The 69,461-nt window shown below is 43.3% G+C and overlaps 1 protein-coding gene and 2 long non-coding RNA genes across 3 annotated transcripts; 1 reads left to right on the forward strand and 2 right to left on the reverse strand.

Moving 5' to 3' along the window:
• Positions 1-29,626: 29,626 nt before the first annotated feature.
• Positions 29,627-39,870, reverse strand: LOC115777446 (uncharacterized). Its single transcript, XR_004019624.1, has 4 exons — positions 39,826-39,870; positions 39,062-39,148; positions 32,037-32,123; positions 29,627-29,684 (listed from the first exon to the last, which is right to left on the reverse strand). It is a non-coding gene; the product is annotated as an uncharacterized LOC115777446 (long non-coding RNA).
• Positions 39,871-55,382: 15,512 nt separating this feature from the next.
• LOC115777448 (coxsackievirus and adenovirus receptor homolog) lies at positions 55,383-59,992 on the forward strand. The gene is made up of 4 exons (XM_030725357.1): positions 55,383-55,596; positions 57,566-57,928; positions 58,166-58,263; positions 59,970-59,992. Exons 1-3 carry the CDS (start codon positions 55,518-55,520, stop codon positions 58,249-58,251), a joined length of 528 nt encoding a protein of 175 aa, XP_030581217.1. The 5' UTR covers positions 55,383-55,517; the 3' UTR covers positions 58,252-58,263; positions 59,970-59,992.
• On the reverse strand, positions 57,715-59,538 carry LOC115777450 (uncharacterized). The gene is made up of 3 exons (XR_004019626.1): positions 59,488-59,538; positions 58,129-58,252; positions 57,715-57,837 (listed from the first exon to the last, which is right to left on the reverse strand). It is a non-coding gene; the product is annotated as an uncharacterized LOC115777450 (long non-coding RNA).
• Positions 59,993-69,461: the final 9,469 nt, after the last annotated feature.

Consider the following 69,461-nt stretch of genomic DNA (forward strand, 5'->3'; position numbering starts at 1 on the left):
TTCTTTAATTTACAGACAGGTGTCAGGAGGATATTTACAGCTTTTTTGTCTCCTGTAGCTTTAAAGGTCAAAGGTCACATGAGAACTGTCAGGCATTGGGCAAACTGATGTTCCTCTGCTGCCCCCTGCTGGTTGTCATCATGCGCTGTCTGACGCAGTATGATGACAAGTGGTGGCCTTTTTTTTTTTTTCTTCCTGCCCTCAGTGGAGACGGGCATCTTTTTTTCTCTCTCCCAACCCTCTCCTTATCTACCCTGCTGCTGCTTGCTGCTTGAGCCTCTCTTTACACATCGTCTCCGATCTGAAAATTAACTATGAATCTGGTCAGCTGGTCTCTCAACACTATCGACCAAATATTCTTGACGACACGACTAGATAAAGGGGAATGGGCTTGTCTGTCCGAGACTTATCCAGCTGGGTACGTTGTGGACTCCTGGGGAACCTGGAGGATTTTGTGCATGGTGGGTTTGTCAATTGAAGATGTGGAAGACGCTTATATATTTGGCTTATTGGTAACAGGATACTTTCTGATTGGACTTGGAGGGTACCTGATTTATCGGGAAATTCAAAAAGTCTGGGCAGCCGTTCGGGCCTTGGTTAGACTGCCTAGTCAATATGAAAGTGTGTGCAGGGCAGTTCACACTCAGACTCAGAATCTGCTGGACCTGAACCAGAAGCTGGAAGCAAGTCTTGTGGCCCGAAGGCCAGTTCTGGTCGTGGCTGCGGATAACATGGATTAAATCTTGGAGAAGGTGTTGTTCTGTAGCGAGTAAGACCCAAGAAAATTCAGCTGACTGGAATTTGCCATCGACAGGATCAGAAAGACTCAAGGCTTTTTGTTAATATCAGTGGCAGCCTGTACCTAAACAACTGCGTTATCTGGAATTCGCCCCCCTACCTGGCCCTGATAGCTGGGAATTCCATTCTCTCCTGGAAGAAGTTGTGTAAACATTTACACAGTGCATACATTCACTGCCACTTCATTAGGTACACCTAGCTGGTTCTGGGCTGTGGTCTTCAGACGTCTTTGAATCTCCTGTTTGGTTTGATCCTCTGAGTCGTTCCATGAAACATTCCTTTATCCATGAGATTCTTGTTTACAGGAATCATCTGCTTCCTGTTCAGAGCAGAATGGGAGGAATGTAAAAAGGTTCAGTTTGAACTTCAACAGTTCATCATGATCATGTCTACATGCCTGAATGCAGTGAGTCGCTGCCGTGTGATTGGCTGATCAGATGTCTGTGTTAACTAGCGGTTGAACAGGGGTGCCTAATAAAGTGGCCAGTGAGTGATGCACATCCCCAAATCTTCATCAGTGTCATTTGGAAGTCTGAAAATCTTTTTCAGCCAAACCTTTATTCACAGCTCTGATCATCACACCAACCTCAGAGGAAGAATTTCCTTCTTAATGTTCAGGATTTTAAAATGATCTGAAATAAGGAATCATGTCATTTATTCATCATGTGACTTTAATGATTCAGGTTCTTTTTAATGCATAGATTCATATTTAAACACCAGCTGACCACCAGCTGTCGGAGCACTTCTGAGTCAGTAGATGGCAGCATGAGAGCATATTTTAGGCAGTGGTTGGTGGGGTTCACTGTCTGTGGATCAGCAGCCCTGTAACTGTTCACACTTTGCTGCCAACTGAACAATTATTGATTCCTTTAATTAAAGTATCTGTAAAGACTCTGCTGCTGATTTTCCTGCTTAGTACTGCTTTAGCTTTGGATGTAAACAAAGACACAAAGTAAATAGCAGGAACATTTGGAGGGTTAGTGAAGTTGGGCTGGTTGGCATGTGATGATGTGCTGCCTGGTGGCTGTTACAGAGCCATGTTTAGGTTAATATGAACAAAGGGAGGATGAGGATGAACTTGTTGTCCCTGAGCAGAGACAAATGTCATCATGTGGCAGGAAGCATGAACCCAGAACGGTCCCAACTTGAGAAGAGCAGCCACGAGGAGCAGTACCCTCCATGGAAAAGAAGATCAATGCAGCACAGAGGGAAGTCAGTCGGCTATCAGAGCTGCAGAAAGCTGTGATGGAGAAAGGGGCGCCTAAGAAGTCCAACAAGCTGAGAATAAACCAGATGTTCTCCACTGAACCATCCAAGGTGTGCTCTCAGGTGCACTCCCACCAAGGCTGGAGACGGAGGAGCACATGGGAGAGAAAGATGCAACACACAACAACAATGCTCAGCGGCTCCTGGAAATACACAATCAACATTACAAGTCAGTGTCCTCAGGTGTGTGTGTAGCAGTCAGAGAGCAGCAGCTGGATTCCAGTGGTTGGACTGGTGGAGCTTCAGTGAGGAGTCGATGACGTCTGGCTCTGGTTTAAAGTCTGAACACACAAACACACACAGTTCAAACAACATGAGAAAAATAGGTTTCATACAGCAAAGTGACAGAATGAGGAGACGACACTGAACACATCAAACCAATCAGAGTTCAATAATATAAAGCTCATTCTTCCTGTAATACCTTTCAGGTAGAAACTGCTTCCTGCAGGACTCATTAAGACTCACATCAGCTGACTCACACACCTCCCTGAACAACATCAAACTGCCATCAGTGAAATGCAGCACTTCCTCCACAGCTGTCACATTAAAGGTCTTGCAGCATTTCTTCATCAGTGAGTTTTATTGTGAAAGAAGCTCAGCAGGAAGTGGTTTCCTATGGTGGTTTGTGTCAAAGCAGAGAGTCTGAGCAGAGCAGCGACTCTGCAGCTGTAAATATGAACATTAATCTCAGTTTATCATGTGAACTGTTGCAACATTTAATCTCTGTCTTTAATCCACCCTCTGCATCAGGACCAATAATATTACATTCAGATAAAACTCACAAACTTTCAGCAGCTCTGTTTTGTTTTGGAAAAAATCACCAGTTATATTTGGTAATTTGTGATTAAGATCAGAAGAAGAGAAACCACAAAGTATCAAACAGATCTGCACTTTATCACTTTGTGCACCCTCAGTTCAGTGGAAACAAGAGGAAGTAGCTGCTGTAGTTTCACATGCAGAGTTTGAGATGTTAGAAACAGGTTTGATTTTCATGCAGAGTTCTAATGTCTCACTGTGACACAGACGTGCAGATGGTAACACTGTTATTATAACTATGAGAGCAAAACAACTCAAATTTTATGCTCCCAGTTTTTGTACAATATCCAAAGACAAATTCCAGCATCTAACCCAGATTATTGCTGCAGAGCAAAATGTTTCTGATCATCAGTCAAGAGCAAATATTTGTGAAAAATTATAGAAAATCTGAATCATCGTCGTTTATGATCTTTTTCTTGATATGATGCTGAAGAACAGTAATAATTCTCCTCCTTGTGATGCAAGAGCTGTGAGGTTGAGTTTAGCTCTGCAGTCAAAGATGGAGTGAAACGAGGAAAATGTGAAGATGAAGCATCAGAGGACGGACTGAAGCTATAAGTCTGACACACAGTGAGCTGCAGCCTATCCCAGCCATCATAGGGTGAAAGGCAGGGTACACCTGTACAGGTCACCAGCCTGTCGCAGGGTGAACACAGAGAGACAGACAACCACTCACACTCCCATTCACACCTATGGGCAATTTAGAATCACCAATTAACCTAACCCCAGTAACTGCAGGTCTTTGGACTGTGGGAGGAATCCAGAGAAAACCCACACAGAGACGGGGAGAACATGCAAACATGCTAAACACCACGCTGGCTGAGGCAGAAACATGGAGAATAAAAAAGGTGAACAGGGGGGTGAGAGGCACTGAAGTAGACATGAAAGAGTGACAGTTTTTTTTCCTTTTTTCAAAAATTCTGCTGCTGTGAAGCATTTGAAGTGACTGAGCACAGAGCTGCTAACTGCTAACATCAAAGCTGCTGAAACAGGATGAACGTAGAGTCCTGCAGCAAAACCTGAGCGAGAACCAGGAAACATGACGACCACAGAGACGTTAGTTTCTGTTAACAGACTAACCACAGGCTGAAAAACACACAGTCCAGCTCAGAAGAACAGCACTCATGTCTACAAACATGTTGCGACCTTGAAAGATCCCTTTTAATCTTATTTGTATTTTCAATTATTTAGTTGGCAGTAACAGATTTAAACAATGGGTAAATATTTTACGTTTCTATTTTATTTTGATGTTATGCCAAATATTACTGTGATTAATGTTGCTACTATGGGGTCAGAGTTCAGGATGTGATGTCATCAACTATCGCGAGGTTGGTGAGCGGTGCGACCTCTGGTGAATGTTTTTTTTTTGTTACTTTCTCTCGTTCATCTGTGCTCATGTTTGTGCTGCTTTGTGGAATCATTCAGAGAATCGGGAATAAAAAAAGTTGCTGAACTGAAGATGGAATCCTGTCTTTTTAAGAGGGCAACATAAACTTGGTGTTTCCGCCCGGTTGAAGTGTTTTTCTTCACCGCGAAGCAAGACGAGAGAGAGCGACAGATGCGGACTCGGTGCGAGCTAGCACTAGCTGCTAACCAAGGCTACAGACTCCAAGAGCCCCGAGGAAGAAGGTAAAACGTTTTGATCATGGCCGAAGTGCAACAGATGTCATCTGACTGGGAAAGCCTGGTGGCTGAGATAGAAGAAAAGTTGTTGAGTCTGAAAGCACAGGACCTGAAGGATGTGTGTACAGCCCTCAGCCTAACTGTAGATGAACGTGACAGCGACGTAGCACGTAAGTTGAGAAGGTGTATTCTTCAGTATATAGAGGGAGAAGATATTACCTCAAGAGAAGATGAAGGAATGTCTGTTTTGCTGAAACTCAATGACCAAATCGACGAATTAAAAGAGAAATGTGAGTACAGTGAAGTACCCTTGCCTCAAAATGTCATCCAGAAGCGCCACCCTGTGGCCGAAAATGAAATTGCACCCAGTGATGTAGAGGGACAAAGGGAGAGTGACTTGACCATGAATGCAACAGCTGCTATAGCTAGCCAAAATGTCTCTTTTGTCCACCCACTGTATAGAAGAGAGTTAAAAATAACTGGACAGATTGGGGAACCAAATCAAAGGGACAAATTAACATACTCAAGTCTGGAAAGACAGATTCAAAAGGCACTGAAAAAAGGATATGATGAGGGAGAAGTTGTCGAAGCTGTTATTCAAGCAATAGCTCCTGGAACAAAGCTAAAAAGTTATTTAGAGAGTAGGATAGACCTGACGCTGCAAGCCCTCAGACAAATCCTGCGGACCCACTACATTGAAAAAGATTCCACTGAGCTGTATCATTCCCTCACACGTGCAGTTCAGGAACCTAAAGAGACGCCCATACAGTTTCTGATGCGAGCCATGGACATGAGACAACAAACTGTCCTTGCCTCAGAAAGAGTCAAGTCTGGTCTGAAGTACAGTGCAGAACTAATTCAAAACCAGTTCCTTCAAACAGTGATGACTGGTCTTCGTGATGACACCATTCGAACAGACATGAAACCACACTTACAAACCCCCAAAGTGACTGATGAAGCTCTTCTGGAGAAAATGACTGCTGCATACAGTCTGGAAATGGAAAGGAGAAACAAGCTGTTAACCACACCGAAAACCAAAATGATCAGTGTGGCAGCAATTAATGAGGAAAATGAAGGAGCTGAATGCGAACATGTGTCTAAACCCAACAAGAACAAAGGTGGGGAAGCAAATAAACGTGATACACTCATGGACAAAGTGGATCAAGGTAACAGAGCCATATGTGAAGCTATTCAGAACCTCACAACACACATTGCAACCCTTCAGCAGAGCCCGCAGTCTCAACAAAGAGCGAATGGAGAGCCAAACGGAAAATACAGAACCCAACCTAAGACTGGGAACAGCCGAAAATGTCAAAAATGTCAACAGTCCAATCCTGATGGAAGGTGTGCTCATTGCTACAAGTGCGGCAGTACTGAGCACTGGGCAGCAGGTTGCCGAATGAAAAACGTAAGAGCCAGCACAAGCAAAATTGAAATCCTGCACTGTCCCACTGAAAGCGCAGAGAAAGCAGATCTTCTCAGTCTAGGAGCACCTCTCACTGGTAAACAATTGCAAACTGCAAAACTGGTGGGGAGGAGGTGTCTAGTTCGAGCCTCCCTAGGAGGAGTGGACACTACAATACTGTGGGACACGGGCTCACAGGTATCAGTAGTGGGAATGGGCTGGAAAAGAAAACATTTGCCAGATGTGGAAGTCAGACCGGTGACTGAGCTGCTTGAAGATGGATCGTTAGAGCTTTCAGCGGCAAATGGAACTGACATCCCATATCAGGGATGGATGGGGATTGAAGTGACTTTAGCTAAAGATGCTGTAGCTGGAATGAGCGACAAACCTGTCCTGGTCCCCATCCTGGTGGCAAGCCACGATATGGAACGCCCAATAATCGGCTTTAATGTGATTGAGGAATTAGCCCTGACCAATGACACACATGAAGACTGCATGCGATCTGGTCATATGGTTAAGAGACTTTGCTCAGCACTGGAGGTAGGTCACAGAACTGCAAAGGCTGTTTTATCTGTTTTGAAAAAGCCAAAGCCTGAAAATCAGCCCCATGTAGCCAGAGTGGGTAGACAACCAGTGACCATCCCCCGTAACAAAGTGATGGGGGTGCAGTGTGGCCGACTAAACAAGAGTATGGTGGGTGCATCACACGTAGTGCTAGAGCCAAACCTTGAAGCACCCTGGCCATCTGGTCTTGCCATTAGAGCACAGCTGATTAAGCTCCCTCCAGGAGATCATGAAAACATTGAAGTGACTGTTGAGAATGTGACTGATAATGACATTGTGCTACACAGTCGCACCACACTTGGCCTGTTGTACAGTGTGGATGCCATCTACCCATTGCAGACAAAACTGGCTGATGAACAGACTTCGCAGACACCACACAGCTGTGCTGCTCCACCCACACAGCAGTCAAGTGGAGAGCTACGAGGTGAGCCATGGGACCCACCCGTGGACCTGAGCCATCTATCTGAGGACCAACGACAGCAGGTACAGCAGATGCTCAGGGAAGAGTGTGATGTTTTTGCTAAGGATGACTGGGATACAGGGTGCATTAAAGATTTGGAGATGGAGATACAGCTAAAAGACAATGTGCCTGTTCAAAGAACATATAATGCGATCCCCAGACATCTCTATCAGGAAGTTAAAGCGCACATACAGGACCTACTCCACCGAGGCTGGATCCAGAAATCCTGTTCTTCATACTCTTCACCTGTGGTATGTGTCAGGAAGAAGGATGGGAGTCTGCGGCTATGTATAGACTACAGGCTACTGAATGGGAAAACACTGCCTGACCGTCATCCCATCCCGAGGATACAAGAGATTCTGGAAAACCTGGGAGGCAACTCCTGGTTCACGGTGCTGGACCAGGGAAAAGCATACCATCAGGGCTTCATGAGTGAGAAAAGCAGACCCTGCACTGCATTCATAACGCCATGGGGACTCTACGAGTGGGTGAGGATCCCATTCGGGCTTACGAATGCCCCTGCCTGTTTCCAACGCTATATGGAAGGATGCTTGGGAGACCTCAGAGATGAAGTGTGTGTCCCGTATTTGGATGATGTATTGGTCTTTAGTCCTGACTTCGATCAACACATCCAAAATGTAAGACAGGTGCTCAGGAGGCAGCGAGAGTGTGGCATAAAGCTGAGACCAAAAAAATGTGACTTTTTCAAAAGTGAGGTCTGTTATGTGGGTCGTGTGATTTCTGCAGAGGGATACAGGATGAATCCTAAAGAAACAGAAGCAGTTCAAGCACTGAAGCACGAGACACCAACCACTGTGCGAGAGGTGAGAAAACTAATGGGTTTCCTTAGCTATTATAGATCCTACATCCCAGATTTCTCCAGGACAGCCAAGCCCCTTTATGAACTGTTAGCCAAGCCAAAATCTGAGGTGAAGCAAAACCAAAAGAAAAAGGGGTGTAGCCGCAAATCAGCCCAGTTACCACCTTCCCATCCAGTTCAGTGGACCTCCTCCCACAAAGAGATACTGAACCAAATTGTGGATCAGCTGACCAACCCACCTGTTATGGCATACCCAGATTTGGAGAAGCCCTTTGTGCTTCACGTAGATGCTTCTGAAGATGGCTTAGGTGCGGTTTTGTACCAACGGCAAGAGGGGGTACTCAGAGTGATAGCATATGGATCAAGAACCTTAACAGCAGCAGAAAGAAATTACAAGCTACATTCTGGTAAACTGGAATTCCTCGCGCTGAAATGGGCTATCACAGAACGGTTCCGTGACTACCTCTTCCACGCACCTCACTTTACAGTCTACAGTGACAATAACCCTCTGACCTATGTCACCAAGTCAGCAAAACTCAATGCAGCAGGACATCGCTGGGTTGCAGAGTTGGCAGACTATAGGTTCACATTGAAATACAGGCCTGGAACAGCAAATAGAGATGCAGACTTCTTGTCACGCAGACCAAAGCCCATCGAGGAGCTCATCCAAGAATGTACGGAGGAATGCCCACAGGAAGCTGCTGAATGCATCACGAAAGCTCCGCACCTGGACAAAATAGGTGAGGTGAATTGGATATCAGCTGTTACCTGTAACGAAGATGTGCTGTCAGAAGGGTGCAGCATCACTGAGCCACTTCAGCCTCTTGCAGCAGAGGACATGAGGACAGCTCAAAACACAGACCTCATCATAAACAGAGTGGTGGCCTTAAAAAGGACACACGCCCACATGAAACATAAAGACAAACTGGCAGAGAATGAAGGTGTCAGACAGCTTCTCAGAGAGTGGCCCCGCCTACACATGGATGGTGATGGTATCCTCAGAAGGGAGACGGCGACACGAAAACAGCTAGTTGTTCCTGATTGTCTGAAGCCAGTTGTGTACAAACTCCTGCATGAGGAGATGGGACACTTAGGTGCAGATAAAATGGTAGCACTGGCAAGAGAACGCTTCTTCTGGCCTAAGATGAGACAGGAGATGGAGCACTATGTCACAAATGTGTGTTGCTGCATAAAGAGAAAGAAGCCTCACAGAATAACCAGAACAGCTATACAGAGTATAGAGACCTCCGCACCGTTTGAGATGATCTGCATTGACTACTTACATCTGGACAGGTGTAAGGGAGGTGAAGAATACATACTGGTCGTTGTTGATCATTTTACAAAATATGCACAGGCATATGCAACGAGAGACAAGTCTGGGAAGACTGCAGCCAAAAAGCTTTTTGATGACTTTATCATGCGTTTTGGTTTCCCATCCAAGATACACCACGACCAGGGAAAAGAGTTTGAAAACACTCTCTTTCACAAACTCCAAAGCTACTGTGGTATCCGCCACTCCCGCACTTCTCCATATCACCCCCAGGCTAATCCTGCAGAGCGCTTCAATAGGACGCTGCTAGGAATGCTGCGCACACTGGAAGAGTCTCAGAAGGCAAGGTGGAAGGAGCACCTGAACAAAGTGGTTCATGCTTATAACTCAACTGTGCATGAGGCAACAGGGTTTTCTCCATTCTTTCTTCTCTTTGGTCGTGAACCAACACTACCAGTGGACCTGATGTTCCCCAGGAAGGGAAGGGAAAGAAACCATTCACAGACTGGCTATGCAGAGAAGTGGAGAGAAGCCATGCAGGAGGCCTATGCGATTGCGATGCAGAATATGAAAAAAAATGCACGAAAAGGACAGAAAACCTACAATCAGAACGCATGGAGTTCTACCCTGGGGTCAGGTGACCATGTCCTGGTGAGAAACCTGACGCCTAGAGGTGGCACTGGAAAACTACGCAGCTACTGGGAAGATCTGATTTATGTTGTCAAGGGAAGGAAAGGACCTGATAGCCCTGTGTATGTAGTTGAGCCATTGCAAGGAACAGGGAGACAACGGGTGTTACACCGAAACCTACTCCTGCCGTGTCCTTACCTGGTTGAGGTGCAAGAGGAGCCCAGCCTGAAAGAGAAAAGCAATGGAGACAAAACAAAGCAGAGAACAAGGAGACGGCATAAAGCCAAGCACACTTACCCCACTGATGCAAGCAGTTCCAGTGATGAGGAAAATCACATGTGGGCAGCAGTGAGGCGGGCAAATCCACCCCTCAATATAGAAGCAAAAGAGTTTTGCCCCCGGAGTGAAATGCTCAGAGGTGAACCTGAGGAGGTGTTCATACCTGAGGAGCACTCTGAAGAGGAACATGAGGAGGAACAACATGAAGTGCCATCTATGGAACTTGAGGATGAACAGAGTGATGCTGAAATAGGGAGAGAAAGGCCTAAAAGAGTCCGACAGCCCAGGCGTGTCTACACCTATGATCAGCTGGGGCAGCCAACCTTTCAGCCGCTGGAAACCTGCCCTGTTAGTATGAGGGAGTCCTCCAGAACCAGCCATGGCCTGCTAACCAGTCCATAATCCATGTATCCTTTTTACATTGAATAGAGGCTCACACACACATATACAAGACAACTACAAGTTAGTTTATTTGTGATTTGTTATACAGTTATAGTTCACGGGGATGTGGTAATTCAAATGCATCACAGAATATAAAAACAGGTTTTCTGAACATTTATTTCAATAATAAGTACAGAAAATGGGGAACTAAGCTAACATGTTGGAGTTAAGGCAGTAGTGTGGTACATACTGTAAAGTGAGAATTAGTAATGTGTACACTTACTGATAGGCATGCAGAACACATGGCTATGAAATGTGCGAATACACAGTTCTGGGTGTAAATGGTAATTTCCTTGTCCCATTTGTGAAGATTTGGGGGGCCCACCAATGCTTCTATGGACTATGCACCTTACAATACTTATGGACTGTAGACATTTGATCCTGTATTGTGGCCATGAGAGACCATTAGAAAGGAAAAAAAAAATGAAGAATGGACTGTTAAGATAGCACAGCCTCATCATCCTGTAAAAGAGAAAAAATGTGATGTGTATGATACTCACCTGTTTATGTACCTTTGCATCAAATGTTCAGTTAAGAAATTAAGAAAATGTTCTGCAACATTTTTTTTAGTGGGGGAGGGTGTTGCGACCTTGAAAGATCCCTTTTAATCTTATTTGTATTTTCAATAATTTAGTTGGCAGTAACAGATTTAAACAATGGGTAAATATTTTACGTTTCTATTCTATTTTGATGTTATGCCAAATATTACTGTGATTAATGTTGCTACTATGGGGTCAGAGTTCAGGATGTGATGTCATCAACTATCGCGAGGTTGGTGAGCGGTGCGACCTCTGGGGAATGTTTTTTTTGTTACTTTCTCTCGTTCATCTGTGCTCATGTTTGTGCCTGCTTTGTGGAGTCATTCAGAGAATCGGGAATAAAAAAAGTTGCTGAACTGAAGATGGAATCCTGTCTTTTTAAGAGGGCAACAAACACAACTAACAAAAAGAAATGAACAACTAAACAGTCTTCCTCACCGATGGCCAATTCAGAACCTACCATGAAGCTCACACTCATGACTTTGGACTCTGGAAGCTCACAGAGAACTCACAGAGGGGAGAACATCAAAGTGCTCACAGAAAGGCACCAACCAACCAGGAGGTTCAAACCAGGAAGCTTCGAGATTTGTCATCGTCCTGGGCCGGTGGCCCAGTGTTTTGTGTTCTTTTGGTTCTGTTTAAGTTATATCCAGGGGTGAAAGTAGTTTTAAATTCTTGCCGGTACTATGACAAAAACATTATATTATATATATATATATATATATATATATATATATATATATATATATATATATTAGGGGTGGGACTCGATTAAAAAATTAATCAAATTAATTACAAGCTTTGTAATTAATTAATCGAAATTAATCGCATTTTAATCGCATTTCAATATTTAACATGATAAATATTAATTTAAGTTTAGTTGATGAATGAATCAATATACATAAGCTTAAACTTCAAAATTTTGTTCATTTTCCCACCAGTCTACTACACAGACCAACGAAGGGTGGAAGTGCTCCTGTGATAAGCAAACTCCTGAAATTAAAGTTAAGCATCATAACTGGATAGTTTTATTCTACATTAATGTCTCACTTGTTATAGTTGAAAATTAATCATTCTCTCAGCTGTATTCCTTGATGTTGAAATGTGTTATGCTTGTTTTAACAGGTTATTTTGAATTAAAGACTTAAAATTAAACCACAAAAAGGAGAAAAAGTTCCTTCTCCGTTTAACCAGCTGTTTTTACACAGCTGTGCTTCACACTCACGGTTGCTAGGCGACATGAGCTACGCAGAGGTGACGGCAGCTGATATGAAGGCTAGCTGCTCACTTCCGGCCTTTGTGGTGTTCGTGGGCTGCGAAAGACGTGGGCGGGTCCTTCGCAGGATGCAGCCCCTAATTTGGACATTGTGCGTCGATATAATTGTATGCCGGGAACTCGTGCACTGAGAAAGGTTCCACGGTGCAAAGTGCGATTAAAATGCGTTAAAATTTTTAACGCGTTAATTTCCCCATAATTAATTAATCGAAATTAACGCGTTAAAGTCCCACCCCTAATATATATATATATATATATATATATATATATATATATATAAATAAATAAATGAGGCAGAAAGTAAAATCAGTTGACAATGTGAAAAACATTTTTGTTGTTAAGGAACTGAGATGTTTGCTCACGCTGTACACTTAACACAACTGATGACCACCTCCATGCATTCTGGCTCTGTCCACCAATACAAAACTTCTGAAAAGTAAATAACTACCAAAATTCGCAAACCTCAATCTCCTTGGCAACCACCATGTTTTGGAGGTGAATGCGCTCTCATGTAGTGTAAATGAAATCTCTGGTCATACACGTAATCTCTTCTTCCTGCTCTTGTTGGAGACGGTCGCACTATCTCTCTCTCCCTGCCCTCCCCATCTCTCCGCTTGCTGCTTGCTGTGAGAGCGTCTTTTACACACTGTCCGAATAAGAACAAGATTGAAACATGGATCTGGCAAACTGGGCATTCTCCATCATTGATCGAATTTTTTCCACTATGAGATCCGGGACAGGGGAGCCTGCGTGTCCGAGTGGAACTGACCCGGTTGGATACGTCATCGACTCTTGGAGCTCGTGGAGACCTGTGTGCTTCTCGGCCCTTGGAGTGGAAGACGTGGAAGACGCCTACATATTCGGCTTTTTGGTAGCAGTATCTTCTCTGTTTGGGCTCGGTGGATACCTGCTTTACTGGCAAATTAAGAAAATCTGGACGGCGGTTCGACATCTGCAGAGGCTGCCGATCCAGGTGGAAGGGCTGAGCAGAGCCGCACAAACTCAGACTCAAAGCCTGGTGGACCTGAGCCGCAAGATTAGCGAGCTCGCAGGCGAGAAGGGTTAGATCAGGAGATATAGTTCGGTTCTGCACAGTGAGGACGGCAATCAACTAATTTGGAATATTGGATTTTTGAATGGTTTCCCAGTAAGACTGAAGGCTGTTGGAAAAACAAGCAGCCTGTTCCAAAACAACTTCTGTTATCAGGAATTCGGCTCCCCTGCCGGCCTTGGGTTGGCAACCATATCTCTCTCCAGGGCACTGTGTGCGGCTGCTCTCCCCCCCACTCCGCGTTGTGATTTGTGAAGCTGGGTCTGGTGTATCACGGCCGCTGATGAAATTCCACCACTATCAGCAAACTGTTTTGGCTGGAACCTGGCATCTGGCTCCACAATGCCCCCACCTCTCGTCTCCTTCTGCATCCCCTCCTGCCCTGACCTCACCTACCGCCGCTGTCCTTGCTTTACATGTGCAAATGCTTTGCTAAGGTGGTTTTTTTGGACCCTGGTATAGTGCTCTTTTTGAGCACTGTACCAGATGACTTTTTTTTAACCTAACTTCCCCATGATGTGTTGTTTTCTCCTCCTGCCAAAGGTAGCGCCGTAAGAAACGGCTGCATGACCCAAGGACACATATCCCCCTATGTGTGTTGTGTTTGTGTATTTGGATGGTGTTCTGTAACTGCAATTTCCAATGTGTGAACTTGTTCACCCACATGGCAATAAAACTTCATTCATTCATAAGCAGTGTTTTTGAGCTGTTCTGTGTTGTTGAAATAGAGCAGAATGACATGAAACACAATTAGTTCAACTCTCTTTGTTTTTAATTGAGAGAGTTTGTAAAAAGCAGACCGATATTAAACGTAGTGGTGAACGTTTTAACCTGTTAACTAGCCGAACCAAAATCACCTGTAAAAAACTACACGCCCTCTGGTTATTGTTGGCTCTGAAAAAACCATGTATGTAGTGCATTTTACATGGAAGGCTAGACCCTCCCTTTTTGATTGACACCTCATTCGGCCAGTCAGATTAAGAAATGGGTTTTCCAGAGCCAATAATAACCAGGGGGCATCACGTAGCTTTTCTGTTGAGTTTGGTGCAGCAAGTTACATGATTGGCTGAATGAGGCATCAATCAAAATAGGAGGGTCTAGCCTGTCATGTAAAATGCACTACATCCGTCCCGCTTATGGGACGTGGCTGTCTGTTGATGAAAGCCTCGATCTCTGAGGGGAGAGAAGCTACAGAACTGAGGCTCCAGCACAGCACGAGCAGTTCCGAAACAGTTTGTAATGAGAGAAAAAAAGCAATTTATTAACTGATTAAGTCGCGTTTTAGACTGCTTATTGCTAACGGATCTATTCTGACCCAAAGTGCAGCCGTGACTGGTTCTGAATGACGGCTTTACAGCAGACAGCTGCATGAACTCTTGCCGGTACTGTGTACCGGCGCAGAATCTTTTAGTGGTACGCAGTACCGGACCTTACCGGCTTACTTTCACCTATGCTCCCTCTGCTGTGTGTCACCCTGCATGTTACAATTTAGTTCTGGCACCTGGCCAGCCCTGTTTGCTCTATTCATGCATTCATTTATCAATAAACCACCTTACCGTACATTTGCCTGTGTGCCCTGCATTTTGGGGGTCTGCTTCTGGCTGCCACACAGCACAACATGATAGAACAATGCGACCATCACACAGACCCCGCAGACACAGACTAGCATGACAGACAGCTTGTCATGCAGGAGCTGGTGAGCAGGAAGCCATGGCTTGCTCCTGAATGCGAGCCACGGTTCCAGCAGACATGCTGGGATTCCAAATGGGAAGGGGGATCTGCACAGGTGCGCTTGCCTCTCTCTCCACCTCTGCAGCCCTGAGGTACGACTGCTGTCCCGCTGCCGCCCAAGCCATTGGGAATTAGGCTGGGCGGTTTTTCCATGATGCCAGACTTGCCATCTCCTGCCGTGGTGCTTCCTAGTGCTTCTCCTTTTCCTCTAGCGGAAGTGTGGAGACGGAGCTCCAGGAGCAGTAGGAAGAGAACCACGTTGGCAAGCCTTGACGTGACTCCAGTGTCAGCCATGAGTGATGCAATCATGAACTCTGTTACCGAGATCACGTAATATGAGAGAGACTGATTTTCCCAGAGACTCTACGCATGTCCACCCATTCTAAACCTGTGTTTTCAGAGACTGTTTTTTTTCTCACCGGAATTAGAAAGCGACATCTGAGGCACTGCAATGGAACTGTGTGAGCAATGGCTTAAGAGCCCCAGTGAGGGATATCGAGACACCATGGCTCACAGTGTGCTCAAGCTCGAGGCCAGCTTTCTGTGGCTTTTGGACATTTTACCTGTTTCTAAGAGGGACTTGGTTTTAAGAACCATTCACTCTGTGGCACCTGTGACTATCTCTGAGCCTGTGGGTAATAAACTGTCCAAAGAAAAGAGACTGTATTTTGAGACTGTGGAAACTGTAAAGACTGTAAGCCTTGTCCCTGTCCTTCCTGCTCATGCACCCGTTTCTGTTCCTTGGGTGGGAACAGCCAAGCCTCAGTCTCCGCCCACTGTAGCAGCCTCCAAGCCACAGACTCTGTCGTCAGCTGCCGCAGAGTTCAAGCCCCAGTCTCCGCCTCTGTCACAAGCCCAGTCAGCTGCAGCAGCCTCAGAGCCTCAGTCTCTGTCTACTGTAGCAGCCTCCCGGCCATAGTCTCCATCAGCTGCAGCACCTCCTCAGCCTCTGTCTCCGTCGTCAGCCGCGGCGGCATCCCTCCAGCCTCAGTCCTAGTCCTCAGTCAACTGCAGCAGTTTCCTGGTCAGAGCCCCTGTCACCATTATCTGCTTCCTCACCCCCGTCACTATCCACATCTCCATCACACTCACCCAAGCAATCCCCAAAGCAGCCCCAGCTGTCCAGGGAGACAGCTATGTGCCCTGCACTGCAGCCCTAACCTGCGCATCTGGGCCTCGCTCTGAAGGTCCCGTTCACCCCAAGGGTCCAGCTCAGTCCGAGCTGAGTCTGGAGCCCGAGGGTCATGCTCGGTCCGAGCGTCTGGTTCAGTCTGAGCCTCCTGTCCCGTCTTCTCATTGTTGCCGCCGGGAGCGCGGTCGGCCTTCTGTCCTGTCCTGTCGCTGGCACTGCGGTCGGCTCCCCAACTTGTCCGGAATCAGCGTTCAGGCCCCTTGGCCTGGGCGGCTCCCTGACTTGTCCAGACTCAGCTGTCAGGCCTCCTGACCTGGGGGGCCTCCTGAACTTTCAGACTGTTTTTGGCCTTGCTCTGACTTGGCAGCTGTTTTTGTGGGACTGTTTTCACCTGCCTTTTGCTGTTTTCTGTTTTGCTCCTGTCCTGGCCCCTGAACTGTTTTGCGACATTCTGACCCTTGGTTGTGGACTTGCAGCTGACTTCCTCTTTTATTTTGATAGTTGTCCGGTCCCTGTCTGTTGTGTTCAGTTTTGCTTCCTCTAATCTCGTCAAAGTAATTAGCGTCACCTGTGTTCCCAACTGTTTTCTCTTTCTTCATTATCCTCTTGTGTATTTGGGTCCTGTGATTTCTATGCCTGTTGTCGTGCCGTCATCTATGCTCCCTCCACTGTGCGTCACCCTGTTATAATTTAGTTCTGGCACCCAGCCAGCCCTGTTAGCTCTGTTCACGCTTTCAGTTATCAATAAACCACCTTACCATACATTTGTCTGTGTGTCCTGGATTTTGGGGGTCTGCTTCCAGCACGTCATGACAAGATTTTGATGTCATCTCTCGAACTTCTCCCCCATCAGCTGAAAAGAACCAGAATGAAATGCAAATTAATTCAAGTGTCTCATTAAAATCATTTATAATAATTTTCCTCTGAAAAACAAAGTCTGAAAGAGAAAAATCCAGAAGTCTGAGTCTCACCTTCAGGTTTCCTACAAACACGTCTCACCAGTTGAACCAGTAACACCAGCAGGACCCCGAAACAGAATGATTTAAGAAACGACATCACAGACAGAACAGGTGGAGGTGTGGTGGTGTGTCTCTCTAAAATAAAGCAAACACAGTCAAAATGGCAGCGCGCACAGACGCAGAGGCTCACGGCTCTTCCTTTCGGTGCTGTTTTTTGTACTCTTTGTATTTCTTATGTGTTAGTTTTGGTGTCTCCAATCTCATTGTACGTCCTGTATAATGACAATAAAGGCATTCTATTCTAAGTAATGGTCACATTGTGAATGTTGAAACCTGCAGAAACACAGACAGGTGAGTGTGTCACCTGTGACAGTGATCCAGCTGGATGGAGACTCTCCATGACCGCTGATGTCACACTTGTAGAGGCCTTCATCAGACCTGGAAACATTCTGGATGGTCATGTGACCTGTAGGCTGCTTCCTGATGAGGGAGCCATCTTTATAGAAAGCAGCTGGGAGGTTGGAGGGAGTGGTCTTTGTTTGACAGAGCAGAGTGACGTCATCTCCCTCCATCACAGGGAGGACAGGACTCTGCAGGATCACTGATCCACCTCAACACAGAGACAAACTACAGCATTTCATCCATTTACACACAGCTTCATCAACACTAACTCCACACACTCAGCTTACCAGAGACTGTGAGGTTAACCATGTTACTGATGGCACCCTCTCTGGACTCACACCAGTAAACTCCACTCTCCCGAGGGACAATTTGACGGATGATACAGGAAGAACCAGCTGAGTTTCCAAAGAGAGCTCCACACTGACTCCTGGTTTCTCCATTTATGTTTCTCCTCAGAGTCCATCCAGCAGAGCTGTCGTCCTCCTCACAGCTCAGAGACACAGAGTCTCCTCTAAAGAACTGAGAGCTGCTGGGACTCACAGTCAGACGAGCTGTGAGGGTTACAATGAAAAAAGTCTGATGATTTTTATTGTTGTCAAACTAATGCACCCCCCCAATAAAAGCATTAGTTAAAAAAAAAACCCTAAACCTAAAATAAATTCAATGATTGTTTTTCTGTCAGATTAAATGTGACTGAACTTCAACACATGAGGATCCAGTCGTTTAAATTAGTGAAGCCTGACGTCTCAAAGTGCAGAACAAATGTGAGCAACAGCAGCCTGTTCTCCACAGTCATAATGGTGAGTTATTGTGCTCAACACCAACTGCTGAAAGCAAAGATCCCGACTGAAAGCATTGATGGTGAAAAAGCATTTAAAGGAGAGAAACAGACAGAAGAAGGTTACTGACCTTGGTCTGTGGTGCAGCTCAGCAGTGAGATCAGAACTAAAGAGAAATGGTGGATTGTGTTTGTGTTAATGCCAATGAAAACATTCATCAAGGCTCGCTTCATGCTTTGATTTCAAAATAAAAGTCAATGATGAAAAATGAGCTGACGGTAGACTAGTTCTTATATAGCGCTTTTCTACCCTGTCTGAGCACTCAACACGTTTATACATCACATTTACACCATTCACGTCCATGATTAACTAAGCTAAGTGCTTTTTTATTATCTAACATTCACACTCCAACGCTTGCGTCAGAGAGCAACTTGGGGTTAAGTATCTTGCCCAAGGATACACTGGCATACAGACTGGAGTAGCCAGGAATCGGAACAGCAGACCTTCCGATCAGTTGGTGACCTGCTCTACCTCCTGAGCTACAGACACCCCCACGACTGCTGTGAGATCAGACTTCAATATTTGAATATTTTTGTTTTTTGTGTTTCTTAAATCAAAGCCATCAAAGTTCAAAGGCATTAATTCAACATCTTCACTGCTTCTTCCTCATATTTTAGAGCTAAATGTTGGTCCACTGCACAGTTAGTTTGATCTAAAAACACACAGAGTCTTTACTTACAGAGCACACGCTGCACACATGTTTCCTCCATTGTGCGTCTCACTGATGTGTTACAGACACAGGCCAAGTAGCCCCGCCCTCTTACTCTGTGCATGTGTTTGTCTTCTGTGCATGCTCTGATGGAGCAGGTGGAGCTTTTTGATTGCATAACAAAAGGTGGTGAAAATAAGTAATAAATTAGTTGCAGAATTACAGCAACAAACCCTGTGACTTTAATTATTTCATATTTACAAGACTAAACTGCATCACACTGCAGCAGCCGTGTGATGCAAAACATGTTATGAACTTTATTAAACCTCATAAAATCCAGCTGTAGTCAAACACTATTTGTCATTTTTTAATCATTAGTTATTATTAATCTCTGGCTCTCTCCCCTCAGCCCATCCGGTCACTATTTGACCAAGAAAGAGGGTGATGAAGTGTTGGGTGAGATGCATCAGTAGCATCAAATGTCCATTTCCTGACTGTGAGTATATTTGCAAGTTAAGTTGTACTATACTGATGTCTTAATATTAATGTGTCCACTCAGAAACTGAATGACTGCAGATTGCATGAACTTTTCCCAGGCAAATATATTTATAAGCACCTACTAATTTCTTTCAAAGCTCTACTGGAGTATATTAATAAAGATTTTTCTCTTTCTCTTTTAAAACTCTTTAACACACATACTTAAACACTTAGTTCTGACGTTCTTCCCTGAAGTTTCCAGCCATGGCTGTGGTTTTATTTATATTTGCTCTTTAACATCTGCTCTGAAGAAAGCCGTGCATCAGTTTGCCACAACAACTCACATTTTCTCTCAGAGATCTTTATAAAGCCCACAGAACCACACGAGAACAAGAGTTTATTGATCCTGCAGATACAGCAGATCACTGTTGTGGAGACGACTGCAGTTACTGAGCATGTTAAATACATTCATTACATTAATATATTAGTTTCTGACATTATTGTTTATACTTTACATATTGTATGAATACATTTTGTATCTTTGGACACTGAAACAAAAACATCTTCTCTGAGTTTGTGTGTGTGTGTGTGTTTAATGCAAAGAACACAGCACACACAGGTCCATACATACACATACATACATACACAGGTCCACAGAGGATGAGGTAACCACAGCCCGCCATGCTGCACTGCAACACCTGGAGCAGCAGGGGAGCTATGTGCGGATGCTCTTCGTTAACTACAACTCTGCTTTTAATACTATCCTCCCTCACAGACTGGTGAATAAACTGGGGGACCTGGCTCTTCCTCACTCCACCTGCACGTGGATTATGAGCTTCCCGACCAGCTGACAGCAGAGAGTTAGGGTGGGAAAACACACATCCACTGCCCTCAGCCTCAGTACTGGCTCTCCACAGGGCTGTGTGCTCAGTCCCCTGCTCTATTCTCTGTACACACATGATTGCACCCCTGCCTGCCACAGCAACACCATCATCAAGTTTGCTGATGATACTACAGTGGTGGGGCTCATGAGTCCGCCTACAGGGGTGAGGTGGAGCGGCTGTTAGTGTGGTGCAGGGAGAACAATCTGCATCTCAACACCTCAAAGACAAAAGAGCTGGTAATAGACTTCAGGAGGAACAAAACAGACATTACACCACTAATCATCGGGGGAATCTGTGTGGGGAGGGTGGCTGACTTCCATTTCCTGGGGGTTCACATTGAGCAGGGTCTCACATGGAGCACAAACACCTTTGAGCTGACAAAAAAGGCCCAGCAAAGAATGTACTTCCTGAGGGTTCTCAAGAAGAACAATATCAAGCAAAATCTGCTGGTGTCCTTCTACAGGTAGAAGTATATAGAGAGGGTACTAACGTACTGTATTTGTGCATGGTATAACAGCAGCACTGCAGCTCAAAGAAAAGTTCTCCAAAGGGTTGTGAATACAGCCCAAAAAACCATCGGCTGCCCTCTCCCCTCACTGGAGGACTTGCACAGCGATCACTGTCTTAAAAAAGCACAAAATATCATAAAAAAGACTTCTCACCCCGGACACTCTTTGTTTGCACTGTTGCCTTCAGGCAGGCGATACAGCATCTGTCCCACAGCAATAACCAAACTAAATGCAATTCAAAACGACCCACAAAATCGACATGTAAGATGTGTGTGTGAATATTAGTTATTTGTTATGTTGTATGCAAATGATTAGTTACTATAGCTATTATTTCATTATTATGGCTATTATTATTTTATTTATTTCTTTATTTATTTTTTAGGCACCGACTGATGGCACTTTTAATTTTGTTGTTCTTGTAACAATGACAATAAAGAGATCTATCTATCTATCTTTATATGCAAATCTGTATACTGAAGGTCCTCAGGTCTGAGGGCCTGTGTGGACCTGAAGCTGGGTTCCAGTGGTTGGACTGGAGGAGCAGACCACATGGGGCTCTGGTGGAAACTCTGCAAACACAAACACACACAGTTCAAACAGTATGAGATGAGTCACAGAAAAAATCATATGGAGATTATTTTGGGACTGATTTATAGCGAAGAAAGGACAAAATCAGCATTTACTCAATTTTGACTACACTACTTTATCAGAACCCCCCCCCAAAAAAACCAAACAAACAAACAAAAAAAAAAAAACCATCAGCTATTTTACAGCACTGGGACTCAGCTGTTCCACCATCCTTTTCATATTAAAAGTCTCAAAGCCATACTGGGGTGGCTGTGGTTAGGGAGGCAGAGCAGGTCATCTGCTGGTGGGTCGATTCCTAGCTGCTCCAGTCTGTGTGCCAAAGTATCCCTGGGTAAGGTATTAAACCCTGATGTGTTCATATGAATGTGTGCATGTGAGAATGTTAGATAGAAAGTACTTGGATGTATGAGAAAAGTGCTTGGGTGAATTCAAATATGTTCTATAAAGTGCTTTCAGTGTTCAAGCAGTGTAGAAAAGTGCTCCATAAGAACTTGTTCATTTACCAAATTATCACAAACAAGCTTTTAATGTGAAAGAGATTCATCAGGAAGTGTTCAGTTTGGTAGTTTATGTATCAGAAGAGTCTCAGCAGAGCGCTGCATCTGTGACTGAGAGCCTCGGTGTTATTACAAACACATCCCTGAGCTGCACTCATACAATAGGAGACATATTCACACATATTGTTTTGTTTGCAGTGCAAACACAAAGAAATGAAAGAGAAGATCCTGAAAATCCGTTTAACTGAGCAAAACTTTAAAATCTTTATGTGAACAGCAGCTAATCCAAGAAAGCTGCGACTGACTAAAGAGTGAAAACAAGAAGGCCGAGGACTCTGGTCTGGCCTGAGGTTTTAGGCTGTCACCTTCACCTTCAGTTCAAACTCTTCACAAAGTTCATAACACTTCCTGTGCTCACGCTGTACATTAGCAGAAGCCTGATACAGTCTGAGTATGACTCCTCATATCCTGGTCTCATTCTGATTTCTTACGTCATATCCTGTTACTAATTCTGATAACATTTACTTTTATGAACACGTGTTCAGCATGATCACTTGGCTTACAGCCCACCTGTGCTGTTATACACCAGTGCCCACCCTGATTAATGGAGTCCCAGCACTGCAGCTAATGTAGGATTTTTAGTCATTCTTCATTAATCATTTCAATACTTCTGTGTTATGGTACTTAAAGCAACTAAATATTAGATAGTAAATTAAAAAGCTGCTTTGTTCAGACTATGATTTAGGTTGGATTTTGTTGGATTTCACAATAAAAGCTCTTGATGAAATCAGAAAATATTCAGTGCCGTTTCTGGGCCCAGATTTTCCTTCAAACACAAACACTGAGGCTCCACTCAGAGCTAACATCACTCTGTGTTTGTTTAGTGATGTTAGTATACAGTAAAGTTGGTCTAGTTAACATGTAATGATGTGGATAGCTACAGCGCTATGGCTAGGCTAATTAAAACACATTAACACAGGGAAGATCCAGGATAAGGATGGACTGATGGGTGGAGACGCAAGCCATCATTGACTAGTGTTAATAATCTATTAAACCTACAGTATGGTGCACTAACTGAGGTGTTACAGCCCACTTTTATACCAGTACTAAAGGTGTGGGAGACACAAAAAAACAAAAACATGTTGAATACTTGTGCTTTACTTCTTTAAAATGTAAACATTTATTTGTGATAGATGATATTAAAAGTTTGTTATTAATATTATATTTAAGTAAAAGATTTAAATACTTTTTGGACCACTCGTGCTCTTCTAGCTCTTTTTTTTATTTTAAATGAAGGGAAGAGTTCACCGCTTCAGGAAGTTGTTCTTGTTTTTTTAATGCCTCTGGGTTTATTTCAGCTCTTGTATCAGCTCTGTGGTGTGAAATCTTTCTTTAGCATCGAATGTCAGTTCAGTGGAAACAACACGTGGAGGAAGAACCGCTGCTGCGGTTTTACGAGCATGCAAAACTGTTCATGCACTTTGACATGCTGAAATGTGCAACATCCATTTTCTTTAAATAGGATTTAATGCAAAGGTCTGATGTTGTCTATAAATATCCACCACACAGTGATTATTGATTAATGCTCACTGAAAGACTTTATCAGCATTTTCTGTGGTAAACTAAACCAGACTCTGCTGGACTTCAAGACTCTTGTCAGTAAGCAGACTTGAGGCGAATGTTTCTGGTGATTTGGTGTTATATAAATATATGTTATATATTATAAATATATTATATATTTTATATAAATAAAAATGAATCTGTCAGTGAGAATTGTGAGTCTGAGTGGATGTAAGCGCTGCCTGTAAGGCTGAGTTCAGGGTTATATAAAGCACCTACATGAAAGAGGAGGTAAGTAGAGATCATTCTGTCCAGAAGAACGATGAATCAGTCCAGTTGACATTTTGCTCAGGGGGAATCGGCCCTCCGAATGCATGCATTTCTAAGGAGACAGAAACATATACACACACATTTAAAAATCGGTCTGTTCTGTCCTCACACTTACAGGAAGATTTGTTTGTTTTAATCCCAGTTGGTCAACGTTTGAATTCTCTTTTGTGACACAAGAGGTCAGCCTTGCCACATTTGCTGTGTTTTTCTGCTTTTGATTATGAATAACAGTGCCAGCTAATGGCTGTAAGCAGCAGGGATGTTGGGGAAGCAGCCATGTCATGCTCGCGTGTTCGAGGAGAAAACAAATCTTAATATCATCTGTGAGGTTTGGCAATTCATAACCTGTAAGTGTGGAACTACACAATAGTTTGTCTTATGTTAGGTAGCATTTTGTCTGTTTGATTGTAGTCTCTTTTATCATTCTACTTATAGACCAGTTTCCTAGTTTAAGTGAGAATAAGCTAATGCTACTAGCCTTTAGCTCTATCTACTGTATGCTAGTCTTTATGCTAGGCTAAAGGGCAAGTGAATGTGTTTATTATTAGTTTATTTGTGTAATGACTTGTGGCAGTATGTTTATGGATGTGAATTTGTTTTATGATAAACCACCTATGTACATCCCCGATTCTGTTTTTCATTACAATTTTACAGTAAAAAATGGATCTCAGAAAAGACCAAAAGACCACGTCACAGCATCTCATCTGAATCCATTAATGTTTAGCTCGCTTTCTAGATCAATTACACAACAGTTAACTGAGGGCAGAAGACAGTCACTAAATTTAAGACTGATTTTCAAATACTCCTCCGTGAATCGCCACCTTATCGTGGTGGAGGGGTTTGTGTGTCCCAGTGATCCCAGGAGCTATGTTGTCTTGTTGGCTTGTCCCCCTGGTAGGGTCTCCCGTGGCAATCTGGTCCTGCGTGAGGGTCCAGACAAAGAGCGGTTCAGAAGACCCTTATGATAGTAACAGCAGGGGAACAGTTTACCCTGCCCGGGATAGGGTTACCGGGGCCCCACCCTGGAGCCAGGCCTGGGGAGGGAGCTCGAGGGAGAGCGTCTGGTGGCTGGGCATTAGCCCGTGGTGCTTGGTCGGGCACAGCCCGAAGAGGTTACATGGGCCCGCCCTTCTGTAGGCCCACCACCCGCAGGAGGCGTCGTAGGGGTCGGGTGCAGTGTGTGTCGGGCGGTGGCCGAGGGCGGAGGCCCTGGCGGACCGATCCCCGGCTATCAAAACTCGCTATTGGGACATGGAATGTCACCTCTCTGGTGGGGAAGGAGCCTGAGCTAGTGCGTGAGGTTGAGAGATACCAGCTAGATATAGTTGGGCTCACCTCAACGCATGGCCTGGGTTCTAGAACCAGTCTCCTGGAGAAGGGCTGGACTCTGTTCCAGTCTGGAGTTGCCCTCAGTGAGAGGCGGCGAGCTGGGGTGGGTATTCTTGTATCCATATTCTTGCTGCCTGTACGTCGGAGTTTACACCGGTGGATGAGAGGGTAGTTTCCCTGCGCCTTCGGGCCGGAGAACGGGTCCTGACTGTTGTTTGCGCTTATGCGCCGAATGACAGTTCAGAGTACCCACCCTTTTTGGAGTCGCTGGGCGGGGTGCTGGAGAGTGCTCCATTTGGTGACTCCATAGTCTTGCTGGGAGACTTCAACACTCATGTGGGCAATGACAGTGAGACCTGGAGGGGCGTGATTGGGAGGAATGGCCTGCCAAATTTGAACCTGAATGGTGTTTTGTTATTGGACTTCTGTGCAAACCACAGTTTGTCCATAACGAACACCATGTTCGAACATAAGGATGTCCATAACTGCACATGGCACCAGGAGACCCTAGGTCACAGGTCGATAATCGATTTTGTAATCGTATCATCAGATCTGCGGCCGTATGTTCTGGACACTCAGGTGAAGAGAGGAGCTGAGCTGTCAACTGATCACCACCTGGTGGTGAGTTGGATCAGGTGGCGGGGGAAGATGCTGGACAGACCTGGCACACCTAAACGTATTGTGAGGGTGCACTGGGAACGCCTGGCAGAAGCCCCAGTCCGGGAGATCTTCAACTCCCACTTTCGGCAGAACTTCGACATCATTCCGAGGGAGGCTGAGGACACTGAGTTCGAATGGACCATGTTCCGCACCTCCATTGTTGAGGCTGCTGCTCAGAGCTGTGGCTGCAAGGTGGTTCGTGCCTGTCGTGGTGGTAACCACCGAACCAGATGGTGGTCACCGGAGGTGAAGGGAGCCATCAAGCTGAAGAAAGAGTCCTATCGGGCTTGGTTAGCCTGTGGGACTCCGGAGGCAGCTGACAGGTATTGGCAGGCCAAGCGGAATGCGGCTCGCGCAGTGGCTGAAGCAAAAACCTGGGTGTGGGAGGAGTTCGGTGAAGCTATGGAAAAAGACTTTTGGACGGCATCGAAGTGATTCTGGCAAACCATCAGGCGACTCAGGAGGGGAAAGCAGTGCTCCACTCACATGGTTTATAGTGCGGGTGGGGTGCTGCTGACTTCAACTGAGACTATAGTCGGACGGTGGAAGGAATACTTCGGGGACCTCCTGAATCCCACTGACATGCCTTCTGTTGTGGAAGCAGAGTCTGGGGACAAGGGAGATGACTTGACCATCACTGGGGGTGAGGTCACTGAGGCAGTTAAACAACTCCTTGGTGGCAAGGCCCCTGGGGTGGAGGAGATTCGCCCTGAGTTCCTGAAGGCTCTGGATGTTGTAGGGCTGTCTTGGTTGACACGCCTCTGCAACATCGCGTGGAGATCTGGGGCAGTGCCATTGGATTGGCAGGTGGTCCCCATCTTTAAGAAGGGAGACCGGAGGGTGTGCTCCAACTTTCGGGGGATCACACTCCTCAGCCTCCCCGGTAAAGTCTATGCCAGGGTGCTGGAAAGGAGGGTCCGTCCGTTAGTCAAGCCTTGGATCCAGGAGGAGCAATGCGGTTTCGTCCTGGTTGCAGAACGCTGGACCAGCTCTTTGTCCTCTCTAGGATATTCAAGTGTGCGTGGGAGTTTGCCCAACCAGTCTACATGTGCTTTGTGGACTTGGAGAAGGCATTCGACCGTGTCCCTCAGGGTGTCCTTTGGGAGGTCCTGTGGGAGTACGGGGTATCTGGCCCGTTGTTGCAGGCCATTCAGTCTTTCTACAACTGCAGCGAGAGCTTGGTCCGTATAGCTGGTAATAAGTCAGATTCGTTTCCTGTGGGTGTTGGACTCAGGGCTGCCCTTTGTCACCGATTCTGTTCATAATTTTTATGGACAGAATTTCTAGGCATAGCCAGGTGGTGGAAGGCTTCTTCCTTGGTGGCCTCAGAGTCTCATCTCTGCTTTTTTCAGATGATGCGGTCCTGTTGGCTTCATCAGGGGGTGGCCTCCAGCTCGCAGTGGAATGGTTTGCAGCCGAGTGTGAAGTGGCCGGCGTGAAGATCAGCACCTCTAAGTCTGAGGCCATGGTCCTCACCTGGAAAAGGGAGGAGTGCCCTCTCCGGCTCAGGAACAAGTTCTTGCCCCAAGTGGAGGAGTTCAAGTATCTCGGGGTCTTGTTCACGAGTGACGGGAGAAGGGAGTGGGAGATCGACAGACTGATCGGGGCTGCTTCTGCAGTGATGCGGACACTGCACCAGTCTGTCGTGGTGGAGAGGGAGCTCAGTGTAAAAGCGAAGCTCACGATTTACCGGTCGATCTATGTTCCTACCCTCACCTATGGTCACGAGCTTTGGGTAGTGACCGAAAGAATAAGATCGCGAATACAAGCGGCAGAAATGAGTTTCCTTCAAAGGGTGGCTGGCCTCTCCCTTAGAGATAAGGTGAGGAGTGCGGCAATCTGGTAGGGGCTCAGAGTAGAGCCGCTGCTCCTCCATATCGAAAGGAGCCAGTTGAGGTGGCTCGGGCATCTGATTAGGATGCCTCCTGGCCGCCTCTTGGGTGAGGTGTTCCGGGCATGTCCCACCAGGAGGAGGCTCCGTGGTAGACCCAGGACACGCTGGAGGGATTATATCCCTCAGCTGGCCTGGGAACTCCTTGGGGTCCCTCCGGATGAGCTGGAGGAGGTTCTCCAAGCATGACATCCCAGTATACTTCAAACCAAGTCACAACCTAAGGCAAAAACTGGTTCATCCCAAGGAAAAACCCCCCAAACACAAGATCAGCAATGTAGTGTCTGCTGTCCAGTGCAGTAAAGAGTGCTCGGACCCCAAACCAAATAGCCTCTTCACAAATGAATGGCACAACATAGAAAAGCCATCTCGACAGGACAAGACTCAGCTGTACATCTGCATCTGAAGGTCAAAGGTCACTCTTTTGAGGATGCCAGTGTTCACATTTTAGACTGTGCAGACAGTTGGCTTCTTTGGCTCCTCTTTCATACCATCTTTGTCCACTGTTAACAACCATCACTGAACATAGGAGGTGGATGCTGACATCTGTCCCCCATCTACAATCTGCCTGAGCTCCCTCCCCAGGTGCCTCCACCCCCATTCACACCTTTCTTCAAGTGGCCTCAATAGGTCACATGATAGAATGAGGCAATGTCTCACAGTGGTTTCAAAAACCAGTGATAGTAATGACCCACGCCTTTTTTTCACACCTTGGCACATATGATTATGCCGAGTTTGCACAATATGAACTGCAGGGTTTAAATACCTGGGACTCATGACTTTTCGGCTTCTGAGACTATTTGTATATGTTTAAATTGGCTGTTAGAATTGGTGCTGCTCCTCTTTTGTGACCATCTGATGTAAAAACTAAGTTAAAAATAGAGAAAAGTGATGGGATTCGTCCATCATTTAAACTGGTTTACAGTCCTGTGAAACTGACTTGAACTGAGAGCTGCAGATGAGTCACTCAGGACCAGATTTAAGTCTTCTTTTAGCTGCTCCTCTTATAGGTTCCCACAGCGGATCATCTGCCTCCATCTGACCCTATCTTCTGCATCTTCTTCTGTCACAGCAACTCTCTGCAGGTCCCCCTTCACTACATCCATGAATCCTCCTCTTTTCTTTGTGCCTGGCAACACGATCCTCAACATCCTTTGTCTAATATCTCCACCTCTCCTCTGCACATGTTTAAATCATCTCAGCCTTTCCTCTCTAACTTTGTCTCGAATCAGCTCAGCCTGAGCTGTCCCTCTGATGTACTCATTTCTAAGCTTGTCCATTCTGGTCACTCCCAATGAAAATCTTAACATCTTCAGCTTCCTGTCTTTTTGTCAGTGCCGCTGTCTTCACATGATACATCAGGAAATGACCTTTTTTTTTTTTTTAACTGAATAAAGAGCAGCTGTACCTCTGAGCCTGTTTGGTCTGCTGTCTGTTTGCCCAGAACGGATGTTGTCTGTTGTCAGTGTTGAGTAGAGTGTAGATGGATCAGACTCTGCACAATAAAGCACATACAGAGGGCATCACTGCAGATAGTACAGCTTATAAAAGTATTGATTGATTGATTGAAATTTTATTAATCCATTGGGAGAGTTCCATCAGGGAGATTAAGAGTTCCAGAACACCCATCCAAAAAGAAGACAAACAACAGAACAAACTGGGAATACAGGTGTCTGCAGGAATGCAGCCATTTTTTACAGCTACTGTGTGCTCGCTATACAAGAAAAGAACAGTTAGTATAACAAACTTTAACTTCTAAACTCTTACTTGTGAAAGATGACGTTGAAAGTTTTTATTGATACTTATACTGCAATAAATGAGTACTTTTCTGACTGCTCGTGCTTTTCTAGCTCACTTTAAAAAAAAAAAAAAGGATAGTCAGGAAGTAAACTTTTTTTTTACTAAATAAAGAGCAGCTGGACCTCTGAACCTGTTTGGTCTGCTGTCTGTTTGCCCAGAACTGACGTTCTCTCTTCTCACTGTTGAGTAGAGTGTAGATGGATCAGACTCTGCATAATAAAGCACATACAGAGGGCATCACTGCAGGCAGTACAGCTTATAAAAGTATGCTCAGTATACAAGAAAATAAACAGTTACTATTTGCAAATTAGCACTGTGAAAAGAAGCTTTGACATACAGAAAGTCCAAATGGTTTAAATGTTGCTGACTGGATTTTCATGCAGTGTTCTCTGACATTTAATGTTTAGAGCTTGATGAAATACTTCATAAAGATTTCCTGGGGTAAACAAAACCAGACTTAGCTGGACGTCAAGACTCTTAGTGCACAAAAGTATGAAGCTCTGTCAGTCTGAACTGTGAATCCATTTGAGAGGAAGCACTGCCTGTCAGACTGAGTTTAGAGTGTGGGGGTTCAAATCCCAGCTATGGCCTACCTCCATCCTGTAGTAAAGTAACACAAGATGTTCTCATGTTTTATGCTAAGTTTAAACAACATTAGCATAAAAAGTAAGGGAATGTGTTTATGGTTGGTTGCTTCTAGCAATAAATCTCAGATTATTGGAAAGCTTGTTTATTTCCCCTTAAATGATGCACATTTGTAAGGAAGATGAATATGTAGGTTTTACCCATTAAAAACTTAAATCTTCTCTGCCAATGCTAAACATCTTATTCTGCAACTGACTCTTGTTTTGAGGTTCTGGTATCCCAGGTGCTGACAATCAGGCTTGTCATCATTGGAGAGGATCTCAATGCAGAGAGATATCTAGATGAGATTCTACAACCAGTGGCAATCCAATATCTCTGCAGTCTGGGATCAAGCACTATCATCTAAGATGACAATGCTGACCCCCACAGACTGGGGATTATCAGACACTAACTCCAGACTTTGGGAGCAGAGAGGATGGAATGGCCGGCCTGTGGTCCTGACCTCAACCCTACTAAAAACTTGTAGGATCAGCTAGGGGATGCTGTTTGTGCCAGAGTGACCAACATAACCAGGCTGGGTGTTGATTCTTGTTTGGTGTTGTTTATTTGATTGAATAATTGACCAAGTTGGGGACCAGCCTGAGGAGGAGGTGCCAGGCTGTCATGGCTCTTCTTTGTTAAATGAATACATTGCTGAACTGCATAGCTTTGTCATTCTCAACCACCCTTGGGGGCACTCCATGTACAACCTGCCGGCTGGCATCTTGCATCCTTCTATTAAGTGCTAGATTGTCTCAGGGGCATTTCTGCACAGCCTGCACCTGTCTGTGGAAATTTATGGTTGAAGATTTCCTAGCAGTTTCTTCATGGCTCCCATTTGTCTGTGGGATTCCAAGGTATTTATAGCTGGCCTCAGTGTCTGTAATGTTGCTGTCTGGTAGTGCAATTCCCTCAGTTTTGCCCACCTTTTCTCTCTTTCTTACCATCCAACTACACTTCTCCAATCCCAATGACATTCCAGTGTCATTGCTGTGGATTGTAGTGGTGTGGATCTGTGAATCAATGTCTCGTTCACTCCTGGCACGCAGCTTACTGTCATCCATGTAGAAGAGATGGCTTATGCTTGATCCGTTCCTAAGTCGGTATCCGTAGCCAGTCTTGTTCATAATCTGGTTGAGGGGATTCAGGCCTATGCAGAAGAGCAGTGGGGATCTCACACCGTGCCCTATAGGCCAATCGAAGCATTACTGAGGGAGGGTTCAGGGTCACCTGATCCAGCCTTAACTATAAGTTCAATCAAAGAGGAAAAGGTGTCTGTCTCTCAAATCCAAACTGGTTTCTGGGGGCCTGAAAGATGAAGGCTCTGCCTCCCATTCACACACCGTGGGAACCACAAGTAAGCATGCATTCTGAGAGCGAAGTGCTCTGTTGTGCTGATATGGTACTATGATGGGACCTGATTATTTAAGACCTTTTATATTAGAAGAAGGATTTTAAATGCAATTCTGGATTTAACAGGGAGCCAATGAAGAAATCTGCTCTCTCTTTCTAGTCCCTGTCAGTACTCTAGCTGCAGCTCTTTGGATCAGCTGAAGGCTTTTCAGGGAGCTTTAAGGACAATCTGATGGTAACGAATTACAAGAGTCCAGCCTAGAAGTAATAAATGCAAGAAACTGTTTTTCAGCATCAGTCTGAGAACATTTTAGTAACACTACATGAATGCAAGAAAGCAGTCCTACATATTTGTTGAGTATCCTGGTCAAAAATATGATATAATATATTATAAATATTATATATTAATATATGAATATAAATAATATATACTAAATATTATATGCTAAATATACTATTGATAATCCAATTAACAACAGGAGTACTTTTCTGACTGCTCGTGCTTTTCTAGCTCACTTTAAAAAAAAAAAAAAGGACAGTCAGGAAGTAAACATTTTTTTTTACTAAATAAAGAGCAGCTGTACCTCTGAACCTGTTTGGTCTGCTGTCTGTTTGCCCAGAACTGACGTTCTCTCTTCTCACTGTTGAGTAGAGTGTAGATGGATCAGACTCTGCATAATAAAGCACATACAGAGGGCATCACTGCGGGTAGTACAGCTTATAAAAGTATGCGCAGTATACAAGAAAAGAACAGTTACTGTTTATAAATTAGCACTGTGAAAAGAAGCTTTGACATACAGAAAGTCCAAATGGTTTAAATGTTGCTGATCTGATTTTCATGCAGTGTTCTCTGACATTTAATGTTTAGAGCTTGATGAAATACTTCATAAAGATTTCCTGGGGTAAACAAAACCAGACTTAGCTGGACGTCAAGACTCTTAGTGCACAAAAGTATGAAGCTCTGTCAGTCTGAACTGTGAATCCATTTGAGAGGAAGCACTGCCTGTCAGACTGAGTTCAGAGTGTGGGGGTTCAAATCCCAGCTATGGCCTACCTCCATCCTGTAGTAAAGAAACACAAGATTTTCTCATGTTTTATGCTAAGTTTAAACAACATTAGCATAAAAAGTAAGGGAATGTGTTTATGGTTGGTTGCTTTTTAGCAATAAATCTCAGATTATTGGAAAGCTTGTTTATTTCCCCTTAAATGATGCACATTTGTAAGGAAGATGAATATGTAGGTTTTACCCATTAAAAACTTAAATCTTCTCTGCCAATGCTAAACATCTTATTCTGCAACTGACTCTTGTTTTGAGGTTCTGGTATCCCAGGTGCTGACAATCAGGCTTGTCATCATTGGAGGGGATCTCAATGCAGAGAGATATCTAGATGAGATTCTACAACCAGTGGCAATCCAATATCTCTGCAGTCTGGGATCAAGCACTATCATCTAAGATGACAATGCTCACCCCCACAGAGTGGAGATTATCAGACGCTAACTCCAGACTTTGGGAACAGAGAGGATGGAATGGCCGGCCTGTGGTCCTGACCTCAACCCTACTAAAAACTTGTAGGATCAGCTAGGGGATGCTGTTTGTGCCAGAGTGACCAACATAACCAGGCTGGGTGTTGATTCTTGTTTGGTGTTGTTTATTTGATTGAATAATTGACCAAGCTGGGGACCAGCCTGAGGAGGAGGTGCCAGGCTGTCATGGCTCTTCTTTGTTAAATGAATACATTGCTGAACTGCATAGCTTTGTCATTCTCAACCACCCTTGGGGGCACTCCATGTACAACCTGCCGGCTGGTATCTTGCATCCTTCTATTTAAGGGCTAGATTGTCTCAGGGGCATTTCTGCACAGCCTGCACCTGTCTGTGGAAATTTATGGTTGAAGATTTCCTAGCAGTTTCTTCATGGTTCCCATTTGTCTGTGGGATTCCAAGGTATTTATAGCTGGCCTCAGTGTCTGTAATGTTGCTGTCTGGTAGTGCAATTCCCTCAGTTCTGACCACCTTTTCTCTCTTTGTTACCATCCAACTACACTTCTCCAGTCCCAATGACATTCTTTTTCTTGCTCCAGCCTCTGACGGGGACGGTCGCATTCTATCTCTCTCCCTGCCCTCCCTATCTTTCCTGCTTGCTGCTTGCTGTGAGAGCGTCTCTTGCACACTGTTCGAATAAGAATAAGATTGAGAGCAATATGGATTTGGCAAACTGGGCCTTCAAGACCATTGATCGAATTTTTTCCACTTTGAGATCTGGGAAAGGGGAGCCTGCGTGTCCGAGTGGAACAGACCCGGTTGGATACGTCATCGACTCTTGGAGCTCGTGGAGACCTGTGTGCTTCTCGGCCCTAGAGGTGGAAGACGTGGAAGACGCTTACATATTTGGCTATCTGGTAGCGGTATCTTTTCTGTTTGGGCTTGGAGGATACCTGATTTACCGAGAAATCAAGAAAACCTGGACGGCAGTTCGACATCTGCAGAGGCTGCCGACCCAGGTGGATGGGCTGACCAGAACCGTACAGACTCAGACTCAAAGCCTGATGAACCTGAGCCGTAGACTTGGGGAGTAGCAGGTGAGAGGGGTTCGATCTGGAGATAAGGTACGGTTCTGCACAGTGAGGACGGTAACTACTGAATTTGGATTATTGGATTTATTGAATGGTTTCCCAGTGAGACTGAAGGCTGTTGAAAAAAACAAGCAGCCTGTTCCAAAACAACATCTGCATTATCAGAATTCGGCTCCCTAGCCGGCCTTGGCTGGCAATCATATCTCTCCAGAGCTATGTGTGAAGGCCGCTATCCCCCTCAGCCCTCTCTGTGATTTGTGAAGCTGGATCTGGTGTACCAAGGCCGCTGATGAACTTCCATCACTATCAGCGAACTGTTTGGCTGGGAGCTGGCATCTGGGCTCCACAATGCCCCCACCCTCTCGTCTCCGTCTGCATCCCCTCCTGACCCTGACCCTACCCACCATACTGCTATCCCAGCTTTATATGTGCAATATGCTTTTTGCTGAGGTGTTTTTTAATTTATTTAATTTATTTTTATTTAATTTTTATTTATTTGGGACAATGCACATTAATAAAACAATCAATACTTAGTACAGATTGTAAATGAGCCAGATTATAGCATATTTGCTAATTTGCATCTGTAGTCCCTAGGCAGAAGGACAAACAACAGAAAACGTCATGAATATACAATAGTAGTAAAAGACAACACATTGACAAACATTAAAACAATATACAAATGGAAAAAGAAAAAAGGAGAAAAAAAAAAACAAAAAAAAAAAAACAAAAAAAAATTTGTGAAAGTGCGAACATGTCTGGGAACTTTTAATGAACTGCTTAAGGTGCTTTTTAAAAGTACTGTAAGTGGAGCATTCTCTGATGTTAGTCGGTACAGTATTCCAGAAATGACCCCCTCTGACTGACAGAACCGTTTGTCCAAAGGTTGTTTTTCTACGGGGGATCTCAAGGTCTCCTCTGGAAGAGGCTCTGGTGCCAAAACCTCGGTCAGTTCTTGATTTAATGTATGTTGAAAGTGGAACTGGAGCTAGTCCATGAAGAACTTTATAGATCAAGCAGCTATTTTTAAATTTAATAAAATTTTCAAAATTGAGCATATTGTATTTTTCCAAAATATTACACTGATGATATGATAAGGGCTTTTGATCAAGGATTTTTATAGCCTTTTTAAATAATATTTCTATTGGTTTTAAGAACGTATCTCCAGTGAGTGACCAAGATGTAATGCAATAATCTATATGTGATAATATCATTGAATGTAGAAAAACCTTAGCTGAAATAATTGTCATTGATGGTCTAATTTGTTTGAAGTTATTTAAATTAAATTTAATTATGCTTGCTGTAAGTTTTATATGTTTTTTAAAAGACAGTGTGGGATCCAGTGTGACCCCAAGGTACCTGAAATCCTGTACAAGATCAAGCTCTTCGCCCCCCAGGAACACACTAGACCGCTCCAGTTTTATAGGTTTTTTTGTAAACATCATTGTAACTGTTTTTTTCTTATTCAGCAGTAAGGAGGACTGAAGGAGCCAGTGTTGTATATTCTCCAAGGCTAATGTGAGGATTGAAGATGCTTCCTGTGGACTTTTTGCAGGTGTAAAAATAACAGCATCATCAGCGTACATTTGGAAGTGGACACTTTGACACACATTTGGCAAATCATTTATATACAAAGAAAACAGGACTGGTCCCAAAATAGAGCCCTGGGGAACCCCTGCTGGACAGTCAAGGTATGACGACATTGTGCCCCTGACAGACACAGACTGTCTCCTGTTGGATAAATAAGATTGAAACTGCACCAACACAGGTGGTTTTATCGAGCAGGGATTTCACTGTTTCTATAAGGACACAATTTGCCGTCTCTGTGGAATGATGCTGGCGAAACCCGAACTGCATGGGGTGCAGAAGAGAATGGTGGCTGAGATGTTTGTTCAGCAGCTTGGCAATCCATTTTTCTGCAACCTTAGAAACAACAGGGAGGATGCTAATGGGACGATAGTTAGAAATATTTGATTTGTCTCCTGATTTAAAAATTGGTGAGACTATGGCAGCCTTCCAACTTTCTGGGACTGTTGCCATTCTGATGGATAAATTTATCAGATGTGTTATTGGACAAACCAGTGCATCTTTGTGTGTTTTTAAAAAGTGTGTGTCAAGCCCGTATGCATCTTTAGTTTTTGAAGCCCTCATTGATTGAATTATACTAGCGACTTCCATATCTGTAATTTGATCTAATCTAAAAAGAGGCTGTCCAGAGTCATTAGAATTGCAAACTATCTCTGACTGACTAAACATATGTCTTATTTCATCAATAGACTTAATGAAAAAGTTATTGAACTCAGTTGCTAATTCTTTTGGATTAATCAACAACTTGTTATTAACTTTTATTTCCAATCTATCATTGATCATTTTATGTTCCTTACCTATCAGTTTATTTATGTTTTGCCATATGATTTTGACATTTCCATTAGCACCTTTGATTACATCCAGAAAGAAATTTGCTTTGGCTTTACGTAGTGCATTAGTAGTTTTATTCCTCATGGAAGTAAATCTTTGCCTATCAACAGTCAACCCAGTTTTCAAAGAGGTTTTAAGCAAAATGTCTCTTTCTTTCATAAGTTTTTTACAGTAGTTATTTAGCCATGGCAGTTGTTTTTTCCTTATATTTTCTTTTCCTCTTTTAAGAAAAGGTTCCATAAGTTCTGTGATTTTTGAATTAAATATTTGAGAGTTGAGTTCAATATTATCTTCCAAAAACAATTCGGGCCAATTTACTTCGTTTATAATATCTTCAAGATTTGAATGTGAATGTTTTGGAATAAATTTATGATGATTATTAAAATTAGCGGTATTGAATCGTTTTTTACTTAATTTGCGGGAGAAAAGTACAATATTATGATTAGAAAGACCTGTAATGAGATTATATGTTTTAAGAATCCTCTCAGCATGATTTGTAAATAAAAGATCTATGAGAGTTTCAGAATGATTTGTTAATCTAGTTGGGTTTTCTATTATTTGTGTTAAATTAAAATAATCAGTAATTCGTTTAAGATTTGTTCGTTCTTTCTTTACATTCCAATTAATATTAAAATCACCCAGTAAAATAATTTCTTTAAATTTATCACAATGATCAAGAAGAATCCTAAGTTGATCATAGAAATCATTTTTTGCTGTGGGCTTTCTATACATACATACTATTATAAAAGACATTGTTTCAGAAAGTGATATCTCTACACCAACACATTCCAAAACTATTTCACTTGGCCATTCAATCATTGTACACTTAAGAGTATTTCTAACATATATTAATACTCCCCCACCCTTCCCACTTTCTCTGTCCTTCCTAAATACATTATAACCGGGCATATTTACTACAGCCTCTGGGGAAGAGCGGGACAGCCACGTCTCCGAAAGTCCTAAAAAGTCAATGTTGGAATTACAGAGCAGGTGTTCCAGCTGTTCACGTTTTGGCCTCATACTGCGGATATTCAAGTGCCCGCCAAATAATCCCTTTATTTTTGATAACGGGTCCCAGACAACCTTAGCCTGGTTTAATGTCCGGAATATTTTAGTAGATCTATGCCGTTTAAGAACTGGATTCCTGTACCTTTTTGGATGGGACTGCTGGAGATCATCAGAACAGTCAACAAGCCCGGGGAGCAGCAAAGGCAACCCAGGAGCTGGCACAGGTCGCAACGGTGAAAGCTCAGGAGCAAACCCGGGGAGCAGCGGAGTCAGCCCAGATACCAGACCAGGGAGCATCGGAGTCAGCCCAGGAGCCAGACCAGGGAGCGGCGGAGTCAGCCCAGGAGCCAGACCGGGAAGCAGCGATGATAAACCGGAACCTCGTAAGGTGTTCTTTATGAACACAGTATGAGATGATTTTTTGAACCTAACTATCCCAATGTATCTCTTTCTGTCTCTCTGCTAAAGGTAGTGCCGTTGAGAAACGGTTGCATGACCTCAGACATCTGTCCCCCCTGTCTGTGTTATGTTTTTGTTTTGGATGGATGTTCTGTTAACTGCAATTTCCCCATAATTGTGGGACTAATAAAGGCATTCTTGATTCTTGATTCTTGATTCTTGACATTCCAGTGTCATTGCTGTGGATTGTAGTGGTGTGGATCTGTGAATCAATGTCTCGTTCACTCCTGGCACGCAGCTTATTGTCATCCATGTAGAAGAGATGGCTTATGCTTGATCCGTTCCTAAGTCGGTATCCGTAGCCAGTCTTGTTCATAATCTCATGGAGGGGATTCAGGCCTATGCAGAACAGCAGTGGGGATCTCACACCGTGCCCTATAGGCCAATCGGAGCATTACTAAGGGAGGGTTCAGGGTCACCTGATCCAGCCTTAACTATAAGTTCAATCAAAGAGGAAAAGGTGTCTGTCTCTCAAATCCAAACTGGTTTCTGGGGGCCTGAAAGATGAAGGCTCTGCCTCCCATTCACATACCCTGGGAACCACAAGTAAGCATGCATTCTGAGAGCGAAGTGCTCTGTTGTGCTGATATGGTACTATGATGGGACCTGATTATTCAAGACCTTTTATATGAGAAGAAGGATTTTAAATGCAATTCTGGATTTAACAGGGAGCCAATGAAGAAATCTGCTCTCTCTTTCTAGTCCCTGTCAGTACTCTAGCTGCAGCTCTTTGGATCAGCTGAAGGCTTTTCAGGGAGCTTTAAGGACAATCTGATGGTAACGAATTACAAGAGTCCAGCCTAGAAGTAATAAATGCAAGAAACTGTTTTTCAGCATCAGTCTGAGAACATTTTAGTAATACTACATGAATGCAAGAAAGCAGTCCTACATATTGAGTATTGAGTACATGTTGAGTATCCTGGTCAAAAATATGATATAATATATTATAAATATTATATATTAATATATGAATATAAATAATATATACTAAATATTATATGCTAAATATACTATTGATAATCCAATTAACAACAGGAGTACTTTTCTGACTGCTCGTGCTTTTCTAGCTCATTTATAAAAAAAAAAAAAAAAAAAAAAGAACAGTCAGGAAATAAACCTTTTTTTTTTTTTAACTGAATAAAGAGCAGCTGTACCTCTGAGCCTGTTTGGTCTGCTGTCTGTTTGCCCAGAATGGATGTTGTTTGTCCTCACATCTGAGTAGACTGTAGATGGATCAGATTCTGTACAATAAAGCACATACAGAGGGCATCACTGCAGGTAGTACAGCTTATAAAAGTATGCTCAGTATACAAGAAAAGAACAGTTTACAAATTAGCACTGTGAAAAGATGCTTTGACATACAGAAAATGCACAAAGGTACATTTTAAATGTTACTGACTTGATTTTCATGCAGTGTTCTCTGACATTTAATGTTTAGAGCTTGATGAAATACTTCATAAAGATTTCCTGGGGTAAACAAAACCAGACTTAGCTGGACGTCGAGACTTATCAGTGCACAAAAGTATGAAGCTCTGTCAGTCTGAACTGTGAATCCAGTTGAGAGGAAGCACTGCCTGTCAGACTGAGTTCAGAGGTAAAGAAAGCAAAATCACTGCCTTTCAACGCTGAGCAGCTACCTAAACTCTTCTCCCACATAAATAGATTATTTTGTCAGTAGTTTCACATCCTCACTTCATAAGACTTTGGACACTGTGGCTCCTCTGAAAAATAAAGCCTAGAAATCAGAAGTGCCTGACTCCGTGGTATAATTCACAAATGCGCAGCTTAAAGCAGATAACCTGTAAAAGCTGGAGAGGGAATGGTGTCTCAACAACTTAGATGATTTTCATTTAGCCAGGAAAAAGAATTTCTATTAAAAAACATTAAAAAAAAGCACTCTCAATCTAGAACATCTTACTATTCATCCAGTCCCGTCGCCAGATCTCAGTCTTAAGGGGGGCTTATGAAATCCAACAGAGGGGCACCACTACTATTAGCTTGATTAGTGATCTGCCTTGGGTGGGCGGGCCAGGGCGGGCCCAAGCGTATCAGTGGGCGGGCACAGCCCCCTAGGGCCCGCCTATAGCGACGGGTCTGTATTCATCACTGATTGATGAAAATAAGAAAAACTTCAGGTTTCTTTTCAGCACTGTAGACAAGCTGACAAAGAGTCACAGCTCTGTGGAGCCGAGTATTCCTTTCACTTTAACTAACCAAATAAAATTTTAACCATTAGAGAAAAAAATTATTGACAACTATCTCAATGATGCATTTTTATGTACGTTCAGTCTTGCTGATACCATAATTGTTTAGACTCTCACTCTCTGATCTTAACTTCAGTTAACTTCAATAGCTACTTCCTCCAAACCATCAACATGTCTGTTAGATGCCATTACTACAAGACTGCTCAGAGAAGTCCTTCAATTTATTGATGCTTTAATCTTAAATACAATCAATCATTATTCGTCGGCTATGTACCACAGGCCTGCAAGGTGGCAATAATTAAACCAGTAATTAAAAAGCCATCACTTGACCCAGCTGTCCTAGTTCATTACTGAATTCATCACAGTACAGAAACAGCGTTAGTGAAGGTTACAAATGATCTTCTTACAGCCTCTGACTGTGGACTCATCTCTGTTCTTGTCCTGTTGGACCTTAGTGCAGCTTTAAATACTGCTGAACATTTCCACCCTTCAAGATGCAAATTGTTTTCTTTTTACTGAATAAAGAGCAGCTGTACCTCCGTTTGGTCTGATGCCTGTTTGCCCAGTATTGTTTCTCACTGCTGAGTAGACTGTAGATTGATCATGTTCTCCACAATAAAACACATACAGAGGGCATTCATTCAGGCAGTATAAAAAAGTACTGTCAGTATTAGGGATGGCACGATACCACTTTTTTATGTCCGATACCGATACCGATATTTTACATTTGGATATCGGCCGATACCGATATAAATACGATATTTAAAATTTATCCAGGCACTTAAAAACATAAAAAAAATAAATTAATTAAAAAAAGAAGTCAACAGTCTCTCACACAACAAAATCAAAGTCTTTTAGTTGTCCCACATACAAGACTAAGGAGCAGGGTGGACAGAGCTTTTTAGGCAGTGGCACCAAAGCTCTGGAACGGTTTACCACTCCAGCTCCATTTAGCTGACTCTGTGGTGTCATTTAAAAAATAGTTGAAAACTTTACTGTTTAACCAGGCTTTCTGGTTTCTGACTTTATTTTTATTCTTTTTCTTTTAATATGGTAATGTTATTATGTTTTTAACATAGTGTTTTCTGGGGGTGGGGGGGTGATATTGTGTTTTAATTATTGTACAACGCTTTTCTGTTTGTGAAAAATGTTATATAAATAAACTTTACTTACAACAATAACTATCACCTGAATCCTGTTGCTTCTTGTGCATGGAGCGGACATACCCGGACTCTCTTATCATCGTACTTGGGGACTTTAATAAAGACAGGAGACAGGAACTTCCCAAATATAAACAATATATCACATGTCCGACCAGAGAGGAGAAGACACTAGACCACTGCTACAGCACGATAAGCGGGGCTTATCACGCAGTGCCCCGCGCTGCACTCGGCCTCTCTGACCACGACATGATCCACCTGATCCCCGCGTACAGACAGAGGCTGAAGCTCTCAAAACCTGTGGTGAGGACAACAAAGCAGTGGACCCGTGAGGCTGTGGAGGAGCTCCGCACATGCTTCGAAACTACAGACTGGGACTCAATGAGGGCTGCCTGTGACAGTCTGGATGACTACACGGACACTGTAACCTCGTATATCCACTTCTGCGAGGACAGCATTGTGCCATCACGCACCAGGGTGAGTTATAACAGTGACAAACCCTGGTTTACTCCCAAACTGAAGCAGCTGTGGATAGAGAAGAGGGAGGCTTTTAAAAGTGGGGACAAAGACTGCTACAAAGAGGCCAAGTACAGGTTTAGCAAGGAAGTGGCCACTGCTAGATCACATCACTCTGAGAATATACAGCAGCAGATCTCAGAGAACGACGCGGCCTCTGTATGGAAAGGTTTTAGGCAGATTACCAACTACAAGCCTAAAACCCCCCACTCCACAGACGACCTACAAACTGCAAATAGACTGAACGAGTTCTATTGTCGTTTTGATGGTCAGTTCAGCAGCCTTCACACCTCCACCAGTCCCAACTACAATACAGCCAACACAAATATTCACCCCCCAACCTCCCCCACTCCCCACACCTCAGAGAAGCCCACATCATCAAGGACTCCCACCCCAGAGTCCCCCTCCTCCCCCACCCCCACAGTCTTTTGTATTCAGGAGGACCAGGTGCTAAAGCAGTTCAGGAGTGTCAAAGCTCGCAAAGCTCCAGGTCCAGATGGTGTCTCACCTGCCACACTGAGACACTGTGCTAACGAGCTTGCCCCATTGTTCACGAACATCTTCAACTCCTCACTGGAGGCTTGCCACGTGCCTGTCTGCTTTAAAACCGCTACCATTGTTCCTGTCCCCAAGAAGCCAAGGATCACTGGACTAAATGACTACAGACCTGTGGCACTGACTTCTGTGGTCATGAAGTCATTTGAGCGTCTGGTGCTGTCCCACCTCAAGTCCCTCACAGCCCCCCTTCTGGACCCCCTGCAGTTTGCCTACAGAGCCAACAGGTCTGTGGACGACGCCATCAACCTGACTCTGCACTTCATCCTACAGCATCTGGACTCCCAGGGAACCTACGCCAGGATCCTGTTTGTGGACTTCAGCTCTGCCTTCAACACCATCATCCCTGATCTCCTCCAAGACAAGCTGTCCCAGATGAACGTGCCAGATCCCATCTGCAGGTGGATCATTGACTTCCTGATGAACAGGAAGCAGCACGTGAGGCTGGGGAAGAATGTCTCGGACTCCCGGACCATCAGCACTGGCACTCCTCAGGGCTGTGTCCTCTCTCCTCTGCTCTTCTCCCTGTATACCAACTGCTGCACCTCTGACCACCAGTCTGTCAAGCTTATTAAGTTTGCAGACGACATGACTCTCATCGGACTCATCTCAGACGGGGACGAGTCGGCCTACAGGATGGAGGTCAAACGTCTGGTGTCCTGGTGCAGCCACAATAACCTGGTACTGAACGCCCAGAAGACAGTGGAGATTATAGTGGACTTTAGGAAGCACACAGCCCCTCTACCCTCCATCATCCTGACTGACACCCCCATCACCACAGTGGACTCTTTTCGCTTCCTGGGAACTACCATCACCCAGGACCTCAAGTGGGAGCCCACCATCACCTCTGTCGTCAAAAAGGCCCAGCAGAGGATGTACTTCCTGCGGCAGTTGAAGAAATTCAACTTGCCAGCAAGGACCATGGTGCAGTTCTATACTGCCATCATTGAGTCCATCCTTACCTCCTCCATCACTGTGTGGTACGCTGGAGCCACCACTAGGGACAAACAGAGACTACAGCGCGTTGTGCACTCTGCTGAGAAGGTGATTGGCTGTAACCTCCCATCTCTCCAGGACCTGTATACCTCCAGGACACTGGGGCGTGCAGGTCGGATCACAGCCGACCACTCTCACCCTGGGCACAGACTTTTTGACCCTCTCCCCTCAGGCAGGAGGCTACGGTCCATACGGACCAGAACCTCCCGCCATAAGAACAGTTTCTTCCCCTCTGCTGTTGGACTCATGAACAATTACCCTAAGACTGTTACCACCACCCTCCACAAACGCTGATGACCCTATGTCTATGCACCTGTCTGACTGCACTGATGTACATATTAGTGGAACATAGTTTACATTCTTTTATCTTTTAATTAGTCTCTGCACTGTATATTTTGTAATTTTGTAATATTGTGTTATAGTTATAGCTCTAATATCTCTGTATATTTGCAATTTGTATACTTGTATATTGTCTTATAGTTTTTATACTTATTTGTTTTTTTCTGTAAGCACGAAGTACCACAGCAATTTCCTAATGCTGTGAACCTGTTCACCCATATGGCAATAAAAACCTTCTGATTCTGATTCTGTGTGAGAAGGTGATTCTTATGGCATGTTGCAAATTTCATTAGGGCTGCAACTATCGATTATTTTAGCAATTGTGTATTCTATTTATATTGATTACCCAAGTAACTGGATAATAAATACTTTTTTCATATTAACAGTTCATCTGCATATTTTAACTTCTGTACTGCAGTTTTTCCCTGTGTGAAACAAACAGGGTGGATGGAGCAGCTACAAAACTGTCTTTTCTTCACTTACTGATCAGGTGGTTGATGAAGGACCTCCAGCTGTTTCCCAGTAAAGGTTTAATGGAGGTTACAGGGATGAAAAAGCTTCATTTGGACACTAGAAAAACATTTCCTTCTGCTCCATCTGAGCTCACCGGCTCCGCCTCTTTCCTCTTGTGCAGACTGCACATAAATCAGCTGACTGCTGCTGTTGCATCATCAGTGTTTATGTTGAAAAAATGGGGGCTGCGTGAGCGCAATCTTGTAATGCTTTACATTCACAAGCATTCTCCTAAATACGTTTCTACTGCAGGTCTATATTTAGTCACAAATCAGGGATTAAAGTATTAAAAATATTTTGATGGAGAAGAGGTCCTTCCGGTACCGGACAGTCACCAGTGCTAATAGCTGCGCTCGCTAGCAGTATGTCCTGGACCTGAAGTAGAGAAAAAAATAACAGCTGATTCTCAGCACAGCCAGCACAACACACAAATACACAGAGGGCGGTGGAGGCGGAAAAACATGTCAGCGATGATCGCTCAGTGTCCAAGGGAATCCGTCGCAGCGACGGAGAACTTTATAGAATCTGCGGAGGCTTTTTTTTAACTCCTGATCCCCTACTCCACTCCAGTAGGTGGTGGTAATGCAGCTCTAAGCTGGTTTGGTCAACCGCAAACCCACAAGAAGAAGAAGACGACGGAGCACTGTAACGCAGCTAATGTGAGCGAAACCTTATTTAATGTATCGGATTACATTTTTTATTTCTTTCAGATATCCGATCCAGTAATTTAGGCCAGTATCGGACCGATACCGATACTGAATATCGGATCGGCGCATCCCTAGTCAGTATACAGGATGTGTATTAAAAGTTATTAATAAAAGTTATTATTTCTCAGAAGAATTCACTGCAGAGAATAAAACAGCATCTTAAAACACTGCCCACACCCTTTAACTGGGAGCTGTACCAGAGACAGTGGCGTGCAGTCAGGGCAGGAAGGTGAGCAGTGCCTCCCCTGTCATCATAACAAGTAAAATATTAACAATGAGAAAAAACATTTCACCTTTTGACTATTCTATAAAACTGTTTTCTGAATTATTTCAACACTTTAACGGAATTTACTCATCGCCTGTTCAAACATATGAAGAAATGCGGGGTGAGTCAGTGCAGTGCAGTGGCTCACCTCTGGTGGCGCTGTGTCACATACAATAAATGAAGCAGGTGGTTAGCACATGCCCATTGCTGTCTTTCTTTATGTTGCCAATATACATGTTTGATTACACATGAGCTACACATGCTGATGTTCCACAGTCTGTCTAATATACTGAATGAATGTGTGTGACGTGTTTATTCTTTGTGATCGGTCATAAATGCACAGTGAATATACAGGTGCTGGTCATCACCATTTAAAGGCCTTTGCAGGTGTTTGGAGTTTATTAGCTGATTACAGTGTGGCAGCAGGTGTCTTCAATATTGAATCTTTTCACAATATTGAAATTTTCTGAGATACTGAATTTGGGGGTTTCATTAGTGGTCAGTTATAATCATCAAAATTAAAAGAAATAAACATTTGAAATATATCAGTCTGTGTGTAATGAATGAATATAATATACAAGTTTCACTTTTTGAATGGAATTACTGAAATAAATCAAGTTTTTCAGGATACTCTAATTTTATGACCAGCACTTGTACACAGGTACATTTCCACCGTGCTTGCGAACTGCTCCTTTACATATGAGTGTGGGCGGGTCCTCATCTGGACACAGAAGTCGAAGAGCGCAAACGTGGGAGAACACGCTCCCCTTTCTGTGCTGCAAATACGATTTACGGTCCAAACCAAACTACTGCAGCATCTGTGTGCAGCACAGAGGGAAACACAGACAGCGATTAGAGCAAGAAGACAAGTACGCACTTTGTGTCCTTTTATCTGTAATATGAACTGATACAAAGCAGCAAGTTCAGCCTTAGAGCGCAACCTAATTCACAGCCGTGAAAATCGCTTTGCTTTTCTCATGTAATACACATTTAATATGGTAGAAAACTTGATGTTGAGACGGCACAGTCACGCCCTTCTGCCGCTTTCAACACGCATTCTTGGTTCGAGACCAGCTAGTCTGCGGGGCCAGAGTTGAACCTGTTTTTCGGCCGAGCACCGAGTACATTTGCAGTGGAAAAACCACTGAATGGTTCAAAAACTGGCACCGGCACTGGAACCCCCATTGGTAGAGAAGCGGATTGGGTGAGGCAGACAGTACTGTGTTGCACCGATAGGGGGCAGTGCTGCAGCAGTTCTGAGAAGGATACACACATGGACTTCATTTTTAAATAAAGGCAAAATAATAATTTTTTTAAATTTATATAGAGACCCCCCCAGAAAAAAAAAAAAAAAAAAAAAAAAAAAAAAAAAAAATATATATATATATATATATATATATATATATATATATATATATATATATATATATATATATATATATATATAATTTGACCTTACATTAAACATTTTGTTTTTATTGCCATCATTGTTGAACAGTATGGAGTTGATTACAGCACAATTAATCATTAGCATAATTAAAATAGAAAAATAAGCTTCTATTTTGGGTTCATATATGTGAACATCCGACTCCAGACGAGTCACTGCCTCACCGGTCACTAACTGCACTGCACGTCACTGATCAGAGACATACCACTCCAATTTCACCTGCACTTCACTGCTTATCACTTCATTTTAGAATACATTGTAATAACATACTAATAATATTTTGTGCTGTTTTTAGATGGGAGGTGTGAGAGCTGCACTTCCACTTGACGACAGCTCCAAAAGGGAGTCAGTCCCCATAGATTTGTACAACCTGATGCAAAAAAGAAGTTTGGGCCTCTGTAGCTAATTCCATTTTTCAAAATAGCTGCCAGGTTTCAGAGTAGCTGTAGCTGCTACATGTCTGCTAGGCTTCATCTCAGCTAATTGGAGTCCCTGAACTGGACCTCTGGTCCCTGTTTGTGCTGTTGGAGCCACCTGGCACCTGTTAATGCACATATCTGACCAGTACTATGGCTGCTGTGTGGTTTATTGCACAAACAAACCATCCATGAAGTCTGAACTCCAGTTTTGGTGAGTGAATTTCTAGGAATTTGGATGTTAGCAATAATTAGCAGTTGTCTGTGTCTGTGTGTTGGCCCTCTTACAATCTATGAATAGAGCTTGCTAGCCAAGCTAGCAAGCATTAGCTGATAAGATAGCACAGCATTGGCTTCTTCAGTTATGATCACATGACAGCAGTGACCAATGGTCTGAGTACAGCTGAGACTTTTAACTGACACCAATTACACAATACACAAATATTTAATAAATTGGCACCGAATGTAATCAAAAATGTTTGTTTGCATGAAGACCTTTAATCTTAAAGCAAGTCGTAACCTTTAATGACATTTTAAACTAACATCTATGTATAATGTGTGCATCTAACACACCACACATAACATTACCTCTTGGTGATGCAATATTTTGACGTTCCTGTATTTGATCCCATAAATGAACAACAGTATAAGTTCTTGCAATAATCTTAATAAAGACTTAATTCATAAAAAACTATTGAACATAAATAATATGATACATTTCTAAAGTAATAATTCTGAGTCTCACCTTCAGGTTTCCTTAAAACGTGTCTCAGCAGAACCAACAACGCCAGTAACACCAGGAGAACCACAACACCAACAGCGATCAACAGAGGAAGGACATAAAAAGGAGCTAATGAAGAAGAGATGATGGAGGTTGAAGCAGAGGGAGGTGGAGGTGTGGTGGTGTGTCTCTCTAAAATAAAGCAAACACAGTCATTAAGTTCTGGTCACATTGTGAATGTTGAAACCTGCAGAAACACAGACAGGTGAGTGTGTCACCTGTGACAGTGATCCAGCTGGATGGAGACTCTCCATGACCGCTGATGTCACACTTGTAGAGGCCTTCATCAGACCTGTTAACATGCTGGATGGTCATGTGACCTGTAGGCTGCTTCCTGATGAGGGAGCCATCTTTATAGAAAGCAGCTGGGAGGTTGGAGGGAGTGGTCTTTGTTTGACAGAGCAGAGTGACGTCATCTCCCTCCATCACAGGGAGGACAGGACTCTGCAGGATCACTGATCCACCTCAACACAGAGACAAACTACAGCATTTCATCCATTTACACACAGCTTCATCAACACTAACTCCACACACTCAGCTTACCAGAGACTGTGAGGTTAACCATGTTACTGATGGCACCCTCTCTGGACTCACACCAGTAAACTCCACTGTCCCATTTGAGGATGCCAGTGATGTTACAGGAAGAACCAGTTTGTTTTCCCCATCCATCTCCACACTGAGTCCTCTGTTGTTTTCTTGTGTTTCTCCTCAGAGTCCATCCAGCAGAGCTGTCGTCCTCCTCACAGCTCAGAGACACAAACTCATCTTTAAAGAACTGAGATCTGCTGGGACTCACAGTCAGACGAGCTTGGTTTGTTGAGCAGCACAGCAGTGATGTCAGAACTACAAGAAATTACATTTATAGTCAGTTCTTTGACAGACAAAAACTGCATCCTCTTTGAAGTCTACATTTTTTTTTATATCAGGGGCTAATAAAAATAAAACAGACCTATTTTAAAATTCGACAGTGGTACAAACACCCTAAATGTTTTTCTTTTAGCCTGAAATTTGATGTCTTTTTCAAAAGTGACCCAAAATCCAAAAAAAAAAAAAAAAAATCCAAATACCGTTACTGGGGATTAATACTTCAGCAGGAAATCTGTGCTGTAACTACGTCATAACTCCAAACCCCTCTGAAACCCCATGCCATCACCTGACATGCACCTCTCTCAAAATGTAACTACACGTTTGGTCTGCACAGCCTCCGACTACCGTGATTGGCCTGTTCGGTACCATGGATCCCTCCTGCGCATTTCTGGCTACTTTTTTCACTTCAGTTTTGAAGTTTATCAGTGACAGAATAACAGTCACCTCACTACAAGAACAAATAATCAATATCAAGCATCAATTTAATGGCTCACAAATGTCAGCAAAGTCTTGGAGAGAGAAACTGTTGTAGCAAATGTGAGAGAACGTGCTAAGAAGTGGAAAAACTTCAGGGACAAGCATGTTTGACCCTGAAAAACTACCTGCAACAAAGAGCAGGGATCCAGGAGGGAAAAATCCCAGGATTTTATTTCTTCCTATCGGCCAGCACTGCATATATGCACAGCACAGCACACATGACAACAATACAAAGTGCCTGGAGGTGACTGTTGTTGTGATTTGGTGCTATATAAATAAAATTGATAGTGTAAGCCTTCAACCCAGCAGTCAGGAGGAAGATTCTAATATCCTCGCTTCACCAACCCCAAGTTTTAGTGTTAGGAGAACTACACGTGTAACAGCTGGCTGTCATTCTAACATCCATCATTTACCACAACCATTTGTAGCCAGGTTACCTGTAGGACCCAGTCAGTTATGGCAAATTATAGACCCTGCCTTTGAGCTTACATTGTCAGTTGTCAGTTTTTGCTGGTTAAGCTAAAGCCATTATGTTTCTGATTATTCATGAGTATTTGTTTTTAAATGCTTTAACCTGTCAGCTTAATGCTGGAGACCTTCCTGTGGTGTTATTCTTATGTTTTTATTTACCTACTGCTGGTCTGTGCAGACTTTGGGTAGCGTGATTAATTTATTGAGCTTAACTTTGCTGTTTGTGTTTGACAGTGTAAGCTTGCTGGAGCGCTTTTCCCGCTGCGGGTTTTAGCGGTGGTTTAACACGTTTCGCGTGTGTATTGCTCCTTTTGGTTGAAGTGTAGTTTGACGTGCATTTGATGTGCAAAACCATCGGGGGTTTCTTTTCTTTTTTCTTTTAATTCCGCTTAGCGAATATCTCGTCTCTGTGTTGGGCCGCTCACTGATGTGCAGCGTTATTTGCTTCTTTTTAAAGTCAGTGTCGGTCAGGTGGGCGTCTGTGCGCCCGCTCCGCCGGCTCGGTGCCCCTCGCGTTGCGTGGCCACACTTATACACTTTAAGTAAAACAAGTATTGCGGCATACCAAGATGCAAAAAACAAACAAACAAAAACCTTATTGTTTACACCCATTTTAATTTGAAGGCTGCTATAACATGAACCAAAGTTAGCTAGACGTGTTTGATAAATAAATACACAGAGGACTACAGCTGTGGATAAAGGATGACTAATTAATGCAGGGCTGAACGGATCGTGGATCGCGCGATCGTGTCCGTGGAGACATGGCAGGTTGCTGCTCTGCAGAACAGCTGGCGAGCTGCAGCGGCGCAGCTGGACTGAGCACAGTCTGTAGTGCGGACAGTCAAATCCAGAGCAGAGCAGCTGATCTGAACAGGTTTGATACCAGAGCAGGAGCGATGAAGAGGCAGAGGACTGCGGAAGGCCACACAGTGTGGACCCTGGATGAGAGGCTACGTTTAAAGAGAAAATTTGTACTTACGGAGCAGAAATTGCAGAGATGGTTCCTTCATTGTGCTCACTCTTCAGTGATGGGACTTTTTCATAATTTCCTTGAGACAGTAAAGACAGCCCACCCTCTTCCTGTGTCTGTGGGTGGGGGGAGGTCATTCTTTTTCCCCTCTACTTGTTGTAAGACAGTGGTTTAAAACTAACTTATGACGATATAAAAATATAAATTATTACAAAATATTGATTACAAAAAATTAGGCACCAAGTGCACCAAGGGAGATTAGGCTTAAAACTTTCCTTATTGATCAAGTTTATAGTTAGGACTCGATCAGGTGACCCTGAACCCTCCCTTAGTTATGCTGCAACAGGCCTATGTTGCTGAGGGTTCCCATGATGCACTGTTTCTTTTTCACTCACCTCTTTTCTCTCTGTTTATATACCACATTGCATTTAATCAGTAGTCATTAATCTCTGTGTCTCTCTTCCACAGCAAGTCTTTTGCCCTGTCTCCCTCAATTACAGAGGAAACCTTGTTGAGTTTTATATGTAATTATTGTGTGATCTTCACCCATGGCAGGGTGCTGGAACCTTGGATTGAAGAGAAACATGGGGTGGCTGTAGCTCAGGAGGTAGAGGAGATCACGTACAAATTGGAAGTTTGGTAGTTTGAGTCCTGGCTGCTCCAGTCCTTGGGAAAAATAGAAAGCATGTAGGCTTAGAAAGAAAGTGTGTAATGCAGGGGGCCGGCTCAAGATGTTGACTTAATCAGACACAGGAATTAGGAGCTTGTTAAGCTTGTCAGAGAATTTAAAGTGTATTCATTGAAATTTGCACTTGAAATTGTTGAAATGAGTGCCTCAAAGGTGAGTAAACCAGCTAAACTCAAACTAAACCACCAAAATGAGTTTTCAAACCAGTTTTAAAAGTGGTCCAGATGTGAAGCTGCAGTTTGTTTCACAGTTTCGGAGCAACAGCTGCAAAGGCCCGATCTCCTTGTGCTTCAAACCTGAACCTCAGCAGACCTCAGTGATTTAGTGGGAATGTGCAAACTTAAAAGATCAAAGCAGTAAGAAGGGGCTAACCCATGCAATGCCTTAAAACAAGTAATAAAACATTGAAGACAATACGAAAACTGGCAGCTAGTGTAGGGATGCTGATATGTGGGATATATGGTCTCGCTTACGAGTGCCAGTTAATAACCATGCTGCAGTGTTTTGGACCAGCTGCTAATTTCTGTCACTTCTGGAAAGCTTTAAAAACATTATTAGACGCTTAAAATGAATTTAAAGAGAAGAATGAACTAATGCCACATATGAAGTAATGGTTAATTACACTGATTCCTAAATGTGGTAAAGATGAAATAGTTTTAAACAATGCAAAACCAATCACATTACTAAAAACTGATCATGAGATCCTGTCAGGGGCTATAGCTGTGAGACTGAAGAAAAGCATCTCAAACATAATCTGTGAAACACAGTCAGGATTTTTGAAAGGAAGATTAATTCCAAATATTTCAATAAGGAGAAAGAATGAAAAAGATTTACTGACAATACAAATTGGTCTTTGGCAATTAGACTCTGATGACCGTCCCAGTGAAGCTGAAGGGAAAACCAGTAGAGAGGCAGGACCCCCCCAGAGTCTAGACACTGCTGGTGGTGGAGATCGAGATGGAGGCTTGGAAGAAGCTCTTGGGTGGTGAAGGGGAGGAGGGGGTTGCATGAATTAATCTGGAAGGGAGAATGAGAGGTAAGTACTGGTATTTAAAGCACACTGAGCGGAGGCTGATTGGCTCGAGAAAGGCTGGAAGAAAGATGATTGGCTTGGCAGAGATGAGGTCAGCATTGAGTTTGGCAGCCTGGGAAAGTAGAGGTGATGTCAAATACAGAAATGTGACATTCCATTGATAACCGCGGATCAGTCCACCAGGGAATCCGCCCTTGGCCACCACCCGACACACATTGCACCCAACCCCTCCGTCCCTTCCTGCGGGTGGTGGGCCTATAGGTGGGCGGGCTCCATGTCTCCTGTTCAGGCTGCTGCCTGGTTGGGCACCACAGGCTAATGCCCGGCCACCAAACTTCCTCGAGCTCCCTCCCCAGGCTTGGCTCCAGGGTAGGGCCCTGGTAACCCTGTCCCAGGTAGGATAAACAGTTCCCTTGGTGACTCATCCTTAGGGGTTGTTGGAATCACTCTTTGTCTGGCCCCTCAGCCGGGACCAATTTGCAATGGGAGACCCTACCAGGGGGACAAGCCCCCAGACAACATAGCTCCTAGGATCACTGGGACACAAACCCCTCCACCACGATAAGGTGGTGATTCATGGAGGAGGCTCCTGGTTGCTCCTAGTTGGTTCCCCACCCTCAGAGATAGGGGCTCAGAGTAGAGCTGCTGCTCCAACTCAACTGGCTCGAAAGGAATCAGTTCAGTTGATTCGGACATCTGACTCGGATGCTTCTGAGCGCCTCTTGGGTGAGGTGTTCTGGGCATGTCCTACCGGAGGGAGACCCCAGGGCAGACCCAGGGTGCACTGGAGAGATTATATCAGCTGGTCTGGGAACAACCTTGGGGTCATCTGGAACGAGCTGGAAAGGGAGGTCTGGGTTTCTCTGCTTATACTGCTGCCTTGGGTCCAGCCCCAGATAAGCAGAAGAAAATTGATTATTGGATGGATGCTTCATAGACTGTTTTTGGTATAGATTCCTAAGTTATTATAGGTTTTGAATTTTCCTTTGTGCTTCAGGTTGAGTAGGTGTGTTGTATTACTGTGTTTATTGTTTACTTTGTCTCAGCTTGCACTGCCTTTCCGTAGTTCCCATGTTCAGTCCCAGTCCTGTCTCTGTGTTTAGTCTTTTGTTTCTCTGTTCCTTCTTTGTGTGACGATTTGTGGTGGAACAGACCTTTTGTTGAATTATGACTTTGATTGCAGCTCACTACCACTTTAACTCTCAGCTTTCCATCAGCAGGTGCTTCTCTATTGGAAATCAGTCTAAACAGAATTTTACTCCACACAACTCACTTGGTTCATTTGGATACATGAATGAATGGGGATCCAAAGGGTGATAGCTCAACTTATGGATGAGAAAGGTGATCTATTACGGCATGAGATTTGAGTTCAATTTAAGATGCACTGCTATAAAAATACTAACAATATTTTAACATTGCACATAGACATTGTGCACCCTGAGATTTCTCCTGGACTCAGACAGCTCTGCGTGGCAGGAATTTACTTTCATGATAGCAGTTATCAGAAATATGCTGTTAAACAAAATTTAGTTTAACCCATTAAAAGGATTCAATCTGAATAAATCTGAGATTGAGGCGATAATGAGAAAGTATACCTCACTTCTCCTTCCTCCTAAAGTAAAAGAAGATAACTTCAAAGTCATAAATAAGAGTTATATTACAGCAGTGCTTCTCAATTATTTTCTGTTACGCCCCCCCTAGGAAGAAGAAAACTATTCGCGCCCCCCACTCCCCACTGTGACTATCCATCTCTGCATAACATTTTATCCTTATTAACATTAAAGAAAAAAAGAAAGACATATGGTCAAACTTACAAAGAATAACTTTATTAAATCGTGTTTTAAGTCTGCAACAGAAAAGATTTTAAGTGCATCATTGCCTGAAATTAAAAATAAATAAATCCTTGTTTAAACTGTAAACATGTTTGACCAACTAGACACAGCAAACACACCGGTCTTTCCTCTTCTCCAACTGTAGTGACAGTGAAGCCAAGCGCTAAATACGCTTCGTCGTATTTCCTCGTCTTAGCTTTCGGGTGACTTTCTTTTGTCTCATTATCTTTGTCTCTCTCCGCTTTTCTTTTCATCCCTGTTAAAAACTTTTTCATGTTGGGGGTTGTTATGTTGAATAACGGAGGCTATAGGCAGAACGCAGTCGGAGCTTTCTGTTGACTCAACACTGCTAACCAAGGCAAACCTGTTGTCTTGTAAGTCGTAAAATGTTGCACTGTCGCAAACGTGACAGAAGTAACAATGACAGCGCCACTGCCGCCTACTGTAGTGGATGCGCAATTACACTTTATACTAGTACGGCCCCCCCAAAAAAAGCCTGTTCCCCAGGGTCACACGCGCCCCCCCAGGTATTGCACCGCGCCCCCCAAAGGGGGCGCGCCCCACTATTTGAGAACCACTGTATTACAGTATGAGGGCAGTATGATGATTACAAAAATATCTGAACTTGCACTCAGCAAAAGCTGGGACAGAGATATAAGCATAAGGCGTTATTCAGAATAGAATATGAAAGTGTAACTAATGAGCTAAGTAGGTGTAATCACAGTCACAATGTTGCATCACACACCTCCATGCTCTGATCAGCTGTGTAGACTGCACTTCACAATTTTATGTATGAACATCAGAAAAGAACAAATTAGGCACTAACAATATAAGTACTCAATAAGTACTCAAATGTGGTAACTAATCCTGGACTGGAGCCAGCGCCCCACATCATTCCAGCTGACGAGAGAGAGAGAAAGAGCCAACTGAGCTCAGTTCACAGAACAGGAAGTACTTTGTTCCTCTTTCAGTCCTCATGTGATCAGAATAAAGCTGATGGTTGAGTGTGCAAAAACAGACCTTAAACTCAGATCAGAGACATCGTGTAACATTAACAGAGCTGCTGAATTGTTTTGTTGTGGATTATATTTTTTTAATGCCTGACCAGCAAATATTTTGACACATCTAGACCATAATAGACATTTAGTTTATGCCATTCTTTTTATTTGAACTGTCCGTGGGCTGCAGGCTCCACCTCCTGCCGGATGTTCACAAGACAGAGTGTTATATGTCACTCTGTTCTCTCAGTAGTGACACATTCTTTGGATTTATTGAAAACTTTGATATAAAGTGTTTATTTTTTATGTCTATCCATTTATTTGTTTACTGAAATTTAACAACGACGTAGATAAATTGAGCTCAAAGAAACAGAAATGTTTGTTGTAACTTCTCGTTTATGCTTCTGGATATGTGTGGCCGTCATCACTTGTTCACAGCACCATGCTTCTGCGGGTGAGTTCATGCATTTATTAAAATCTTGTGTTTAAGTGGAGCCCCTCCTCTGTGGTATAACTGGCTGTTTTTGACTACTTTTGATTTTATCTTTGGAGTTCACCTTTTTTAGGGTGGTCAGCAAAACCTCGCGTGTTTGATTGTACAGTTCATGTTTCACTCTGATGCACTTCCTTAACACATTGGACCGAAAGTCACAAAACAACATTAGATCTGAGGAGAGAAAGTTAGATATGTTTAACTGTGAAAGTGACAAAGATGTTTAACAAAGTTAATATACAAATATAAGTTGTAAAATTTAAAAACGTATGCACAAATATAGCACACAACAAAGTTATATGCAGCTATTTTCATTAATATAGGCGCCACATTGAGCGTGTGAGCTCACGATACAGCAGCACGGCCGCCATATTGGATTTGGCAGATGGACTGAACTTCCTAAAGCCCCTTTCTACAAAGTTCTTTTAGTTAATGTCTCATTCACGCATTTGTCAATATATTTTGGGAAAGTGATAGACACAAAAACACATATGTAACTCTGTCTAATAATTTACATATGTGTGTTTACATTTACTAATGTTGGTAAGTTGTTTACTGTGATGATAAATGCCTACAATAACTAGATCCCAACATGGAGGTATAAAATCTGTAGGTTTACATTTTATATCTACATATTGTGCATATATATATAAATAACTGGTACTTTTGACTCACGTTGAAATGTGTGGCAGCGTCCAGATGCTATGTCATCTCAAATCGGTGATGTCATTTGAGCACACTGGGGCATCCGTCGACCCCTGAGGTTTAAACCTGGTTAGTGTTTCTGTGAGCTGGAGTTAAATCTTCAATGGACACATTTTCCTTCTTTTAAACTCTGGAGTCTTCCTCATAACTCTGCTTCTGAATGTTTTCTACAATGACTGCATGCTTGCTCACCAAACTACCTGGTAAACTGATATACTAATATTATCACTAATTATTATTATCTGTGATGTGATAGCAATGGAAATTTAATAAAATTTTATTTATATAGCGCCAAATCACAACAAACAGTCGCCTCAAGGCGCTTTGTATTGTGGGTAAAGATCCTACAATAATACAGAGAAAACCCAACAGTCAAAACGACCCCCTATGAGCAGCACTTGGTGACAGTGGGAAGGAAAAACTCCCTTTTAACAGGAAGAAACCTCCAGCAGAACCAGGCTCAGGGAGGGGGGGGTCATCTGCTGTGACCAGTTGGGACTGAGAGGAGAGAAAAGACATGCTGTGGAAGAGAGCCAGAGATTAATATCAATTAATGATTAAATGCAGAGTGGAGTATAAACAAAGTAAATAAGGTGAATGAGAAACAGTGCATTATGGGAACCCCCCAGCAGACTAGGCCTATAGCAGCATAACTAAGGGGTGGTTCAGGGTCACCTGATCCAGCCCTAACTATAAGCTTGATCATAAAGGAAAGTTTTAAGCCTAATCTTAAAAATAGAGAGGGTGTCTGTCTCCTGAATCCAAGCTGGGAGCTGGTTCCACAGAAGAGGGGCCTGAAAGCTGAAGGCTCTGCCTCCACTAGTGATTTAAAGAGGTTAGAAAATGACTTACCCACCAGCTTTTTTCTTTATGGAAAAATGTAATATTTCACACAAACAGACATCATGGATATGACCTCTACATACAACAAAGACAACGGTGTACTCGATTTCTTTATTTGACTTTGAATTTTTTTATTTTGAATTTTTGTCAAAGTTATAACAAACAATACAGTTTTTTTAGTTTTATATTGCATATAGTTTTTATTGTTATTATTTCACAGCAGCATATCTATTACAAATATTAATGTAGATATATTTATGTTTGCTTATATGTCAGCAACAGGTGCCAAAATACCATCCATTGTGTGTTTCACTGACTGGTGGCCTGTAAGTGAACAGTTGCACTTTGACCTTTAACCTCTCTTTGTTGTTTCCTCTTTCAGAGCAGAAAATCATCACAGCTGAGTCTGGACAGAACGTCACTCTGACGTGTCGAGCTCCAAAGAACAACATCATCTTAGGTGTAGACTGGAGCAGAGCTGACCTGGGAGATGAATATGTCCTTTTGTACAGAGATGGACACTTTGATTCAGCCAACCAGCATCCATCCTTTAAGGACCAGGTGGATCTGCAGGACAAACAGATGAAGGATGGAGATGCGTCTTTGATCCTGAAGAATGTGACGATTAATGACACTGGAACATACGAGTGCCGCCTGAAACAGAGAAGAACAAACCGCAGGAAGAGAGCTGTTTATGATACTGAGCCCATCAGCATCATCAACCTGAGAGTTGTTGCTCCTCCAGGTGAGTGAGCAGAGTTCAGTGTGTCTGTGATCAGAGGTGAAGCTGCTTCCTGGTTGTTGATGTTTGTTTCTAAAGATGTTGTTGATGAGACTTTGTAGAAAGCAGCTGGTCTGAGTGATGTGATCAGAGTGCAGTAGATAATGTCTGACAGCAGTTTGAAGAGGAAATGGATTCTGTTCTGTTCTTCACTCATCACCTACCTGACAGCTGACACCTCACACCTGTTTCTACCTGCAGGTCCAGGAGGATCTGGTGGACTGATCACTGGTCTCTCAGTTCCTGCTCTGCTTCTTGTTGCTGCTGCTGCTGCTGTTGTATTTTGATCTACAGAAAACATAAACAACAACAGAGTCATGGTTCATATCAGCCTCCAGCTGAGCTGCGATCCTGCTGCTGTTCCACTCTCTCACTGCTGTCAGTGAGAGAGTGGAACAGCAGTGGTCTTGAGCATCTTTGAAGGACATTTTTTTTTGGGAAAGCTGAAGAACTTTAACATTAGAATTAACAACCAGCCTATTCTACCTGAAGAATAACCACTTCGTCCTCCTCACCATCAGCAGGCCTCCATCCAGAGAGGAAAGAAGAATCAAGTCCCTGAGTTATGAATGTATTTGAATTTTATAATCTAATGGAGCCAAAGATCAACTGTTGGATCAATCTGAGTATGAACTGAGCCACATGATGCAGTGTTACGCTTTGGGAATGAAACTCGATGTCACACAAGATAATCTGACACCGTGACAGTTTTGTAGTCTGTGAACATCCATCCATCTTCTTCCGCTCATTCTGTTCAGGGTCATGGGGGGGCTGGAGCCTTTCCCAGCTGACATAGGGCAAGAGGCAAGGTACACCCTGGTCGCCAGCCTGTTGCAGGGCCAACACAGAGACCTTTCACACCAGGGTTATAATAGTTTTGGATTTTACATTATAGTTTAGTTTTAGTTAGTTTTTACTTTTTTTTCTCTAATTCAGTTAGTTTTAATTAGTTTTCAGAGTGGTTTTTCTCGTTTTTATTAGTTTTTATTTTTGGTTTCATGCTTAGTTTTAGTTAGTTTCAGTTAGTTTCAGTATTAGTTTTAGTATTTTCATAACTAATCAGGTGCAAGATTCAAGGCGCAAAAGTGACTATTGTGTAATGACAAAAAGATACCATTTAAATAAATATATTCAACAACCAACTTTTCACAAGACATGCTAAATGTGTGTAATATTAAGGACACACATGAGCATAATCAGGGAGAAACAAAGAAAAACATGAACTCCCAAACTCAATAAATTCTACAATAAACTCCACAATAAACTTCAGCATCAGTGCAGCAGATTAATAACAGCTACATGTGGTGTTTGACAAAAACAAACTCTTTGAAGGAGTCAAAGCTCAAATCCAGCTGCATCCTGATGTTCTCACCACCTGAAGCTGCTTCTGTTTTGGAGCTAGCTTGTTAGATGCTGCTAATTAAACCTGCAGGGTCTTTGCGGCCTCTGTACACAACCTACGGAAGTTGTCGACCTCATGTCCGCATTTATGCTTGTGTAGCTGGATTGTGAGTGTTAATTACCTTATGGTCGTGTGCAGGTGTTTGTACTCAAAGAACCTCCATACGGGACTCTGCCGCTTTCTCTGCAGACCGCAGCCATTACTTTGCGGACCAGCACATGCGCACGCACATGCGCACTCACACAGTTGTCCTGTGGCGCTCCCAGCTTAAACTCGGAGAGCGGAAACAATGATTTCATATCAATCCACAAGGCTTAAAAAAAAAAAAAAAACAAGTAAATGAAAGTCAGTTTATCGATCATTTCAGTTAGTTTTAGTTAGTTTTGTAAACTCACAATTCAGTTTTAATTAGTTATCGTTTTTTCCTTTTAATTATAGTTTTTATTTATTTCAGTTAACGACAATGTTTTTTCAATTTCAGTTTTCGTTATTTCGTTCGTTTTCGTTAACTATAATAACCCTGTTTCACACTCACATTCACGCCTATGGGCAATTTAGAGTTTCCAATTAACCTAAGCCCAGTAAGGAGTACCGGGAGAAAACCCACGCAGACACGGGGAGAACATGCAAACTCCACACAGTGAGAGAGGGGGAGGGGCCTGGGCCAAGGGGGAATCAAACCCAGGTCTTCCAGATGGTATACTAACTGTGAGGCAGCAGAGCTAACCACTGCTCCACCGTGCTGTCTGTGAACACATTCATCAATAATGTTGAAGACAACATCCATCATCATCATCACTGACATAAATATTGTAAGCTGACGAACAAGTGCCTGTATGATGGTACTGCATAGTTACTTTAAGCAGAGTGTAACAAAGAAGCTGAATTTAAACCCTCACAGCTCCTAATGAGTCTCTGACTGTAACTAGAAACAAAATGGAGGAGCGCTGCAGTTTACAGTGAGCACACACCTCCACTTCCTCCATCATTTCTCAGGTTGAAAGAGGAAGTGTTTTTTTTTTTTTTTTTTTTTTTAACAGAGAGCACAAAAACAGAAGCACAAACTCAGACCGCAGCTTTCTGGCTTCAGCAGCTTCAGAGTGATGTGAGCTCATCACTCGATAACCTCTGACCTCCAGCTGCTGCAGTGTGAACATCAACTGTGAATCTGCCTTTGTGGTTTAGTTTGCACTTTGTCCTAGTGTGCAGCCTCACTGCAGGAGCAGAGCCTCTCAGAGCTACAGCAAACCGCCCTGTTACTGTAATTGTTATTTTCAGAATATTTTTCTATTATAAAATATGATTAAAAGCTTTAAAATGCTGAAGAACATTTAACGGTCTGAGTGCTGTGTGTTCAGAGTTAGATAAGGTGATGGTGTTTCAGCGTCATTTTGTCAGTTTAAACCTGGCGTTTCATTTCCTGTAACTGAGAACAAAACAGGAAGCACCTAATTCCTCTCTCAAAGCCGCCATCTTTTCAGAATAAATGTGCAAAAACAGATCTTAAACCCCAGAGAAGAGACATCATATAACATCAGCAGAGCCTGCTGGATTGTGGTTACATTTAAATATCCTCGTTTATGTCATTGTTCCTCAGGAGTGTGTGTGTGTGTGTGTGTGTGTGTTTGTGTGTGAAGTCAAACCACAGATCAATTTGAATTTGAGGGAGAAAGTTTCCATCACTTTACGTAATAAAGAATATTTGACCTAGATATGAGTTATATTTAGGGCTTTTCTGACCCTCCTGCATCTTTAATTACAAACAAGGATTTTTTGTGACTCAGAAGGATGAAGAGAAAATTTGCTGGAAGTTTTCTGTGACTGTGCAGATATTTGTTGACTTCTAGGACACAAAATGAGATATTCATAAAAGCTGGAAATAACCCTCTCATGTAAGAATGACAAATGTATTAATTTTTTTGGCTCTATGTGGCTGCTCAGGGCCGTCTCTGTCAGACAGCACAGAAAACTACATTCAGAGTGAAGTGTTTGTGGTTTTAAACAGTTTCAGTCTCTGCAACACCTCCCACACACAGCCTAACACCACAGAGCACATACATGTGGACTGAGAGCCCAAACTGGCTGCAGTTAAGACGAGGAAGGAGGGTCAAAGGTAAAGGAGGAGAGAGGACAGATGAAAATAAGCATGAAAAACAGCACCGTGTGGCTCTAAACTGCCACTCAGGTCCCGTCCGTGTCAGATAGCAGAGAAAATCAAATGTTTGTGGTTTGAAGCTGGTTCAGGCTCTGCAACACCTCCCACACACAGCCTAACACCACAGAGCACCTACAGGTGGACTGAGAGCCCAGCACCTCCCTCACTGCAGCCTGAACCAGGAAGCTGTTTCTACTCAGAACAAAAAGCTTCTTTTACAGCAACAACAAAGTTCAGTGAAGAATAATTTCTCACAGATGTTTTCAGAACTCCTTCGATTCTGAAAGTGACAGGATGGTGATGATGATGATGATGATGATGATCTGAGAAGGAGGACTGAATTTATTAACATGAAGTGACCATAAGATGAACATTATATATTATAATACTACAAACAGCTTCCTGGTGGGTTTTCTGTTTTCCACTCTTCTCCTCGTGTCTTACTTCCTCCCAGCACAGCTGAGAGCAGAGGAGGAAGAGTCATGAGGAGGACGGGCGTCCTTCCTCCAAAGCATCTTTTTAAAGTGATGTCAGTGAAATGATTCAACTGCAGCATAAACAGTTTTACTAAAGCTCGACTGCAGCTGGATTTTTATTTAGTCACTTTTAAATTCTCAGCAGTGATGATGGAGCTTGTTTCCACTTTGAATCTCATATTTTCAGGTTTGTGTTTCCTCCTGTGACAGTAAAGGTCAGAGGTCAGATGTAAACATCATATGCTGGGCAAACTGAAGCACCTCTGCTGCCACCTACTGGCTCTCATCATTCTGTGACTGGTGCCTTTATACACAGTGCACACCCTCACTGGCCACTTTATTAGATACACCTCGCTGATACTGGTTGGGTCTCAGTTTGCCTTCAGAACTGTCTCAAAGCTTCACGGCACAAATTCAACAAAGTGCTCAAACCTTCCTCACAGATTTTGGTCCATACTGATTGTTGCTGCAGCTGCACATAAACTGTGTTTGATTTGATCCTCCATCATTCAGACATTTGTAACAAATATAATATTTGTTTAATACAGGACGCACAGCTAAAGTAAAAGTACAGCTTTTGATATCAAAATGATACCAAAATATTTCTCTTGTGCTCACAGTAACGTTCATAGTTAAATATGCAGCAGCTTTTCTGAGACTTTCTGCTGTTAAACTGAGTGTAAAATGTAGAAAGTTTTGAGATTCCTTCATCGTTTAAATCAGTTTTGTGTCCTCAGAGTCTGACTGAACTGACAGCTGCAGGTGACCCGTTCAGGTGTCTGCACTCAGTTGTTGTAACACTTTAATGTCACTAGATGAAAGCACGCGCTCGTGTTTTAGGCAATGTTTGAGCTTTTTATTGTTATGGATGCTGATATTATGCTTTTACTGAACAGATGGAGTTTGAGCTTCTGTCCTGCAGTGACTGTTGGTGCATAACTGCATGAAGCTTGTTACACAAACAGATCATATGAAATCTATGGATGTAGGATGATCACTAATAATGGCTGTGAATGAGACTAAAGTCGTTTTCTTTACATCTAAAGACAAAGTTAATAGTGGTCAGCAGCTCTCACTCCAGGATACATTGATGAACAAATCAGTCCAGTCTTTACTGCAGTCTTTCTAAATTATTTCATATTATCCTCCTTTTGAGCATTTCATCAAAAGAATCCACACAGGTCAAGACTCTGTGCAGGCCACTCAGGTTCTTCCACAGCAGACTCGCTCATCACAGTCTTTATGGCCCTGCTCTGTGTGCTAGTGTGCAGTCATCAGGGTTGTAGATGGTGGCTGATCACCTGAGTATCATTAGGCCAGGTTGATGATTTCAGCCCAGTTTGTTTCTTTAAAGCTTTTGTTCTCTAAGAATCAGATTTCATCTAAAAACATCCTTTTCAGTATCCAGAATCCATTTGTTTCCAGACCATCTGTTCCATGTGGCACAGTAATGATGTGGCCATATTTTTTTTTCTTTTATGTCATTAGATACCATAAGGGTCAGTAGTTTCAGGATAATTATTGCAGCTCTTGCTAATATATTAAAAAGCCTTAAGAGGGTTTAATTCAGTTTTCATGGACTTTTATTTGGGACAGTACTCCAAACCGTCAGTAGGGGGCAGCTGGGCATCAGGAGGCTGTTTTACTGTCCTGCTATTCTGCTACAAGAGAGATGAGATGCAGCAGCAGCCAGAAGTTGTTCTATCTGCTTATTTCATCCTTTCTATCAGATAACTGTTTGTGTGGTCACATGCCTGAGACCTGCAGCACATACAGGGTTAAACTCAATTTAGTAATAGGAGCTAATTTAGCTTATGCTCCCTTCTAATCGCCCTGAAAAGAGTTCTTGTCTTTAACAGTTATTTACAGTTTTTCTCCTGTGACATTAAAGGTCAGAGGTCACATGAAAACTGTCAGGTATTGGGCAAACTGAAGCGCCTCTGCTGCCACCTGCTGGTTGTTATCATGCAGTGTTTGATGCTTTTGTTCATTTACACAGTGCATGCAATCAGTGGCCACTTCATTAGGTACACCTCGCTGGTTCTGGGTTCAACACCTTGTTGCCTTCAGACCTGCCTGAACTCTTCATGGCACAGATTCAACCAGGAGCTGGAAACATTCCTCAGAGGTTTTGGTCCATGTTAACATGACAGCATCACACAGCTGCTCTTCATGATGTGACTCTTACGTTCCATCACATCTCAAAGGTGCTCTACTGAACTGAGATCAGTGACTGTGGGGATCATTTGAGTGCAGTGAGCTCATTGTTATGGTCAAGAATCCAGTTTGAGGTCACTGAGTTTCTGACATCATGAGCTGTCTTTATGGAAGCAGCCATCAGAACATGGGTACACTGGTGATTACAGGGATGGACGTGGTCGGCAACAATGGTCAAGTAGGTGCTGTGGCTGGCACCAGTGCCTCACAGCAAGAAGGTCCTGGGTTTGAATCTGGCTGAGGCCTTCGTGGAATTTCTATGTTCTCACTTTGTCCAAATTGGCCAGTAGGTGGCGATGTTCATGAGACCATCTTGATCTCATTAGACTTTGTGCCTCTGTGGTTGTACAAGTTTAATATACTGAGAAGAACACACAAATATACACAATCAACATTACAAGTCAGTGTCCTCAGGTGTGTGTGCAGCAGTCAGAGAGCAGCAGCTGGATTCCAGTGGTTGGACAGGTGGAGCTTCAGTGAGGAGTCGATGACGTCTGGCTCTGGTTTAAAGTCTGAACACACAAACACACACAGTTCAAACAACATGAGAAAAACAGGTTTCATACAGCAAAGTGACAGAATGAGGAGACGACACTGAACACATCAAACCAATCAGAGTTCAATAATATAAAGCTCATTCTTCCTGTAACACCTTTCAGGTAGAAACTGCTTCCTGCACGACTCATTAAGACTCACATCAGCTGACTCACACACCTCCCTGAACAACATCAAACTGCCATCAGTGAAACGCAGCACTTCCTCCACAGCTGCCACATTAAAGGTCTTGCTGAGTTTTATTGTGAAAAAGCCTCAGCAGGAAGTGCTAGAGTCTGAGCAGAGCGGTGACTCTGCAGCTGTAAATATGAACATTAATCTCAGTTTATCATGTGAACTGTTGCAGCATTTAATCCCCTCTGATTCCTTTACCTGCTCTTTATGTCAATATCAGCTTTTCTGTGAGCGTTTAATAACCCTAACCCTTCATCACTGGCTGTGTGGCAGCCTGATTTCAGACTGTGGTGCTCCTTCATGGCTCCACCCTCTGAATCAGGATCAATAATCTATTAAAGTCACAGAAACAGAACTTTTACTTTGATATCTGAATCATATTTGCTGATTATGTTTTTGTACTCAGCCTGTGTAAAATTATCAATTCAGATTGTTATTTGTGATCAATGATGTTGAAAGTTTGCAGTAACAGATGTGAACAGATGTTCCAGCTCTGCTGTAACTTTGAGGTCTGTTTGAGCATCAGTTTGTACTTCCTCAAGTTTTTCCTGGTTTTATTACTAATGCACTTCTTTATAGACTAGATTGCCAAAAGTGTTCACTCACCCATCCAGATCAGATGGTGTGGGGGTGTTTTTCAGGAGTTGGGCTCCTTAGTTCCAGTTAAAGGAACTCTTAATGCTTCAGCATTCCAAGATATTTGGGACAATTTGATGCTCCAACTTTGTGGGAACAGTTTGGGGATGGCCCCTTCCTGTTCCAACATGACTGCACAGCAGTGTTAAAGGGAACAGTTCAGCCTTTTTACTGAATAAAGAGCAACATGTTACACAGCGTGTTAAAACTCTGGTGTCAGCCTCCACCTTATGTTGCAGCTTCTGAGTCAGGCTGTGACAAATGGGACGACACTGAAGTTCATGAGTGTGAAAGCAGACGAGTGAATGCTTTTGGCAGTTTAATGCATGTTAAAGGGAACAGTTTATACTGAGTAAAGAGCAGCTGTACCTCTGGGCCTCTTTGCTCTGATGCTTATTTGTCCTTAAGTGATCTTTTCTGTGCTCAGTGCTGAGGACACAGCAGCTGCATCACTCTCTGCACATGAAAAACAAACAAAGGTAAAATTAAGTCACTGCAACCCTGAGACATGTGACATCTTGGAAACTTAATAAGTGACAGCAGTTTCAGCTCTGTGGTCATTTTTTATTTTGGAAAACACCAGTTATATTTGCTCATTTGTGAAAACCACAAAGTAGCAAACAGACCCACACTTTGTCACACTGTGTAGCTTCAGTTCAGTGGAAACAAGAGGAGGAAGTAGCTGCTGTGGTTTCACATGCAGAGGCTCATTTTTCACACTTCTAACTTTATGAAAATAGATTAATGTGTCTGGTTTGAGCTGCTGTAGCTGTGGATCACCTTAGACCCATCAGTCAGATTGAATACTCAGATAATAAATGATCATTTGTCATTGATTCCAACAAACCTCACAGCTATGAGCAGCAGGCTCTCGTCTGTTTCCCTGTTAAACACTTCCTGACTGCGCTCCTGTACAAACACCCTGATTACTTTTTCAAACTCTCACATTCATTAACAGCTCAAACTGCTGACAGGAACAAACACACAGAACATCTCACTGCAACATCTGACCTGAGGACCACAAAACACAAATGGTCTGAAACAAAGTTTGAAAGAGAAAAATCCAGAAGTCTGAGTCTCACCTTCAGGTTTCCTACAAACACGTCTCACCAGTTGAACCAGTAACACCAGCAGGACCACAATACAGACTGATTTAAGCAACGACATTACAGAGAGAACAGGAGAGGAGAGTGATGGAGGAAGAGGGGTGGATGTAGGTGGAGGTGTGGTGGTGTGTCTCTCTAAAAAAAAGCAAACACAGTCATTAAGTTATGGTCACATTGTGAATGTTGAAACCTGCAGAAACACAGACAGGTGAGTGTGTCACCTGTGACAGTGATCCAGCTGGATGGAGACTCTCCATGACCGCTGATGTCACACTTGTAGAGGCCTTCATCAGACCTGGAAACATGCTGGATGGTCATGTGACCTGTAGGCTGCTTCCTGATGAGGGAGCCATCTTTATAGAAAGCAGCTGGGAGGTTGGAGGGAGTGGTCTTTGTTTGACAGAGCAGAGTGACGTCATCTCCCTCCATCACAGGGAGGACAGGACTCTGCAGGATCACTGATCCACCTCAACACAGAGACAAACTACAGCATTTCATCCATTTACACACAGCTTCATCAACACTAACTCCACACACTCAGCTTACCAGAGACTGTGAGGTTAACCATGTTACTGATGGCACCCTCTCTGGACTCACACCAGTAAACTCCACTGTCCCATGTATAAATGTAGCTGATGTTACAGGAAGAACCAGCTGTCCTCTCTTGTTTTCTTGTGTTTCTCCTCAGAGTCCATCCAGCAGAGCTGTCGTCCTCCTCACAGCTCAGAGTCACAAAGTCTCCTTTAAAGAACTGAGAGCTGCTGGGACTCACAGTCAGACGAGCTGTGAGGGTTACAATGAAACAAGCATGACGATCATTTTTATTGTTGTCAAAACTAGCACCCCACCACCACCAAACCAACATTAATTAAAAAAAAATTATACCTAAAATAAATTCAGTGATTATGTCTGTGTAGATTCTCAGTTATCCAGGTCATAGTAGTCTCTGGAGCTTGAAAAAGGCGACTGGACTTCTTTTTGTTTCTTGAAGACGTTTCACCTCTCATCCGAAAGGCTTCTTCAGTTCTCAACCAAATGGTGGAGAGACCCAGGTATTTAAACCCCTGTGGGCGTAGTCCCCTGGAGGTGGTTATGACCCTCTATTGATCATGTGCTTGAACACATGTGCCCAGGTGTGAAGGGGGCGTGGGTCATATTTAATCAGTGGTTTCAGTTGAAACCAATTTAGGACTCCGCTCCATTGTTTCCTGTGGCCTATTGAGGTCACTGGAACAAAGGTGTGAATGGGGGTTGAGACGTCTGGGAAGGGAGCTCAGGACAGCACTGTAAGCGGGGGAAAGTTGGTGACGTAATCCACCTCCTCTGTTCAATGATGGTTGTTCACAGTGGACATAGATGGCTTCTTTCACTCCTCTTTCAAACCATCTGTTTTCCCTGTCCAAAATGTGGACATTGGCATCCTCAAAAGAGTGCCCTTTTTCCTTCAGATGCAGATGTACTGCTGAATCTTGTCCTGTCGAAGTGGCTCTTCTATGTTGTGCCATTCGTTTGTGAAGAGGCTGTTTGGTTTCACCAATGTAGAGGTCCGAGCACTCTTCACTGCACTGAACAGCATACACTACATCGCTGATCTTGTGTTTGGCGGGTTTGTCCTTGGGATGAACCAGTTTTTGTCTTAGGGTGTGACTTGGTTTGAAGTATACTGAGATGTCATGCTTGGAGAAAATTCTTCTGAGTTTCTCTGACAAGCCTGACACATATGGGATGACAATGTTGTTCCTCTTGTCCTTCCTATTCTCTGTAGTTTGTGTTTGGCCTTCATTCCTGTGCATCTTAGCTGATTTGATGAAGGCCCAGTTGGGGTAACCGCATGTTTTGAGGGCTTTCTTAATGTGTGTGTGTTCCTTATGCTTCCCTTCTGCCTTAGAGGGAACACTTTCCGCATGGTTAAATACCTGGGTCTCTCCACCATTTGGTTGAGAACTGAAGAAGCCTTTCGGATGAGAGGTGAAACGTCTTCAAGAAACAAAAAGAAGTCCAGTCGCCTTTTTCAAGCTCCAGAAATTCAGTGATTGTTTTTCTGTCAGATTAAATGTGACTGAACTTCAACACATGAGGATCCAGTCGTTTAAATTAGTGAAGCCTGACGTCTCAAAGTGCAGAACAAATGTGAGCAACAGCAGCCTGTTCTCCACAGTCATAATGGTGAGTTATTGTGCTCAACACCAACTGCTGAAAGCAAAGATCCCGACTGAAAGCATTGATGGTGAAAAAGCATTTAAAGGAGAGAAACAGACAGAAGAAGGTTACTGACCTTGGTCTGTGGTGCAGCTCAGCAGTGAGATCAGAACTAAAGAGAAATGGTGGATTGTGTTTGTGTTAATGCCAATGAAAACATTCATCAAGGCTCGCTTCATGCTTTGATTTCAAAATAAAAGTCAATGATGAAAAATGAGCTGCTGACTGCTGTGAGATCAGACTTCCATCCACAGACACTGATAGAACTGCTTACAGCACATTTCATTTACAACAACTTCACTTATTATTATAACACTGTTACTTTAAGCTGAGGAGGATGATTCAGATTATTATTAATCAGGTCCAAAATATTTGAATATTTTTGTTTTTTGTGTTTCTTAAATCAAAGCCATCAAAGTTCAGAGGCATTAATTCAACATCTTCACTGCTTCTTCCTCATATTTTAGAGCTAAATGTTGGTCCACTGCACAGTTAGTTTGATCTAAAAACACACAGAGTCTTTACTTACAGAGCACACGCTGCACACATGTTTCCTCCATTGTGCGTCTCACTGATG

This window comes from Archocentrus centrarchus, unplaced genomic scaffold, assembly GCF_007364275.1.
Source record: "Archocentrus centrarchus isolate MPI-CPG fArcCen1 unplaced genomic scaffold, fArcCen1 scaffold_53_ctg1, whole genome shotgun sequence".
NCBI classification, from domain to species: Eukaryota; Metazoa; Chordata; class Actinopteri; order Cichliformes; family Cichlidae; genus Archocentrus; species Archocentrus centrarchus.

Coding starts and splice junctions, on each gene's coding strand:
- LOC115777448 (XM_030725357.1), top strand. CDS start 55,518: ATGTTTGTTGTAACTTCTCGTTTATGCTTCTGGATATGTGTGGCCGTC. Junction 55,597..57,565: donor ACAGCACCATGCTTCTGCGG/GTGAGTTCATGC, acceptor TTCCTCTTTCAG/AGCAGAAAATCATCACAGCT. Junction 57,929..58,165: donor GAGAGTTGTTGCTCCTCCAG/GTGAGTGAGCAG, acceptor TTCTACCTGCAG/GTCCAGGAGGATCTGGTGGA.